Source organism: Colossoma macropomum, unplaced genomic scaffold (genome assembly GCF_904425465.1).
Source record: "Colossoma macropomum unplaced genomic scaffold, Colossoma_macropomum, whole genome shotgun sequence".
NCBI lineage: Eukaryota > Metazoa > Chordata > Actinopteri > Characiformes > Serrasalmidae > Colossoma > Colossoma macropomum.
The window spans coordinates 43,609,697-43,681,785 of NW_023494803.1; positions in this window are offsets into that span (position 1 = coordinate 43,609,697).

The window sequence follows — 72,089 nt, forward strand, 5'->3', positions numbered from 1 at the left end:
GGAATGACCCTCATATAAGGTCCTGCAAGCTGATTACATTCTACTCTACTAAAAATTCCCATGAAGAAACTTATGATGTTGAATAATGATCTTTACTGTTCTGTTCTTTGAACAAAGTTTTACCCACAAAACTTTCTGATTCTAATCATTTTCCTTACTTGTATTAGGGTGGATTTTTGACATCTAAATTCATACTTTTCTCACCTCCAATCAGTTCACTCACTCTGGGTTCATTTTCACTCGGAGCAGGGCAGGTCTGTCATCAGCTCTCTCTCTCTCACTTCCTGGAGCCCTCTGCCGAGAACTTTCTCCCAGTCTTGCTCTCTTGCTCTCTGTCCTCACAGCCAGATAATCACATCTATAACATAGTGAGAGAAAAAGGACATGTGTTTGAATTTAATGGTGACACTTTTTCTTCTCCTTTAAGAGAAATCTTTAAGAGTTCAGTGCTCTGTAGAACAATGAATAGACTATAATAACAGAAAGATCACTGTGTAAAGTCTATGAGTGAGTAATGTTACTGGCTATGAAAAACATAATGTTGTTATATTATATATATTATATATGATGTTCACATGATCCACACAGTCATTCTGACAGACTGTAATACACTACAGGAAGTGTAGGGGGCGATATGGCTTCTACTGTTTCGTTAAAAAACTCTATAATGTTCATATGATCCACACAGTCACTCTGACAGACTGTAATACACTTCACGAAATGTAGGGGGCGATATGGCTTCTACTGTTTCATTTAAAAAGCCTCTATAATGTTCATATGATCCACACAGTCACTCTGACAGACTGTAATACACTACAGGAAGTGCAGGGGGCGATATGCCTCCTACTGTCTTCTATTGTTTTGCTGCAAAGAAAGAACAAATCACATCACATAGATGGAAATTTGAGTGATGGCCTTGCTGTGATGTGGTAAAGTGAGTAGAAATGGCAGATTATATAGATGTTTGGTAAGTTGATTCATTGATCAACAGGTGATAGATTAATTATAGATTATTGTTTGCAGAAATAATCATCCCTCCTTTGCAGAGGTTTAGCTTTCCTCTAGATCTGGTGTCTGCCGCAGGCAGCACTACTGTGAGTAGCTTAAGGGTTTTGGCCATGCAAAGTGGCTCTTGGGAGGCGCCACGCTCCCGCTAGAGGAAGTATGTTTGTTGTAGCTGTTATTGTGGTTGTGTGTCTGATTAATCTGTTGTGTTTGGATTGTATTAATAAACAGCATCTGCCCGTACGTGCAGTGTTACAATATGACCCTACAATAACTGCTCTTTGAATTAACGTGAAAGCATAACTATGGACAATCTACAGTCATCTGCACCCCTATAAACACACACACACACACACACACACACACCTGTGACATAGGCCTGGTGTGTGTTTCTCCAGGTGATATTGTTACCGACAGATGAAATCAATTAACATGGGTTTATAACACATCAGATCATGTTAGATAATGATTTAATTATTGATGTGATGTTATTGACCAACTGTATATCCAATTTGCCTGCTCCCATTTGCATACAGTTATAATACAGAGAAGGAAGGAAATGAGAAAGAACAATCAATACATACACACAGTCTTGTTTCTGTGACTTGTGGGGCGTTTACATAGACTTCCATTCATTCCCTGGAGACTTACCAAAACCTTAACCACAACTACTAGACTAGCCCCAACGTTACCCTCACCTTAAAATTTAATAATTTACTTTGTGGGACGAGCTTGTGCTCCCCACAACATGAGTGCAAGAACAGGTTTTGGTCCCCATGATGTGGCCTAAACCAGGTCTAGGTGTACATACACACACACACAAACACAGATTTAGCTTTGTTTTGCATACAATGTCTGGGGTCATGCATTTGTCTCATATATATTTATGTAGATACCTACAGAACTGTTTAAAAGTCAGAGACCACCAATCATTTCTGTAATTTCCAGATAAAATATGCCATGCAAGATATTCATTTTCTGAGAGATGATGAGATGAGATTTAATTTTCAGTTACATATAAGATAACTTGACAAGGAGTAAGAAAGTCAAAGGAAAATAAGTGAAAAAAATAGACGCTTCCACAACTGTAATTTTAAAAACTGATTAAAGCTAAGGAGAAAATGTGGCTCCTAACAATCACCTGGAAGACCTGTCAGACACCAAAACTGCCCTCATCAGATAAACAGCACTTAAAGCTCTCATCTTTGAGAGAGAGGAGAAAATCAAGCTGCTTCAGATCTGAAAACATCCACAGGTGTTTCTGTCCATCCTTCCACTGTGAGAAGACGACTCAGCGCTGTGGGTCTGAAAGGATGTGTAGCTGTCAAGAAGAACCTCACTGAGAAAAGGAGACGGACACATCAAACAAAGAAGCTGAACGATGGACTGACCACCCCAGAGTCCAGACCTCAACACCACTGAATGTGTTTGATTACTTCAGAAATCAACCAGCTTCTAAGACTGAACTTTGGAGGTGTGTCTGCAGATTCTTTGAGGAACTGAAAGTGAGTCTCCTGAAAAGAATGGAAGCTGGAATGAAGGTGAAGAGTGAGACACTCAACACTCAAACAGCTGAGAGTAGATTTAGTCATTGAGGTTTCTGTTTTTTGTTTTCAAGCTTTATTTTAAATAACTTAATGGCATATGTGGTGTCTGACTTTGGCACAATACCATCATTTATTGCACTACATTTGTCCCATATGTTTTTTATATTTATAAGAATCCTTACACAATTTTCTACACATAACCCTACATTTAATTTTAATCTTAACCTCAGGAAGCAAAATGAAATGCTCTCTCAGGTTTACAACGTTTTGCAAAAACACTTCACAGAGTCAGGAGCGTTTTGTTGGTGCTGTAGGTTAGAAATGCTTTTCTCTAGTTTTACTGCAAAGTCAGGATTTTCTTGTCTTGAAAATGTATGAACACACACACACACACACACACACACACACACACACACACACACACACACAGAAGACAGCAGGCACCACTGGGCATTTCCTGTCCATCCTAACCTATTAACTGTAATGTAGCTCAGGGGAAAGAGGTGTCCACAGTGTTAAATAGATTTTACCTGGCTGTAGATTGTCCAGAAGACATGTCCCTTTCAAGTCAAAGACTAAAGGGTGAGAATGACACAGATGTATTCTCTCTCTCTCTCTCTCTCTCTCTCTCTCTCCTCCCTCCCTGGGTAAGTCACTCTTTCTCTTCGGTTGGCTGTAAGCCTCTGGACTCCATCAAATTCATCCCGCACCGCGCACACACACTCTAAATTATTCATACCTCAGAGAGAAAGCTCCAAATGGAAGAGCAATCACCAAAAAAGCACAGCCACTTTTTCCTGGGCTGTCGTTACACACAGAAGAAAAGGAAAAGAAACTAGAGAAAAGCCAGAGCGAGTGACCAAATGTGTTTCTGGCAGTTCTTCAGTGACTCAGCAGGTCTGGTATGATATGTAAAGATGCTGTGGTCACTTAGCAGGAGGTGTTTGGTCAGTGAGACATCCTAGAGTGCCTTGAGTCAGCTTGATCACATGCTGAGTCATCACCATCAACGCTAGTGACACCTCGCTTTGAAATGACGTAGGTCATGCTCATGGGCATAGTTTCCTCTGGGGAAGGGGCTGATCGGTGAAAAATCCATTTGAAATTATGTAGATTATATCACTGAGGGATCAGGGGGCTACGCTCACTTCCGTTACTCTAGGTCTACAACAATTTCCACGATTATGCTAGGTTTACAATCATTTCCATAGTTATACTAGGTTTACAACACTTTCCAGATACACTAGTTCTATATCTATTTCCATGTTTGCACTATATCTAAACCCATTTCCATGGTTACACTAAGTTTATACTGACTTTCATATTTAGACCACACCTAAACCCATTTCAGTGATATCACTAGGTTGGATCACACTAACTATTTTCATTGTAATCTAGATCTACACCCATGTACATGATTATTCTATGTCTAGATTCAACATATGTTTATATTAGATCTACATCCATTTTCATGTGTATACTAGATCTGAACTAAATTCCATGGTTACACTAGGTCTGCACCTACATCGATTTTTACTCTAGGTATGCACCCATTTCCACGGTTACACTAGATCAATACCCATACCCATGGTTACAATAGGTTAACACCCATTCCCATGGTTACACTAGATCAATACCCATTTTCATGGTTACACTAGATCTACACCCATTTCCACAGTTACACTAGGTCTACACCTGTGTCCATGGTTACACTAGATCAATACCCATTCCCATGGTTACAATAGGTTAACACCCATTCCCATGGTTACACTAGATCAGTATCCATTTACATGGTTACACTAGATCAATACCCATTTCCATGGTTACACTAGGTCTACACCCATTTCCATGGTTACACTAGATCAACACCCATTTCCACACTTACACTAGGTCTACACCTGTGTCCGTGGTTACACTAGGTCCACACCTGTGTCCATGGTAACCACTAGGTCTACACCCTTGTCCATGGTTACAATAGGTCTACACCCATTTCCACGGTTACACTAGGTCAACACCCATTGACATGTTTACAGTAGGTCAACACCTATTTTCATGGTCACACTAGGTCTGCACCCATTTCCACTGTTATACTCAGTCAACAACCATTTCCAGGGTTACACTAGGTCAACACCCATTTCCATGGTTACACTAGGTATGCACCCATTTCCATGGTTACACTAGGTCAACACCCATTGCCATGGTTACAGTAGTTATGCACCCATTTCCATGGTTACACTAGGTCAACACCCATTGCCATGGTTACAGTAGTTATGCACCCATTTCCATGGTTACACTAGGTCAACACCCATTGCCATAGTTACACTAGGTCTGCACCCATTTCCACTGTTATACTCGGTCAACAACCATTTCCAGGGTTACACTAGGTCAACACCCATTTCCACAGTTACACTAGGTCTGCACCTGTGTCCATGGTTACACTAGATCAATACCCATTCCCATGGTTACAATAGGTTAACACCCATTCCCATGGTTACACTAGATCAGTATCCATTTACATGGTTACACTAGATCAATACCCATTTCCATGGTTACACTAGGTCTACACCCATTTCTGTGGTTACACTAGATCAACACCCATTTCCACACTTACACTAGGTCTACACCTGTGTCCGTGGTTACACTAGGTCCACACCTGTGTCCATGGTAACCACTAGGTCTACTCCCTTGTCCATGGTTACAATAGGTCAACACCTATTTCCATGGTTACACTAGGTCAACACCCATTGACATGGTTACAGTAGGTCAATACCTATTTCCATGGTCACACTAGGTCTGCACCCATTTCCACTGTTATACTCAGTCAACAACCATTTCCAGGGTTACACTAGGTCAACACCCATTTCCATGGTTACACTAGGTCAACACCCATTTCCATGGTTAAACTAGGTCTACACCCATTTCCATGGTTACACTAGGTCAACACCCATTTCCATGGTTACAGTAGTTATGCACCCATTTCCATGGTTACACTAGGTCAACACCCATTGCCATGGTTACAGTAGTTATGCACCCATTTCCATGGTTACACTAGGTCAACACCCATTGCCATGGTTAAAGTAGTTATGCACCCATTTCCATGGTTACACTAGGTCAACACCCATTGCCATGGTTACACTAGGTCTGCACCCATTTCCACTGTTATACTTGGTCAACAACCATTTCCAGGGTTACACTAGGTCAACAACCATTTCCACAGTTACACTAGGTCTGCACCTGTGTCCATGGTTACACTAGATCAATACCCATTCCCATGGTTACAATAGGTTAACACCCATTCCCATGGTTACACTAGATCAGTATCCATTTACATGGTTACACTAGATCAATACCCATTTCCATGGTTACACTAGGTCTACACCCATTTCTGTGGTTACACTAGATCAACACCCATTTCCACACTTACACTAGGTCTACACCTGTGTCCGTGGTTACACTAGGTCCACACCTGTGTCCATGGTAACCACTAGGTCTACACCCTTGTCCATGGTTACAATAGGTCAACACCTATTTCCATGGTTACACTAGGTCAACACCCATTGACATGGTTACAGTAGGTCAATACCTATTTCCATGGTCACACTAGGTCTGCACCCATTTCCACTGTTATACTCAGTCAACAACCATTTCCAGGGTTACACTAGGTCAACACCCATTTCCATGGTTACACTAGGTCTACACCCATTTGCATGGTTACACTAGGTATGCACCCATTTCCATGGTTACACTAGGTCAACACCCATTGCCATGGTTACAGTAGTTATGCACCCATTTCCATGGTTACACTAGGTCAACACCCATTGCCATGGTTACAGTAGTTATGCACCCATTTCCATGGTTACACTAGGTCAACACCCATTGCCATGGTTACAGTAGGTCTGCACCCATTTCCACTGTTATACTCGGTCAACAACCATTTCCAGGGTTACACTAGGTCAACACCCATTTTCATAGTTACACTAGGTTAACACCCATTTCCATGGTTACACTAGGTCAAAACCTATTGCCATGGTTACACCAGGTCTACACTCATTTCCTGCATTACACTAGATCTACACCCATTTGCATGTTGACACTAGTGAAGTGGGGTGACTTCAGCTAATGTTTTCTTTAGCTCTTAATTGGTGCTATATGTATTTTGATTTTAGTGCCTCAATTATTATTAAGCTAATGCTAGCTGAAGTCAGCATCCATGCTTATCACTAATGTATGTACAAATTCACAAAACAGATTTCAGATTCTTTTTTTGGATGTAAAAGCCAAAACAGTCTCTTGGTCATATTTCATGTCTTTTGCTGAGCTTCATCTGAACTCCGCCACTGCGTGATGGCTCTCAAACCCCAAAGCAGGAAAAGTTCACTTTCCTCCTTTATTCTCTAATTGGCTCAGTGGAGGAAGCCATCTCGGAGATGGATTGAGGCGGATTTGATGACACTCTGAAAGAGGCCACGGAGAGCATTTCTATTACTGTGATCAAGAGAAGAGTAGTGAGGAGCTTTAGTATCTTCCAGCACTTTAACTCTAAAGCAAAGGGAATAAACCGTTCATTTCACATTTTCATTTACTCTCATTTTTAACTCTCAAATTGCTGTTATTGTTTTTATCTTCAAGAGAGCAGACAATTATCTAACATAGCCAAGAATTCATATTTGTCATGATTATAAGCAAATTCACAGGAAACACTTCCACCTCCAGTCACTCTTAAAGTCGCTCTGATTGAAGAAACATTTTCCACATCTAAAGTAAGAGATTCATGATCTGAATGTGTGTTCAGCTCGTTCAACAGGCTGCTGAACGTTATCAATGGCCCACCCAGGACGGAGGCAGCATCGTGGACACCACACTGTAACATCAAGTAACATCACGACTGCTAGAGTGAGTGTTTTAATAAGGTAAAGACTTTAAGATAAAGTGTACATGACATTTGCACCACTAGGGGGCCTGTCTGAAGAGCCTGTCCTTTAGAAGTCACAGTTATTGCTAACAAATACAAAAGCAAGCTATAATTTTATATGAATTGCTTCTAACTCATTGCTCACTGAAAGAAGTGGCACAACTGTGTCCAAAGTGCAGATTCTAAACTTTCTATACCGCATTTGTATTCATAGGGAATTGTAGTACAAAATTAATTTGTTTAGAAATTAATTGTTGGTTGTACAGTCTCCTTTTTCTGAAAGCAAAAAAAACATCCTTTACATTTTTGCCATGGTTTTAGTTATTTTGTAACATTGAAACAAACACAAAAACATCATAAGTGCAGATCTGAACCAGTAATTACAGAATGTAAACTGAATGTAAAAGTAAGTCATAATGTAATTACTTATGTAATGATTTACAAATTATTATGTAACATAAACTGAAAGTGTATCAAAGCAAAATAATAACACATCTAAAAGTTAGCCAAGAGATGGACGTTTACATCTGGACAACAGAGTTGGAAAGTTACAACTAAAATTACAGTACTTGTTGCAACTTGTTGGGTTTATTTCTTATGTTCAACATAGATATTTATAGTTATAATAACTGTTTACAAAGTGAAAAAAACCCTCTTTTCACAGCTCGTTTTCCAATCAGATGAAGCAGTTAGATTGCTGGCTAACTGATCTAAGCTCAACAACAACTGTGCTAGTTTACTTTTTGCTATATTTACAGCAAAAGTTCTTTATAGAATCTAATGCTGTTACTTACATAATGAGCGTCTTTTAGGTAACAAATTCAGCTAATGTAAGCTAACATTCAAAGTCAGCATATGACATAAGTTAGTTAACCAATAAAACTTGAGTGTTTGGGTCTCGTTTCTGCAGTGCGAATGTAAACTTCACAGTACTTCAAAGTAATGATCCGAGTTGGCTTAGTTGAGTCATTTCTTTGTTAACACTTTTACTTGCATTCAGATGTATTATCACTACAATGGCAGTACTTTTAAGTAGACTCTTTCCGCAGTGCCCCCTAGTGGCCGTCCTCTCTTGGAATGGAAATTGACTCAAATATTTTGAATTAGTATGATCAAAAAATTCTTGTAACTTCGTTATCAGATGAACTAGGACTCTGTTATGTGCATAATATTGAGGTGCTAATGAGCAATGAGGGTAAAAGGGGAGGGGAGAGAACCTCCTGCTGTGAAAAACAATTCACACCTCTCCACAAAGATGGCCATGCTGAGATACAACAGACAACCGCAGCTTTATATAAAACAATTCTGCATAACGGACACAATAACAGCATTTAAACATAATAACAACAGAAAAGAATGCATAGTTTAACTGAGGGAGCCCCAAAACTGGTGGGAATTGCACGGCTACTGTTATTATAAATCACTGTTAGTGATTTTCAGCAGTCTTTTCACACCTGCTGGGCAGTGAGTGCCGATTCTCTTTGACACACACAGATACCTCTAAAATCCATCGAGTCTTCCTCATTCATTAAACCTTTGTCTCCTTCATGGCTGAGAACAAACAGGCATGTTCCTGATCTGCTAAAGCAGTCAGACTCCCTGCGGTTCGACCTTGAAAAGCAGAGCAGAGTGAAGTCCATTTCTCCTGCTATAGTTCCTCCTGTCATCTGGATTTGCTTGACCACTTTGTAGTCATTTGCATGTGCCACACTCACTCCTTCTGCGATAAAAAGCCCTGGGTGCCTCAGAGACTTTAATGAATAGTCTAACATCACATTCTCTCTCAAACATCTGTCCTGATTTGTAATGAGCTCCCCTCCTTACCCCAAATGCAGCTGATCAGCCAAGACATACTTGGTGTCTGAAGTTTGCTTCAGTAGTTTGCACTGGAGCTACAGAGGCTAATGTAGCTAACAAGTAATAAAAACTTAATACCTCAACAATTAGCATTGTGTAAACTGTACAAATCAGTCCAACTCACCTCAAACTCAAAGCATGTGGTCAGCATCTCTAATAGACTTAATTATGTGATTTCTGACACCGTATGACTCACTGTTAACTATAAAGGTTGACTAATGCACATTAGCATAGCTAAAATTTGATATTTCACCAAATATAAATCTTCTGAACTGACACCAGAGTAAATCAGGAACATCTACTAGAAGCTTTAACTTCCGATCTCTTAAGTTCTCTTAATATGTGGTTGATACAGATTTCAGCAACACAGGTAATGCTTTGTTTTAACCTTCTGGGGTCCAAAACGCATCAAATTCAATGTTTCTATATACATTTCTGTATCTTTGTGATGATCCAGCGCAGAAATACGGTTCAAACACTTCCTGAATCTGTAGAGTCGCCTTTTCCATTCCATCTTATCACAAGATCATACGAGACTCACATCCGGAGTTATGAGCCTATGAAGAGGGGCTGAGATACACGCCATCTGCCTCTCACCATGTGGAACTGGTGGAATTGTGTGTCCGACTACATTCTGTGTGAAACTGACCAATGGACACTCAGAGCCTTGATTCCTCTGACTTGTTTTTTATTCATGCTCTTAGAGGGTTTTTCTTTGTCAATCTTGGTTTCTTTCAGTGGCTCTTCCTCATGCTCCTAAGGAGGTTCTCCTTATGAATCTAGGTCCTATCAGTGGTTCTTCATACTCTTAAGGAGTTCCTCCTTTTGAGTCTGGGTTTCTCTGGGTGGTTCTTCTTTATGATCTTAGGGAGGCTCCTTTTGAGACTTGGTTCCTCCTCCTTGGTTGGAGCTTGGTACCATGCTCTTAGGGGGTTTTTCTTTTTTTTAATTTTGTGTCCTTTTGGTAGCTCTTCCTCATGCTCCTAAGGAGGTTCTCCTTTTGAGACTAGATCCTATCAGTGGTTCTTCATGCTCTTAAGGCGTTTCTCCTTTTGAGCCTTGGTTCCTCTCAAAGGTTCTTCCTCATGCTCTGAAGGAGTTTTTCTTTTTTAATCTTGTTTCTTTTTGGTGGCTCTTCCTCGTGCTCTTAAGGAGGTTCTCCTTTTGAGCCTTGGTTCCTTTCAGTGGTTCTTCCTCATGCTTAGGGAGTTTCTCCTCTGAGTCTCGGTTCTTCCCAGTGGTTCTTACTCAGGCCGTTTTTCATGAGTCTGTCACTGTGACACTCATTAGGGGGTTGTACCTGTATTTCAGGACAAGCTGGCTGTTGTAGAATGTGTCATACAAATAAAACTGACCTGGACCAAATATCATGCGATACATATTTAAATGTGTAAGCACACAAACCCTCTTACCTCTGCTCTCCTGCAGCAATGGCCGATAGATTAATGCACATTTATGAAAACAAACATCAGCTACTAAACTGTCTTTGCAGGAATATTGTGCTGTTTCATCCTAATATTTCTGCTCTACAGCTTTATCTTGATTCAGTTTTGTGTATAGTATTAAACTCCTACCTATATTCTCTACCTACCTATTCAGGATGCTACTGTAGCTGCAATTCTACTGTAAGTGCCATGTAGGCGTCATCATCTTGTTCAACCATAAAACAGTACAGCAATCTTCAATAGCTGGTTTCCAATCACATAGAATTCCTGTCTAAGAACACAGCCTCTTTACTGCCCTGCATTAGAAATGGTGGTAATTAGACTGAGCTCTGTGAAAGAAGCTAATGTGGGCACATTGGTTAGACCAGTGGTTGCGCCAGAATTTGGAGGAGGCGTGAGTCGGTGGTGCAGCGTAGTCTGAAGCAGTGGGTTCACTGTGACTAGCTGATCCAATCACTACACGTCCCAAAGTCTGTAGACACGGATAATACTGGGTTTGTCCTCCTTTGCTGCAGTATAGCCTCTACTCTTCTGAGAAGGCTTTACACTAGACGTTGGAACATTGCTGTGAGGATCTGATTGAGCATTAGTGAGGTCAGGTACTGATCTGTTCTGGATCACTCCAACTCATCCCAAAGGTATTGGATGGAGCTCCATCACTCCAGAGAACGCAGCTCCACTGCTGGGGGGCTTTATAGCCGTCTATTACACAATTGGCTTTGGCCATGGTGGCCTTTGACTCGTGTGTGGCTGCTCCAGAGTGTCCCATTTTATTGTTCAATGTTTTTCTATGGAGATTACACAAGCTGTGTGCACACTACTGAATAAATAAAGGATTCACCCCTCATTGCTCACTAGCAGCTCAACACAGATTCACAGTGATTCACAAACTGAGAGCCAACAGTGTTCTAGTTAATCTGATCACAAAATAACAGGGAATATATAGTTTATTTGACTGTAATAATGAAAAATATTGAACGTACCTGATATTAAAATATTAAAACCAAGTTGATTTTCATTCTACCGGCAGCCACAAAGGGTGCCTGCAGTTAAATTCAGAGAACTTGTAGAGAGCAGAATTTCCACTCTGTAATGTCTTCCAGGTTTCTCAAATGCTAGAGGGCGCTCCAGAGCGAGTCCAAAATGGAGCATTTGAGCAAAATCATAGTTTATAAATGCTTAAACATTTTAATATAAAAGAATACATTCATTTCCTGAACACAGAACAGTGTAAAACATTTTAACACTGCTTTTATATTTTTAAGAGCTTTTAAACTCGAGTTATAGGGAGTTTAAAAAGGCGCCTCATGTACCTCCATAACGTCTGTGAGCTGCTCCGCTCACCAGCCAATCAGCACTCAGTAGCAGTGATGTTAGCATCCTGCTGGCCAAAACCCATTTGCTGCAGAAAAAGGAAACATACAGGTTCTTGGCTTTTTTAGTGAAATTCATCCTTCTACTTTCTAAAATTAAAGGGAATTTCTCAGCAAGTGATTAGAAACTATTTTAACTTTTCGTTTTTAGCTCCCATTCACTCCAATTCATTGAGGACTCGCTTGCAGGTGCCCTCTGGTGTTTTGCAGTCCTGTTTTTGATGTAACGGGGGAAATAGGAAGCGGCCAGGCTCCTCATAAACCGGCTCTGTAAAGATGCAGCAAAAGTGTTCCTAGAATTTATATATTTTTTAACCCCTTAAATTATCAGGCCCCACCGACAGTCCCAAGGTTTTATTACACACTCCAATAACCAAAGAATAGCTCAACCAGTTTGCATTGGAGCCCCTGTAGTTACTGAATAATAAGCCTTAGTATGTACTAAACCTGGGATTTTAGGGGTTAATGCTCAACAATGTGGACATCATGTTAAGGTGTTGTTTTCAATTGGTGAAAGAGTGGGAGTTTTATTCCTGTCACTGTTCCGAATCAGGTTTCAGTGCTCATTTGTTGCTTTTTTACACATACAATGATATTAACTCTCAAATATGCGAGTTAGATGGCTTTATCTCTAATGCATCTAGGCACAGTGCTAGAAGGAGGCACAAGCACCCCTGAAAATGGTTCACAGGCCCATGCATCTATCGCTGTTGTCTCCAAAATGGTAACTTTACAGGAGAAGGAAAAACATACCTTACTTTTACTGTAAGTCAATGGAACCAGACTTTTTTCCAAGTTATTTTGGGCCGTTTCTCTTAATCCATTCATCATGAAATTCACAGACAATGTAAAGGGTAACAAGCATTTTTAAATTATTTCAAAAACTGAAAAATATAAAAAATGGAGATATGAGGTTTTCTTCCGACAGCATTGATATACTGTATACATGTAATTAGGCTACCAGTTCATAAATCTTTTCCAAATTTTACAAGACATACAAACACACAATTTGTGTACTTGATACACACACATTTACTGAGAACACAGAGCAGACTGCTGATACAGGATCAGTCCTGATTTAGCTGCTCTTAATCAGAGCATTATTCACTGACACCCTAAAGTGCTGAACTTCAGTCAGTCACTAATATATATTCACTACTCTGATGCGATTGGCGCAGTGGATTTTTTCTGGTTGGCTGTTTAAGCAGGGATCACTGACTTATTCCTTCCAAAAGATAATGAAAAATAACTAAACAGTGAAGGTAAAGAGAAGGACACCAACTACTGCCACTTTCAGTCAGCAGTTTCAGGGCTGCTTCAGCGTTTACAAGTGCTCTTATATCACCAAAGCTTGTGGTCGTCTTTAGGACTGGAAGAACCACCTCAAAATCATATCATATCTTCTCCACATGAGTTTCAGCATTTAGCTAGGTTATGGTCAATGACTGTTACTGTGACACTGATTCTGTTCAATGAATGTTTTTACTTTGAATATAGTCCCTGAATAAAGAGTTACATGTCTCTTTTTTACCCACTGAAAGGTTACATTTCTCTCTTTTGCCTGACTGAGAAGTTAAATTTCTCTCTTTTACCTCAATGAAAATTTAAATTTCACTCTTTTTTCTCATTGACAAGTTAATTCTCTCTCTTTTGCCTCATTGAGAAGTTAAAATATTTGTCTTTTGCCTTACTGAGAAGTTAAACGTCTCTCCTTTAACTCACTGAAAAATTAAATTTCACTGTTTTTTCTCATTGTAAGTTAATTTTTTCTTTTACCTCACTGAAAAGTTACATTTACAGTTAAATACCTCTATTTTACTTCACTGAAAGGCTAAATTTCTGTTTCCCTCACTGAAAAGAATTTTTCTCTTTTACCCCATTGAAAGGTTAAAAATCTTTACTTTACCTCAGTTAAAGGTCACCTTTCTCTCTTTTCCTCACTGAAAAGTTAAATTTCTCTATTCTACCTCACCCAAAGGTTAAATTTCATGATTTTACCTCACAGAAAAGTTAAATTTCACTCTAATGAGAATTAACTTTAAATTTGCCTCACTGAAAAAAAATCTCTCTTTTACCTCATTGAGAAGTTAAATTTCTCTCTTTTACCTCAATAAGAAATAGATTTCTCTCTTCAACCTCGCTGAAAAGTTAAATTTCTCTATTTTACCTCAATGAAAAGTTAAATTTCTCTATTTTACCTCAATGAAAAGTTAAATTTCTCTATTTTAGCTCACTGAAAAGTTAAATTTCTCCTTTACCTCACTGTCAGTGACACAGTAATTCTGGAAGGGGGCCAGATGTACCGTATGTAAATGTGTCCATCTTCCTGTATGTTGCTGGAAATTGGCTGAGATCACTCAGTGTTGATGATCTAGAAGAAGCTCAGTGTGTCAGAGTGATAATTTTGGTCTTTGACATCTGTAATGGCCGCCTGTCAGAACAGCTAAATCACTGTCACTTTTTCTATATATCCCTTTGTCTGTCTCTCCATCTCTCTCTCCGTCTCTCTGCTCTCTCTCTCTCTCTCCGTCTCACATGGCTGTCTGTCTCTGGCGTTTTTTCTCTCTCGTGTTTATCAGTGCTTTCCTCTCTGTAGATGTGACCTTTCTCAGTCTGTGTAGGTTCTGGCTGGTTGGTAATGCCGCTCAGTGGCGGTGAGACAGTTTGAGAGGGAATCTGATGCTCTCAGTAAATGTAAGCCTGGCCTTCCTCCATGAGCACCAGCTGGCCCTGTTCACCCCCCCACCATCACCAGCTTGCCATGTCTCACAGTTAAAATGATAGTTTGGCCAAATTTACCCAGTCGCCCCTCCTTACCCCAAATGTAGCTGCTCAGCCAAGACATGCTTGGTGTCTGAAGTTTGCTTTAGTAATTTGCACTGGAGCAACAGAAGCTAATGTAGCTAACAAGTAATAAAACTTAATACCCCAATAATTAACATTGAATAAACTGTCTAAATCAGTCCAACTCACCTCAAACTCAAAGCATGTGGAGTTGGTCAGCATCTCTAACAGACTTATGTGATTTCTGACAGTGTATGACTCACTTTTATCTATAATCATGGACTAAAGTACATTAGCATAGCTAAAATTCAATACATCAAGTTTAAATCTTCTGAACTGACATAATAACATAATAGTAAGTCAGGAACGTCTCCTAGAAGCTTTACCTTCAGATCTCTTAATATCTCTTAATATGTGGTTGATACAGATTTCAGTATCGCCAGTAATGCTTTCTTTAACCTTCTGGGGTCCACAAACGCATCAAATTCATTTCTATATACATTTCTGTATCTTTGTGATGATCCAGCTCAGAAATCCAGTTCAAACACTTCCTGAATATGTAGAGTCGTCCTTTCCATTCCATCTTATCTCGAGATCATACGAGACTCACATCCGGAGTTATGAGCCTATGAAGAGGGGCTGAGATACACGTCATCTGCCTCTCACCGTGTGGAACTGGTGGATTTGTGTGTCCGTCTACATTCTGTGTAAAACTGACCAACGGACACACAGGAAGTCACTAAGGACTGACCATCACACCGGAAACCCTTCGTTCTTCATTCAGTCCACATCGTGAGACTCATGTGAAATGGCGTACAGAGAGTTTACCTCTGTATGAAACATATGGGTACTATTTTGAATCATGTTGAAAGGCTAATTTAAGAAGATGAAGAAATTGATAAAATGCCTTTAGACCCCAGAGGGTTAAACTCTCTAACTTAACCAGGTAAGTGTCAGGTTCACCATCTAGAACTAGAGCTTTCTGTGAGCAACCTTGTTTACTGTCACTGTATAAAACATGCACAAGGCTTCTTTTACTGCAAGTGTGTGAGCTCATTCACAGCACAGTTCAGATCAGTAAGAGCTTTTTATTGATTTGTTTAATCAGAGTAACAATGTAATGCATCTGATGTGTGACTCACATTGCTACCCATATGTTTGTTTGTTCAACAAGGTAGTTTGTGACACAAACTTAAAGGGAAAGTCCATCGAAGTTAATTGCTCATTTAATGGTTTAGATGTAAACAAAATCATTCAGAGTCATTTGGTGTGAAATGCACCTTTCTAGAGAAACTTACTGAGTCAGAATTGTTCACCGCTGTAGCACTAGGAACCAGAGGAATGTCCGCACTACAAATATCACCATTTTATCTGCCATCCAGAGTGAACAGTGAACTTACGTGTCTCTTGTATGTTTTTATGTCATGCTGATTATGGTAAAATAGTGCTAAATTGAAAACAATACATTTTCTTTGGGTGCTATTTTTTCCTTACAGCGCCCCTGTGGGTGCCCCTTTATCCCTGAACACGTTTTGGAGAAGGGTCTGACTGCAGAGCCGCAGGTTTACACACCCGCAGTTTCTCTCCAGCAGAACCTGGAATCAAAGTAAGAAACGTTTGAGAGAGAAATACATTTGTCGTTAGCCACCGTGCACTGTTAGCCGTTAGCTTACAGACTGTCTAAAGTTGACCACGTAAAAAAATCTACAACCCCATTTCCAAAAAAGTTGGGACGCTGTGCAAAGTGTAAATAAAAACAAAATGCAATGATGTGCAAATCAGTTAAACCCTATATTTCGTTGAAAATGATTCAAAGACAACAAATCAAATGTTGAAACTGAGAAATTTTATTGTTTTTTGAAAAATTTGTACCTTTGAAAAGGTTGTATGTCACTATCCTTCCTCATAAACTAGTAAGCAGAGTAGCAAGTAGTTTGTTGTTGACACCACCAATTTCCATTCGCCCTGGGTTGCTCTGCATCAGCGCCGGCGGGTTCTCTCTCCCTCTCTCTCTCTCTCTCTCGGCTCTGTCTTCTTTAAATTGCTGCAACTCATTGTTTTCGGGTTCAAACTGATATGGATCTACAACTTTTTGGAAACAGGCCTCCTCAAAGTCTCCACATACTCTGCAAACTTCCAAAATAGGTAAGAAAACTGCAAAAATAAAATGTAAACAAAAGGCTAATTACAACAAAAGCATGTTAGCCTGCGTGCGTTGATCTCAGTTGAGAATAGGGTTTTGAGAGGAAACACAGAAGTGATCCTGGAGTAAAAGTTTATACTAAAAATTTGTTTTAGGCCAAAACTTTATAACAACACTATCACAAAACAATCAAGCAGTGCATTCTTAACCATTTTGTGTAATAACAGGATGTAGCTTTAAGGGCCATTAAATACTTTGGACGTCTGGTTCCTAGTACTATAATGGGGAACAATTCTGACGCATTTCACACTGAACCACACTGAATGATTTTCTTCACATCTAAACCACTGAAAGACTAAGTCATTTTTTCAAAATTGGTGGAGTTCCCCTTTAATAAAAATCTCTGAATTTTTGGCTTTGTTAGATCTTATTCTTTAGATGTCAAATAAGCCCAACAACAGCACTTAGAAATTGATGGAAAAGAGTAAATAAAAAGGCCAGAATGGCCACTTTTTTCTGCAACAGTCTTAAAGGGTTATGGTCAAGCAAACAGGTTAAAAAGCAGCATACAGCCTTGATTTCCTGCAGTACTAATCTTGTTTCATTGTTTTGGATGGAAGTGAAGGGCTAAATTCTTCAAACGCCCAGCAGAAAACTGGCGAATCAGGATTGTTTCCCTCTGTGGTACCAGATATAGCTAAGTGAGCTCTCCCATTGGTTAGGACTTCAAGAGCCGAAGAGAAGTCCTAGCGCATTAGATTAACCATCAGCATAACGAAGTGACAGGAATCAATCACATTTTGATTTGCGATAGGTGGGATCAATTTAGTGAGGAAAAAAAATCACTCTAGGCCTTCCGGAAGTTCTAGACAGGTCAAAGACTCTAGATGGGATGTTAGAAATATAAAACAGCGGCGGCAGCTCAATATCAGGATTCTTTACGGGGACAGTCACTGTGGAACTGACAGAAGGTAAAATATGTCCTAATGTGTTTGTCGAAAGCTTCAACTAAAACATGGATGTCTTTTAGAAGCTTCAAATGTCCATGTTTAATCGAGAATCGTCAAAAATGTTCATGCAAATCGCCATTAGCTTAGCACTAAAAAGCTACTACAATCCCATAGATGTGCTAGCAGAAGTTACCACTATAGTAGAGGTGGGTTTTTCTCCTGTCTTGACCAAGTTTTGACCTGAATTGAAGGCCCAGCTCTAATAGTCACGGTTCGCCACTGAAAAACAGACACACTGAACTGCTTTAACTGAACTCACTGGAGGATCTGAGGGGTATTTCTCAGAGCTCAGTGATGCAGACCACTCTATAAACTGGACAGGGAGTGTGCATCTGTGTGTTTGTTCACAGTGGGCAGATAATTCAGTAGAAGCAGACAGGCTGATCACACACCACACACTGAGTGATACCAGCCTCCCTCTACAGATTAGCAGCCGAGGTAAAGGAGGAGACAGACGCACTTCTGCTGCCACTCCATCTGTCAGTCTGTCAGCAGCCACTATAAAGTCAGCTCTGTAGAAATATACTGTGAATGAAAATACAGAGTTTTTCAATTGTTATATACTGTCAGAGATGTGTAGATGATCTTAAACCCATCCTCTGATTAAAGCATTGTTAGTGCAGTGAAATAATGACTGCAGTAAAATTGACAGTACCTTTCCAGATAACAATGGGCAGAAATACAAAAGTAGCAGCACAAAAGTATAATTTTTTTTTTTTATAAATTGTTATTTTTTAGCCAAAAAACGTTTTTTTTACTGATGTATGAATCATAGCATCATGCTGTAAACTGCATTTATGGTATACTGATGTAACTTGATGGCCACACGGTTTATTATGAAGGTTTTTACAGCATAGTACTTTATATCTAATACATGGATTTCATTTTACAGGTTTTTGGTGTTTTTTTTTCCCACAGTTTAAAACCACTAATACACATTAACATACTGTGGCAGATATAATGATCTTTTAGGTGTTTTCACACATTATTACCATTTCGTAAAGTCGTACAAAGTTACGGTAAACTTGACATTGTTGCCTGCAAATCCAATTTCTTTTGCCTTTTATCCACCAGATCGATAGATAGACAGGCAGATTTATAGACAGACAGACACACAGACAGACAGACAGATCGACCACTTCATTAATCCCAGAGGGAAAGTCATCTAATACAGCAGCGCAAAGTTCAGAGCAAAACAAGAATAAAAGTATTGCCGCACCCAATATTACAGATGCATATATAGAAGTAGTAAAGATATATAGAAAAATATACTAAAATAACCATAAAATGTAATGTGCAAAAATAAGTACATAAAATCGCATAAATATTATGCAGGTGACAATGCACTGGCACTGCAATATGCAATATTTATGGATGTATAAACAAAGTGTCAGTGTGACATGCAACATGTATGGATGTATAAAACAAAGCAGTAGTGCAATATGAAATACGTATGAATGTATAAACAAAATGTCAGTGTAATGAGTTGAGAGATATAATGTCCAGTTGGTGCTCATAAACACAAACACTCCTTTACACATTAAACCTGTGGCTGCCTCCCAAAAATATCCTACACATTTCCTCCAACTGTGTCAGACACTGGTATACAAAGTATCTTCTGGTCTACATTTCACCACATGGGAATCGTACCTACAACGTCAGTGCTGGGAACACCATCCCCAGCCAGCTGCATAAATGCTTCACAGCATCAGTGTTGGTCTGGTCTTCTGACAATTTTAACAATCATCATCTCAAACTCCCCATAGTAAACCAACTTAACCAAACGTTTTAGCCTCTGACCACCATCATAGGCCCTTTTCACATGTCCGTCATTGCAGGGTGACGCTGCTTCTGCTAAAACAATGACAAGAACAACGAGTAGAGCGTGTAAAGCTCACTCAAGTGTTTGAGCTTGAAGCAAAATCAGTCCCATCTCAGTTTCAGAGGTTTGTCCGCTGATGATGAGCAGCGGAAAAATGAGTTTGTGCAGTTAATAAAAGAATAAACTTTGTCATATGGAGGAAAAGAACCTCTGTGTCTGCATTTCACCTCTGCTGACTAACGTTAACATGCAGTTTGTGCTTTAAAGTTGCTGCTGCAGCCGCTTTCAGAGGAACAGTTTTCATTTTCTCCCTAAAAGCTGTCGTATCTGAGAGCGAGAGCTCAGCGGGGAGTAGATGTTCGTTCACGGAGTCGATGTTTGTGTAAAACGTCTACAGCAGCGCTACGGACCCTGACGACCCAGCGCGCCCCCTGCTGGCATGTGTGTGTGTTTAGCTTTTTGCCAACTAGTGTATTGTTAGTGAGCTGTTTGAGCATATTTCAGCTCACAAGGCTAATCTAGAGTTTTGGTTATAGTTATTTTCACCTCCATTGATTTATCTCTCTGTAGACGTTAACTGACACTACTTGTGCTCTAATAACGGTGAAGGAATTTTTCCAGGAAGCGTTTATATCCTTTATTTAGTCTGGACTCCCACATTGTTGTGTGTTTGGTTCTCCAACAGTTCTAGACACATCCTCCAATTTCAATCTTGGCAACTATGACAAAGATAAAGTGACACACCTTCCTGTGGTGGATGAAGTGATACAAAAGCCTGTATTTCTGAGGTTAGTAACTGTCTGTAAGGCAATAGACTTATTTTTGTGTACTGATAAACATAACATTTAAAAGGCAGATCACGGTTTAACTAAAGAGTTCAAGACTTCTGATGTATCAGGAACACTGTGTTGATAGAGCAGGTCCTTTTCCAGTCACCTTTTTTTCTTCATGATTTTTTTGGCTTTAATCACATGAAAATAGCTGAGGTCAAGGAAACTCACTAAATAAATCATAATAATCATATTAATAATAATAATAATGATTTTGTGACAGTGAAACTGAAAGAAACCCTGACTTAGTTGAACATGCTTCGCCTCAGGTGTCTGTTGTGTCTACCTGAAATAACACAAAACATTTTACAAATCATCGTAACGAAGGTAAATGCAAAGAAGATTGCCCATGTTACTTTACCTCAAGACACAATCGTGAAACTTGTTGTCTAGTATGTTTAAATGCTTACCAGTGGTCTGACATCAGCCTAACTTAGACTGAAAATCTAAGATGTGAACATGTAAATAGTGCGGTTGGTTGTCATGATCTTAGTAGAACTAAACTTGGTGCAATTAAAGCATGTTTTCCAGGCTAATATTGGCTGATAGATTTGAATGTAAACATAAATCACATTGAATTTGGAGAATTACTTCATATTTGAGCCTCTTATTGTCCAGTCTCATTATAATGTGACTACGAAAACTGATCCTCCTTTTTTGCTTCATGTGTCTTTTCTAGGATCACAGCACTTTTTTTTGAAGGGGTGTTTGTATTTAAGTGGTAACAGTGGGTCATTTGTGTGGTGCTGAATGTTTGTAATTGTTCAGGACTTGGCTGTCTCTGTACACTTTAAAGCTGCGTGAAGCTTCAATACGGTGGGTCGGCTCTGCCAGCTTAATGAGAAGTGTTAAAAGGAAACAACTGCACAGGCTGTGTTGGCTTGCGAAATGTGTTTTTCTCCAGCACACACTTTTCTTCAAGACGGGTATGATGAAGATGCACAGTTCACTTCTTGTTTTCCCACCAGCAGTCCTCATTAAATCTGCTCTTCAACACGATGTGTTTGGTCCCATCCAAACTAATGATTTGGAGAGAAACAGAACACTTGTGAGCTTCCAAACAAAACTCGTGAATCAAATTTATCAGGGCAAAGATTTAGTTACAGATTTAGTTCAGTGTATCACTGCTGTTTCTCTACTTCAGTCTCGATAAATGCTTCTGTACTCTATAGGATACATTAGTTCATGAACAACTTCAGTACATTCTCCCAAACACTAGGAGTCCATAAATAACCTCAATTAACACTCCTATGCATTAGAAAAGGAGATACTAGTCCATGAACAACTTTAATGAACACTACTACACCACAGAATAGGAGATATTAGTCCATAAACACCCTAAAAAACTACTATATCTTAGACTAGGAGATATTAGTCCATAAACACCCTAAAAAACTACTGTATCTTAGACTAGGAGATATTAGTCCATATACAACCTCAAGAAACCCTAATATACCTTAGAAAAGCAGATATATTAGTCCATAAACAACCTCAAGAAACACTACTATACCTTAGACTAGGAGATATTAGTCCATAAATAACCTCAGGAAACACTACTATGCCTTAGACTAGGAGATATTAGTCCAAAAACAACCCCAAGAAACACTACTATACCATAGAATAGGACATTAGTCCATAAACACCCTCAAGAAACACTACTATACCTTAGAATAGGAGATATTAGTCCTTAAAACCAACTCAAGAAACACTACTGTACCTTAGAATAGGAGATATTAGTCCATAAACAACCCCAAGAAACACTACTATACCATAGAATAGGACATTAGTCCATAAACACCCTAAAAAACTACTGTATCTTAGACTAGGAGATATTAGTCCATAAACACCCTCAAGAAACACTACTATGCCTTAGACTATGAGATATTAGTCCATAAACAACCTCAAGAAACACTACTATACCATAGAATAGGACATTAGTCCATAAACACCCTAAAAAACTACTGTATCTTAGACTAGGAGATATTAGTCCATAAACAACCTCAAGAAACACTACTATACCTTAGACTAGGAGATATTAGTCCATAAATAACCTCAGGAAACACTACTATGCCTTAGACTAGGAGATATTAGTCCAAAAACAACCCCAAGAAACACTACTATACCATAGAATAGGACATTAGTCCATAAACACCCTAAAAAACTACTGTATCTTAGACTAGGAGATATTAGTCCATAAACAACCTCAAGAAACACTACTATACCGTAGACTAGGAGATATTAGTCCATAAATAACCTCAGGAAACACTACTATGCCTTAGACTATGAGATATTAGTCCATAAACAACCTCAAGAAACACTACTGTATCTTAGACTAGGAGATATTAGTCCATAAACAACCTCAAGAAACACTACTATACCTTAGACTAGGAGATATTAGTCCATAAATAACCTCAGGAAACACTACTATGCCTTAGACTAGGAGATATTCGTCCAAAAACAACCCCAAGAAACACTACTATACCATAGAATAGGACATTAGTCCATAAACACCCTCAAGAAACACTACTATACCTTAGAACAGGAGATAGTAGTCCATAAACACCACTTAACACTTCTACAATAAGAGATATTAGTTCGTAAACTACCTTGGTTAACTCTTCTATAATAAGAAGTCCTTGAATTACCTCAAATAACACTTGTGTAATAAGAGAAATTAGTCCATAAATTATCACAGTTAACCCTTCTCTAATAAGAGATATCAGTCCACAAACAACCTCAATTAAATGTTCTATAATAAGAGATATTAGACCATAAAAGACCTCAAATAACACTTGTATAATAAGAGATATTTATCTATAAACTACCTCAGTTAACACTTTTATAATGAGACATTAGTCCATGATCACAATTAACACTTCTATAATACAAGAGAGTAAATAAACCTCAATAAACATTCTTTATTAAGATGCTAATAAAATAAAAAAATAAATAAATATAAAATTAGTACATGAACAACCTCCTATTTGCTGTAATAAGATAGTAGTCAATGAAAACAATGGAAATTACATTTTTATAATATTTTATATTAAAAAAAGCAAATCCCTGAGAACAAAACATTACTGACAAAGATGGTGAATGAAAACTGAATATAGCATGGCAAATATTCATTTTCTTTTTTTTCTTTTTTCTATAAATTTACAAATTCTACTAATTAGTCTGACATCTATTATTTTCAGGAAGAAAAATACACTCATTCAAAGAATTCAGAGGAAGTGATGCTGTAATGACAATGTGTGATTTCATTGCTCTGACAGACCTGCAGCCTGTAAGCGTTAAATTCCTGCACCGAGCCGCTCCTGATCCTTCATTAAGATCCTGGTGGAGTCACTCGCTCTGATCCTCCGCTCTCCTCCTCCGCTCTGGCCTAAGCTCATTTCCTGTCTACACATCTGACTCAGTGTAATTAATTCTTTAAATAGGTCTGACAGCATCACAGACTTTGCTCTTCTGTTACATCACCGCATGTGTATTAACTATTAATAAGGGCTTGTGGTTTTTTCCTGAGCAAATGATGTGGGTGGTGAGTCGAGCGATTGTGTCGGAGTGCGGAAGTTGGCGAGAGCCTTTGGATGTGATGGGGAATTCCAATTAGGAAAGTCCTGTTGCAGTGAGCAGCAGATGAGGGATAAATCTCTGACCTCGCAGTGGTTCGGTCAGATTATGAGTCCTCAGGCTTCACACTGACAAACTTTCATGCAACTTTATTTGCTTGAAACTTTTTGTGACAACAAATTTCACTTGCATTGCACAATGTGAAGCCTCCCGCAACTCATCTGAAACTTGTTTGACGGTTAGAACAACAGCTTCAGGGAACAGCAAATGAAAAGGCAGCATCATTTGGTGATGTCATACATTATCATCTCAAATGATTGATTTCAATGTATGTATAATTGATGAGAAAATAAAGCTGATGGTCTCTTGGAACAATGTGGCTTATTTGCTAGTAACTTCATAGCCTAATTAGCTAGATAGCATTAGCAAACCAGCTGTGCGAATGGATTCTTGTGCTAGTGTTTGTTCTGTTTACAAGCTAGGTTATTAATTTCTCACTCTTCTGACATAGAAATGATCTAATTGTAAGAAAAATAACATATTACCAGTGCAATAATCAAATATGTTGCATGCAACTTTGCTTATTTCTTATTGGTTTGTGTACCAGTAAAGTCAAACAGGAATTATGTTTCATTGTTTCATGCAACTCTCATCCTGCAGCTAGTTTCACAAAAGTTTTAATATATAAAGCAAAATTTGGGAATCAATTAAATTGTAATGAAATTTCATTTTTCTTACAGTTTGATTCGATTCAGTTAACTTGTTTTGGTACAACTAAAGAAATTGGTAACACTTTACTTGAAGGGTGTCTACATAACACATTCATAACATCTTACATAAACACTTCATAGCATGTTTATGAATGTTTAAATCAACAATCATACACTACGCATGTTTTACATGATATTAATATGGACTACAATGCCACTTTACTTAGATATACATTCCAAAATAAAAGTCCTCATTTTTTATTTTGAAAAACTACATTATTTTCAATGAAACTTCTCATTTCCTGACAGCCAAAATAAAAATGACCCCATTTTATTCCTTTGGACAGAAGGTGCTTTGACACTCACAGACTTTATTCCAAGACTTTTAACTTCTCTGTAATTATTTGTTTAATTATTTGTCTTAAGCATTTATATGTTACACTTTTCTATTCTTTTTTTCTTTTACTCCGTCTTCCTTAAAAATGTATAAAATAATTTTTTTATTGTATAAAATTTTATTATATATTTTAAGGTTAACCCAACAGTCTACATTGAGGAAAACATTATTTTAAGTTTAATTAACTGACTTTGGTTTAGAAAAAAGGAAATAAAAGAAGTTTTTAAAAAAGGAACATTTTTATTTTGGTCCAGAAGTACAAAAAAAAATATTTATATAATATATTTATATATATAAAGTGTATATATATATATATATATATATACACTTATTATTTTTAGGACTATTATTTTTTTAAAAATATATCTGTGTAAAATGGCATAATAGTCCATATTATTGTCATGTACAACAAGTATACTTCATTAATGTTGATTTGAACATTCTTGAGCATGTTATGGAGTGTTTATGTAAGATGTTAGGAATGTTAAGTGTTGCCAAAAACCCTAGAATCAGAATGAACAAGCAAAAATGAACAGCATACTATTCAGGGAACAAGATGGGCTGTGAAACACTTTATGGACTGATGAACAAAATTAAATTCAGGTTAACCTAAATATTAAAGAAACTGAGCTGAACCTGATATTGTAATAGTTTTGTTAAATAGTTTGATTTATTGGATCCAATGTTCGGGACTTTTTAACTTTTTTCTTCACACAAAATAACTGGAGGAACTGTTTGCACAGACAATAAAACAATGCATATTTTGTTTTTGATTTTACTTCAAAATTAGCTCAGGACTTTTATGCTGGCCAAAAAATCAAGGCATACTTTGTCGAATTAAGCTGTTTCTCCTGCAGAATTGCCAGTTTGCTCTCAGTGGAGGTTAATGGGCAGACGCTAGGCTGAGATTAGCCTGCTGGTTTGTGGTTTGGACACAGATCCAGGTTTCTCTGTTCTCTCTGTTTCCTCTTCACAGGCCATTCAGAATCTCCACTCTGACACGGTCAGCCTTACAGAGCCGCGGCTGCATCAGTGCTTCTGATTCAAACCCAGCCAAGGAGCTCTTCACATGTGGTGTTCCATTTACACACGCTTTTGGAAGTGGACATTATTGGTCAGAAGTGAGCCAAGAAAGACCACACAGGCAAAAAAAAACACTCCCCATTTACAGATACACAGACAATGAGTGGAATTAGCCTGCTGGCAATAACAAAAACTTGTTCTTTTTCTTATATGATTCTAAATTAAAAGTTATAATTTCTTGTATCACTGTTCAGCTTTATCACTTCTCTGTAAAGCACTTTGAGCTGCCACTGGCATGACAAGTGCTATATAAATTTCCATTTCCAAAAAAGTTGGGACGCTGTGCAGAATGTAATAAAAAATGGAATGCAATGTTCATGTAAACCCACAAAGACAACATATGAAATGTTGAAATTGAGAAATTTTACTGTTTTGTGAAAAATATATATCGTTCAGCATTAATGGTGCCTTCATGTCACCCATGCCATGTGCATTAATGCCCCCCTATACCATCATGAATACTGACTTTAGAACTGTGCACTGATAACAAGCTGAGTGGTCTTTAGCCCGGAGGACACAGTGTCCATGATTTCCAAAAAGAATTTCAAATGTTGATTCGTTGGACCACAGGACACTTTTCCACTTCACCTCAGTCCATTTTAAGTGAGCTCAGGCCCAGAGAAGACGGCAGTGTTTCTCAGTCCTGTTTATGTGTTTCTATTTTGCATTTTAGAGATTTAACTTGCATTTGTGGATGCAGTGATGAGCTGTTTTCACAGACAATGGTTTGTAGAAGTGTTTCTGAGCCCATGCAGTGATTTCCACTGCAGAATCATGTCTGTTTTCAATGCAGTGCTGCTTGAGGGCCCAAAGATCACAGCCAGCAAATACTGGTTTTTGGCCTTGTCCCTTACATACAGAGATTTCTCCAGATTCTCTGGATCTTTGAATGATATTATGTACAGTAGATGATGAAGTTCTTTGCTATTTTACATTGAGAAACGTTATTCTTGAATTGTTGCACTATTTGATGGTGCAGTCTTTCACAGAGTGGTGAACCCCTCCTCATCTTTACTTCTGAAAGACTCCGCCTCTCTGAGATGCCCTTTTATACCCAGTCATGTTACTGACCTGTTGCCAATTAACCACCAGGTGTTTTTTTAGCATTACACAACTTTACCGGCCTTTTCTTGCCCCCTTCCCAACTTTTTTGGAATGTGTTGTTGGCATCAAAATCAGAATGGTCATATATTAAAAAAAAAAAAATTGCAGATCATTGCATTTTGTTTTTATTTACATTTTTGCACAGCGTCCCAACTGTTTTGGAAATGGGGTTGTATTATATTATTATTATTCAAATTTTATAGGTATTCTTTCTGAGTTGTAGCTCATTTAAATCAGTGTGGAAACTGTAAATTCCAAACTTTTAACACAGACCACACTAGTGTTTGTAAGTAGAGGAGGAGATATTTTATTATGATTTGAATTTGATGAAGTTATTGTTGAGTGTAGAATCTTGTTTTGCCATCTTTATCATTTTTTGCCAAGTTTGTCATTTTTTGTTTTTGACAACAAAACAAATGGAAAAAGGACAGAAGTGCAGATTCAAACTTGTCAGTGCATAAAGTACATTGAATATCTAATGCAATTCATCATGTTACCATGCAATAATTATGTAATAAAGAGTGCTATAGTGTAATTATATACAAATAAATATGTAATGTAAATTAAATGTATGGCAAAATGGCAAGAATTTGTAGATTTCTAAAATTGATAAAGTAATAATTTTTACAGTGCTTCTTAATTTCTTTTACCAGCTCTTTTTTTTTTGAGTGAGTAGAACATTGTGCTTTGGTTTGTGTTTACAGAACAGAACTAAAGCATAATATACACTAAACACCCACACAGACAAGCCTCAACATGACCTCATTTACAGAACCCAATCACACTCAATCTCCACTTATTTCTCTTTCCACATAAATGCATTTGAAAAAGCATGTCAATCAGCCTATAGAGAAATAAAACAAAATGTCAACAGCACAAAAGAGTCGCTCTCTGCAGCATGTTGGGTCTTTTTACGCACCGTCCGCATAACATGCTTTCAGCATGAGCGTCTGACATTCACGCTGTCTCTGAAAAGCGTCAAGAGCTTTTAGCTGCTCTTATGGACCGAGTCTGACAAGTAGGCGGCAGTTAAATGGCTGAATGTAAAGTGACAGTATGGCGAACAAACACATTTACCCAGAAACCCCTGCTGTACAACAAATGTAGTCAATCAGCCAAGACATGTTTGATGTCTGATGTTTGCAGCTTTAGCTATGCACTGGAGCTACGAGGCTAATGTGCACTCTTAAGAAGATGGTTCTTCAAGGGTTCTTTAGTAAAGAAAGTGGTTCTACGTAGAACCACGAACACAAAGAACCCTTTGCATGATTAAATGGTTCTTTGCATGGTGAGATGGTTCTTCAAATTTAGGGACAATGTGCTGATGGAAGGTTGAAAAGGGTTCTATATAGCACCAAAAAAGGGCTAGAACCACCCTTTTGGTGCTACATTGAACCATATATAACATTATCCCTCAATACGAAGAACGATTTCACCATGCAAATGACCATTTAATCATGCAAAGGGTCCTTTATGTGTTCAAGGTTGTATGTAGAACCATTTTCTTTACCACAGAACCGTTGAAAAATGATCTTAAGTATGTAGCTAACAAGTAATGGAAACTTGGAGACCCCACCAATTAGCATGATGCTAACTGCATGCCTAAATGCCAGTGTGGAGTTGTTTTACTTGATTATCTGATTTCTGACACTGTATAACAAACTGTAATTGGAATTAGAATCCAAGCACGCGCTCAGCAGTCAGACAGTTTATTGTTTCACAGCTCAGCTGTGTTGCAATTTTATAATATAAATAATGTGAGACCACAGAAGAACCATTTCCGGTACTCTAAAGATCATTTCCTTACAGAAACTGAGAAGTATGAGTGTAGAGAACCATTTTTTAAAGTTTAAAAGAACCTCCATACAATACGCAGTGGAGTTTTATGGGAAGCTTTAAAAGGTTCTTCACACTCAGATCTCTTTTTCAAACAAGGTTCTTTGGGGAACCAAAAAAGGTTCTTTTATGGTGCCCCTCAAAGAACTCTTTCTGGTACCTTTTTTGTGTGTGTTTTCTTAGCAGGAGAAATAATCCAAATCATTCTAATATTTCTCTTTGGGAAAGTTTAGGGAAGATTGTAAGACTGTTGAACTTCTTTCTAGATTTCTGTTTCATTTTTTCACTTTTTTAAAGTAGTTTTAAGTATTATTTTAAGTAATTTCATCTGGATTTCATTTCTGGTTTTGTTTTCAAGAAATAATGCTTGAAAATGATTTGCCTATAGAATTAGACAATTTCTGTAGATAAAATGACTTAAAATGGGGAAGATTATCTAGAAATATATTAAATATCCTTTAAAATTCTGTGACCCTGCTACATAATATTGACATTGCTATGCCATATCAGGACAGATTATGTCGAGTAATAAGTGTTAAGTTAGCATTACCAGTAATTGTTATGACAGATGCCACAATGTCTGATGTTATGATGGCTAACTAGAGTACATAAAAAAAAAATAGATGACATAAGCCGTCATAAAATCAAATATTATGGCATCAATTATAAAATGGTAAAGTCAGTTTCAACAAAAAACCAATTCTAGATGTTCTGAATAGATTTAAGATGATTTTCAGGTTACTTAACAACTTGACACAGAGGTGAGACGGCAAGCAGTTAGCGCAATGCTAATTGGTGTACATAAGCTTCAATTACTTGTTAGCTACACCGACCTCTTAGCTCCAGTGCGAGAACTAAGGAAGCAAACTTCAGACACCAAACACTGTCTCGGCTGATCGACTAAGTTTGGGGTGAGAGGAAAATGGTCTAAATAAAACTATTACAATTCCAGCGCTTAAAGTAGCTCAGAGAGACAAACAGAGTGGATAAAACTGACCACTACAGACAGCCAGGCAAAACCAGAGTGACCTTTGTCCAGTTAGGGTGAGAAGGGCAGGAGAACGGCCACGTCCACTAACAGAACAACAAAAACATCTCAGCTCCAATAACACGATCCACTCCACAGGGCTCTTACATCACTGTCTGAGCAGGCAGACACATCTGTCTCGTAAGCAGATGATTTAGAGCAGTTACAGAACAGCAACTCATACAAACATTACTTAAGGCACGGCGTCCAAAAATAGCTGAACTTCTGACTCTGAGCTGCTTATAACCTCTTTGTTTTTGTTTATATCCATGAGATGCTTGGACAAAACTCAGGCTCTATCCAGCGGCGTGTGAGAACAGGGTTTATGTCTGCATGACTGAGATAGGCAAAACAGTCAGCTGCTGAATTATTAATCGACAAACATTGGCATTAATAAATAAATGATGAAGTCCTTTAAGTATTGTGCTTTAAGACGGCCACGTCGAACACTGAAACATAAGAGTGACAAACAATAACACCAGCAGATGCTCAAAGCAGGTAAAGAGCCTAAAGAAATGCTTGCACTAAACCTGCACCACTCAGATTATACTACTGAGAATCGGCTGCTATATATATATTTATACACACACACACACACATATCGGCTCCACTTACTATATAGGTGCACTTTGTAGTTCTACAGTTACAGACTGTAGTCCATCTGTTTCTCTGATACTTTCTTAGCCCCCTTTTACCCTGTTCTTCAGTGGTCAGGACCCCCATGGACCCTCACAGAGCAGGTACTATGGTGGTGGATCATTCTCAGCACTGCAGTAACACTGACGTGGTGGTGGTGTGTTAGTGTGTGTTGTGCTGGTGCGAGTGGATTAGACACACAGTGCTGCTGGAGTTTTTAAACACTGTGTCCACTCACTGTCCACTCTATTAGACACTCCTACCTTGTCAGTCCACCTTGTAGATGTAAAGTCAGAGACGATAGCTCATCTGCTGCTGCACACTTTGTGTTGGTCATCCTCTAGTCCTTCATCAGTGGTCACAGGACACTGCCCACAGGGCGCTGTTGGCTGGATATTTTTGGTTGTTGGACTATTCTCAGTCCAGCAGCGACACTGAGATGTTTAAAAACTCCAGCGGCACTCCTGTGTCTGATCCACTCAGACCAGCACAACACACACTAACACACCACCACCACGTCAGTGTTACTGCAGTGCTGAGAATGATCTACCACCCAAATAGTACCTGCTCTGTGAGGGTCCATGGGGGTCTATTTGAGTGAGTGTACCTGCACAGAGCCCTTTTTTTTCCTAACAGTGTAGCCAATTTGGTTAAAAAAAAAAAAAAAGAGTCACAATACAAGGAGTAAAACAACCTTAAGGCTTTGGGTTTTTATAATGATAAAATACTTTTTTGGTTAAAATTTTGCCTCGATTTATTAGTTTTTCAAAATTGTGTCCCAGTATTTTTTTTTAAATAATAAAACAGGATTCATATCGTCACGCATCCCTCGGGCTCAGAGGTCTCTAGGGACTCCATTTCCCAGAATCCCCAGGGGAATCATGTGACCTTCAACCCTCCATCTCGCTTATATCACCGCTCTCTGTCTCCAGAGTATTAACTTGTCACACCTGTTGTTGTGTGAGTAGGGTTAGTATAAAGCCTGGGCTTGTAGGTTAGCTGCGAGGTGCTGCTTCTTGTCCCAAGAGCTACTGAGTGTTGTTCATCTGTTTTTGTGATTTTTCCAGTTCTGACTGTTTTTTGTATTCTGACTTTTGCCCTTTTTGACTTTGCCCCTTAGACTCTGGTTGCAAGGTTATGTTTGTGTTTTTGTGTCTTTTGTGATTTCTGGATTTGACCTTTGCCTGTTCACTGACCACGTTTTTAGATCGCGATTCAAACATTAAGGCCTCACTTTCTCTTTTCATCTGCGAGCATCTGAGTTACACACAAAATAGATTAAGTTCAGTATCACTTAAAAGTTACGTCAGCTTTTAAAGTTTTTACAAGTTTTGTTTGCATGTGAAATTTGAATTGGCACTAATACATAATTATATACACCAAAAGCCTCTGCATGAATGCGTTAAGAAAACATCTGATCTCCATAAAACATATTCTACACTGCAAAATGTGTGTAGTCTTTCTTTGACTCAACATCCTCTTGTTCTGCGAAGTTTTACAAACTGTCAGCCTTTTTTAGCCTCCGTAATTTCAGCACTGAAAACAGCTGGCTAGCTAACTCTGCTAACTCTCCTGCAGGTTTGTGCTGTTGTGAGTGAATGGCTAGACTTCATCCTCATCCAGAGAGCAAAATCCACACAGTGCCACCTAGTGTACTTAAGCAGCAACTCTTCGCTGATAATTCCAGATCAAGGAACAGAACAGCATAATCATGTTATCAAAAAAGTCTTAATCTTGCTTTATTGATTTAAAGAAATCTTTGATTTCAACAACTATCACTGTCATTTTAGTGTCCAGGCTTATGTAGGAAACATCAAAAGCTTCTGGTAAAATGTTTCAGCTGAGTTGTGCAGTGCAGTGAGTGTTATTTCAGGCTCCCTGCCTTCACTTTGAATGAGTCGTGATGAATCCAGTATGAGTCCTGCAATGTCAGACTGAGCTGGATTGATTTTGATTGGTTGCACTGAGGTGTAGAAGGCCAACGGGCCAACCTGCTATTACAAAGAATTCACAGCAGTTATAATGATCGCAGGCGATTGCATTGGATTTCACACAAAAGTCACAAGTCTTGAACGTGATGACCCCTAGCCTCAACCTCAACCACTCGCAGCTCTGCATACAAGTTGGCTCACAAAAATTCCTGGGTGATTCTACAGAAACGTCCATTTTTGTGTCCCTAGCATTAACAGATATATTACACTTGAAAAACATGTTAGGGTTACAATTTATTTATATTTTAAAATAAACAATAAGTTGTTTTAACAATTACATCTTCTTGAGCCTCAATTTAGCAATATTGGTTTTTAAATCAATTATCTAGAATTCCAAGCACCACAGAAGAGCTCGTCCTCTTAAAAGGGTGAGGCAGATTTTTTTTCTTCAATTATAACTGCAAAAATCTATACATGACTATGAAATATATGATTTAAATGACAAAGAAAACAAATGTCAAATAAATATTATAAAATATATAATGAAAGTTGTTGTCCCCAGGAGTCACTGGTGTTACTGTGTAACAAAAAACTCTTATTCTGAAATAAAAGTCACACTGATGACATCACTTGACTTCCTTTTACCCGTTTTCTGAGGATCTATGAAGAAAAGCACATGGTGAGTCCACTGTGTCTTTCAGTTATCAGAGATTTTCTCATTTAGCTCATGATTTCATATGAAGCTTTTAGCTGAAGTCACTGGTGTGACCGACTTTATTCTAATTGTAATTCTAATTGTAGGTTATTGTGAAAAATTAGAATACAAATGGATTAAATTACATATTTTAGTGGATATTCCATGATTGACAACATGTGGTTTGATGCTCCGTAGCAGCCATTTTGTAAAATGTCTCTGGTGTTTCCTTTATTATGTGTAACACCAATGAGGATCAGTAACACCAGTGACTCCTATGGATAGGAAAGTGGACGTTTCTGTAGAATGACCCTCCTACAAGTTTCTGAGAATGCAGCAAAATCCCAGCTCATCCATGACTTAGTGACTCATTAGAAGATAGTGTCTGGTTTATATTGGAAATATTCCCCATCTTCCACTGCAGTCACCTGGAAACTGAAGCTGGTTAAATAATGACTCATTACAGTCAAATTGAACTGAAAAATCTTTCTTACAGGTTTTACAGTGGTAGAACTGATCTACAGGTCAACAATACAAGGATTTCTGTACTAAGCATTAGTGTTTGAGAGCTCATTTCTTTGTTCACAGACAATGAGAATCAGTATCATATTTTATTAAGTATGAATATATACAAATATAAAATATATATTTTTGCAATTACAATTGACCTTCTTTAGCTACTGTTGTGAAGTTGGAAAAGCTTTACAGAGCACAGGTAAAATTTCCATTCAACCTAATGAGAAACTGTAGAACAGACTCAGTTTATATCACAATACCTACATTTAGAGTCAGTTATTCATTCAGCCTAATGAGAAACTGTAGCACAGACTCGGTTTGTATCACAATACCTACATTTAGAGTCGGTTATTCATTCAGCCTAATGAGAAACTGTAGAACAGACTCAGTTTATATCACAATACCTACATTTAGAGTCAGTTATTCATTCAGCCTAATGAGAAACTGTAGCACAGACTCGGTTTGTATCACAATACCTACATTTAGAGTCGGTTATTCATTCAACCTAATCAGAAACTGTAGAACAGACTCGGTTTATATCACAATACCTACATTTAGAGTCAGTTATTCATTCAGCCTAATGATAAACTGTAGATCAGACTCAGTTTATATCACAATACCTACATTTAGAGTCAGTTATTCATTCAACCTAATGAGAAACTGTAGAACAGACTCAGTTTATATCACAATACCTACATTTAGAGCCGGTATTCATTCAACTTAATGAGAAACTATAGAACAGACTCAGTTTATATCACAATACCTACATTTAGAGTCGGTTATTCATTCAACCTAATGAGAAACTGTAGAACAGACTCAGTTTATATCACAATACCTACATTTAGAGTCGGTTATTCATTCAACCTAATGAGAAACTGTAGATCAGACTCAGTTTATATCACAATACCTACATTTAGAGTCGGTTATTCATTCAACCTAATGAGAAACTGTAGAACAGACTCAGTTTATATCACAATACCTACATTTAGAGTCGGTTATTCATTCAACCTAATGAGAAACTGTAGAACAGACTGAGTTTATATCACAATACCTACATTTAGAGTCGGTTATTCATTCAACCTAATGAGAAACTGTAGATCAGACTCAGTTTATATCACAATACCTACATTTAGAGTCAGTTATTCATTCAGCCTAATGAGAAACTGTAGAACAGACTCAGTTTATACCACAATACCTTCATTTAGAGCCAGACGTTAGCTTGTTCGTTCATAGGTCATTCATGTACTACTTTCTATTCCTATTCTAGCATGTAGGAGTATTTATTGAAGACATTTATGGACTAATATCTTCTATTGTGTTGTATAGGAGTGTTTATTAAGGTTGTTCATGGACCAATATCTCTTACACTAGTCCAGAAGAGTTTTATTGACACCATTTATGGACTATGTTGCGACAATACCTTGTATTGCTGAAATGGTAATTTTACAGGAGAAGGCATGACATGTTTAACTCTGAATGGAAGTCAATGAAACAAGGATTTGTATTTAAGTAATTTTGGAGCATTTCTACTGTTCCTAATATGCAAACATTTTAACAAGCATTTAGGAACCACAGCAACGACGTGTCAGATGACCAAAAATGTAAAAGAGCGGGTCGCCGAGTGCTGAGGCGCATAATAGTCACCAACACTCTGCTGACTCAATACTGCAGAGTTCTGATCTCCTCTGGCATCAACATCAGCACAAAAACTGAGCGCCAGGAGCTTCATGGCATGGGTTTTCATTGTTGAGCAGCTGCATGCAAGCATGACATTAAGTGCTATGCCAAGCGTCAGAAGGAGTGGTGTAGAGCGCCACCACTGGACTCTGGAGCAGTGGAAACGTATTCTGTGGAGTGACGAATCAGCTTCTCTATCTGTCAGTCTGATGGACGAGTCTGGGTTTGGCGAATGCCAGGAGAACGTTACCTGCCTGACTGCACTGTGCCAGCTGTAGAGTTTTGTGGAGGAGGGATGATGATATGGGGCTGTTTTTCAGGGATTGATCTAGAACCCTTAGTTCCAGTGAAGGGGAATATTAATGCTTTAGCACCAAGACATTTTGGACAATTGTACAATTCCAACTTCGTGGGAACAGTTTGGGGAAGAACCTTTTCTGTTCCAGCATGACTGAGCCCCAGAGCACAAAGCAGCTCCATAAAGTCATGGCTGGGTGAGTTTGGTGTGGAAGAACTTGACTGGCCCTCACAGAGCCCTGACCTCAACCCCATCCAACACCTTTGGGATGAACTAAAATGGAAATTGTGAACCAGACCCTCTCATCCAACATCAGTGTCTGACCTCACAAATGCTCTTCTGGATGAATGGGCAGAAATTCCCACAGACTCTCCAACATCTTGTAGAAGCTTCCCAGAAGAGTGGAAGCTGTTAGAGCTGCAAAGGGGGATCAACTCCATATTAATGCCTATGGGTTTAGAATAGGATTCATAAAAGCTCCTTTTGGTGAAATGTGGATGTGCCCAACACTTTTGTCCATATAGCGTGTATACACACACACACACACACACACACACACACACACGTTTATACTTAAATATACTTGTTTATGTGCTTTAAGGCATTGGTTTAGAAACTTTTATTTATAAAAATAAGGGAAATCCAAACAAAATTCACTCATTTTAACTCAAAAGGTCATCCTTAAACTCATGCTGGCATAAATCTATTTATCTGTTGTTTGTATGCACTAAAATCACGTCCCTAATGCAGCAGATTTTGATCACATTTATTCTAACCCTATTAATGAGAAAATAACAGTGGGCTAAACAGTGTGAGCCTGCCATTGTCAGACTCCATTAGCAGGGCAGAAGTAATCACTGATATTTCACTAATATCAAAATTCGCTTATCCACGATTAGGCAGAGATTCTTCAGAATGGAAGAGCCTGTGAGTCATTTTGCTGTCGGGCTCACAAATATATTTTGCTAATGTTCTGGATTTGGCCAGCTCAGCATATGAGTCTGCTATAGATCTTTCACTAGAGCATAAAAAATGAATTGGGAGAGAACGGGGAGATTTGTTTGGATTCTCAGCAGAATCTAATTAAACTCGTCTGTGAAAGGAAGAAGCAGCCTGAAGTATTGAAATATTTTTTTCCAAAGCTTTTTGGAAATGTTTATGCAAGTCAGCCAAACACTTCTTTAACCGCCGGCTCCTAAAACCTCAGAAAACTCTGCAAAACAATCATTTTGCTTTTGTAAAGGAAACCATGAGGAGTGAATGGCATTAGATAGTTGTGTAACTCGCCTTTGGATGCAGTACAGCTTTTATTCAGCTTGCAGAGATGCACTAATTGATTAGCTGGACTCGCTCGAGGCAATAACCCATTGTCACTAGCCCTCGGTTTTCACACCACGGTCAAGCTCATAGCGAAAACAAAGCCAGCCCAAGCTTTAGAGAATAACGCCGTTGATTAGAGAGTGCTGTTGTAGTTTTGTGGTCTTGTGTTGCTTCATTATTGGAGCTAAAGGCGAAGCTGCTGCTGGTGATAAGGTCAGAGGGCCTGTTCAATAGCAGAGTTTTGGCAGGGGCGCAGTAGCATGATGCCAGAGAAAGAGAGCATCGTCCACTCTTCTAGAAAAAACAAGTCACACAATTCATCCACAACTACTGCTTTTATAAGCAGGCTGCTATTGAAATGTCTCTGAATAATTCAGTTTACAAAATTTCCACCTCTTACCCAAAGGTAGCCAATCAGCCGAGATATTTGGTTTGGTGTCTGAGGTATCTGACTAATTAATGTGCAGTTTGTGCTTTAAAGTTGCTGCTGCAGCCGCTTTCAGAGGAACAGTTTTCATTTTCTCCCTAAAAGCTGTCGGTATCTGAGAGAACGAGAGCTCTGCAGGGAGTACAGTGGGGCAAAAAAGTAGTAGCCACTGATTGCGCAAGTTCTCCTACTTAGAAAGATGAGAGAAGTCTGTAATTTTCATCATAGGTACACTTCAACTATGAGAGACAAAATGAGAAAAAAATCCAGGAAATCACTTTGTAGGATTTTTAAAGAATTTATTTGTAAATTATGGTGGAAAATAAGTATTTGGTCAATAACAAAAGTTCAACTCAATACTTTGTAACATAACCTTTGCTGGCAATGACAGAGGTCAAACGTTTCCTGTTAGTCTTCACCAGGTTTGCACACACTAGCTGGTATTTTGGCCCATTCCTCCATGCAGATCTTCTCTAGAGCAGTGATGTTTTGGGGCTGTCACTGGGCAACACGGACTTTTAACTCCCTCCACAAATTTTCTATGGGGTTGAGGTCTGGAGACTGGCTAGGCCACTCCAGGACCTTGAAATGCTTTTTACGGAGCCACTCCTTTGTTGCCCGAGCGGTGTGTTTGGTTTTGGTTTCATCTGACCACATGATATTCTCCCAATCCTCTTCTGGATCATCCATATGCTCTCTGGCAAACTTCAGACGGGCCTGGACATGTACCGGCTTAAGCAGGGGGACACGCCTGGCACTGCAGGATTGGAGTCCCTCTCGGCGTAGTGTGTTATTGATGGTAGCCTTTGTTACTTTGGTCCCAGCTCTCTGCAGGTCATTCATCAGGTCCCGCCGTGTAGTTCTGGGATTTTTGCTCACCGTTCTCATGATCATTTTGACCCCACGGGATGAGATCTTGCGTGGGGCCCCAGATCGAGGGACATTATCAATGGTCTTGTATGTCTTCCATTTTCTTACAATTGCTCCCACAGTTGATTTATTCACACCTACCTGCCTGCCTATTGTAGATTCACTCTTCCCAGCCTGGTGCAGGTCTACAATTTTCTTCCTGGTGTCCTTCGACAGCTCTTTGGCCTTGGCCATGGTTGAGTTTGGAGTCTGACTGTTTGAGGCTGTGGACAGGTGTCTTTTATACAGATAACGAGGTCAAACAGGTGCCATTAATACAGGTAACGAGTGGAGAACAGAAGAGCTTCTTAAAGAAGAAGTTACAGGTCTGTGAGAGCCAGAAATCTTGCTTGTTTGTGGGTGACCAAATACTTATTTTCCGCCATAATTTACAAATAAATTCTTTAAAAATCCTACAAAGTGATTTCCTGGATTTTTTTTCTCACTTTGTCTCTCATAGTTGAAGTGTACCTACGATGAAAATTACAGACCTCTCTCATCTTTCTAAGTAGGAGAACTTGCACAATCAGTGGCTGACTAAATACTTTTTTGCCCCACTGTAGATGTCCATTCACTGGAGCTGAGGGTTTTATAAAATGTGTACAGCGGCGCTAAGGACCATGAAGACCTAGTGCGCCCCCTGCTGGAATCTACACATGTTTAGCTTTTTGCCATCTAGTTTATTGTTAGCGAGCTGTTTCAACAGTGCCAGCTAACTTGGCTAATCTAGCGTTTTGGTTACATCTTAGTTATTTTCATCTGTCCATCAATTTATTGCTCTGTACATGTTACCTGACATAAAGGAATTTTTCCACTAAGCATTTTTTAAGGGGTCAGGCCACAACACCGGCCGCCAGTAGGGGGCCTGGGCATCATGCCAGGACAGCTGCTAGGCACAGCTCCTAAAACCCCAACTCCCAGAAGCCCTAGCGATAATCAGTGCTGACCGGTTGCACCTGGAGAACGCTGGGTAAAAGTTTGCACTAACAGCAGTTCAGCAGTTCAATGTTCATTCACTGGAACCAGTGTTTGTGTAAAACATCCATAGTGGCGCTACGGACCATGACGACCCGGCATGCCCCCCTGCCGGAATGCATGCATGTTTAGCTTTTTGCCATTTAGTTCATTGTTAGCGAGCTGTTTCAACATCTCCAGCTAACATGGCTAATCTAGCATTTTGCCAATATGTTAGCTATTCTCACCTGCATTGATTTCTCTGTAGACGTTAGCTGATGTTACTGTTCTCTAATAGCTGTGGCGGGATTTTTCCAGGCAGCATTTCCATCCTTTATTTAGTCTGGACTCCCAAATTGTTCTGTGTTTTGGTTCTCCAACAGTTCTGGACTCATCCTCCAATTTCAACTATGACAAAGATAAAGTGACTCACCTTTCTGTGGTGAGATGAAGTGATACGAACGCCTGTATTTCTATCAGAAAGGCAATAGCGGAACTTGTTTTACCCAGTGTTTACATGTTTCCATTTCTTGTGAAAAGGGCCTATGAAGATGGAAAAGTGCACTGCATGTTTTATTACTTGGGGGTTCACATTGGCTGTAACTGAAGTCCCCATTTGCGTTTTGGGGCACTAATAATAATACTGGTTCTTTTTCTTCTAGAGTCCAAATTGTACAAAGGAACTCCAGAGTGACACTGGGGCTCTGTATTTACATAATAAATGATGAGCTGGAGTGTTATACCAAAAGATCCTGGCACTGGTGAGCTGGTCTTAGACACAAGGCTGAAGGCCAAGTACATCAGTACAGCACTGCCAATTTCTCAGTGTAGCACCACCTCCAGAGTATTACTGCAATGATACCAAAGTTTCATTTATTGGCATTTATTATGAGAATTTGAGACAATGACGACAGAAAAACTGATTAATGAGAAAACTAGCTCTGATCAAGTGCTGCTGTTTATAAAGGCTATAAAATGAAGAATCGTGCTGCAAACACTTCAGGATGTCTACTCTGAAAACATCACGTCTTCTCATCAAAAAACATAAGCAAATTGTCAACTTATCAGCTAACAGTGTGACAGAACCAGCTACACATACTAAACGTTTAATACATTTAAAATCAATGTTAGAAGCTCACAGCAGATTAAAAACATGAATTCTTTCAATAGAAAAGAGTAGTGATTGCTCAATACTGAACACGCTGTCCTAAATGTACTCAGTGCAAAAAAAGTGATTTATCAGTCTACTCAGGCTTTAGCAGAGCTCAGTAACACAGATTAATAACTGATCACATTGATTTATCAGTCTACTCAGGCTTTAGCAGAGCTCAGTAACACAGATTAATAACTGATCACATTGATTTATCAGTCTACTCAGGCTTTAGCAGAGCTCAGTAACACAGATTAATAACTGATCACATTGATTTATCAGTCTACTCAGGCTTTAGCAGAGCTCAGTAACACTGAGATTAATAACTGATCACATTGATTTATCAGTCTACTCAGGCTTTAGCAGAGCTCAGTAACACTGAGATTAATAACTGATCACATTGATTTATCAGTCTACTCAGGCTTTAGCAGAGCTCAGTAACACTGAGATTAATAACCGATCACATTGATTTATCAGTCTACTCAGGCTTTAGCAGAGCTCAGTAACACTGAGATTAATAACTGATCACATTGATTTATCAGTCTACTCAGGCTTTAGCAGAGCTCAGTAACACTGAGATTAATAACCGATCACATTGATTTATCAGTCTACTCAGGCTTTAGCAGAGCTCAGTAACACTGAGATTAATAACTGATCACATTGATTTATCAGTCTACTCAGGCTTTAGCAGAGCTCAGTAACGCTGAGATTAATAACTGATCATCATATTGATTTATCAGTCTACTCAGGCTTTAGCAGAGCTCAGTAACACTGAGATTAATAACTGATCACATTGATTTATCAGTCTACTCAGGCTTTAGCAGAGCTCAGTAACACTGAGATTAATAACTGATCACATTGATTTATCAGTCAACTCAGGCTTTAGCAGAGCTCAGTAACACTGAGATTAATAACTGATCACATTGATTTATCAGTCTACTCAGGCTTTAGCAGAGCTCAGTAACACTGAGATTAATAACTGATCACATTGATTTATCAGTCTACTCAGGCTTTAGCAGAGCTCAGTAACACTGAGATTAATAACTGATCACATTGATTTATCAGTCTACTCAGGCTTTAGCAGAGCTCAGTAACACAGATTAATAACTGATCACATTGATTTATCAGTCTACTCAGGCTTTAGCAGAGCTCAGTAACACTGAGATTAATAACTGATCACATTGATTTATCAGTCAACTCAGGCTTTAGCAGAGCTCAGTAACACTGAGATTAATAACTGATCACATTGATTTATCAGTCTCCGGTTTTAAAAGGAACTTCAGTGTAAAGAAGCAGTTCTTTCACATGCTGTGTGCTGATTTTAAAATAGTTAAGAAGCAAGCATTGATGGTGTTTCTTTTTAAGATGATAAATATTTTTAAAATGAGTAGTATAAGCTGTGAAACACTGCCACAGTGTCTCAGGAAGATTATAAAAAGGTGATGAGGTGAGGTGCAGTGTGTACAGCACTGTGACATCAGCTCTGTATTAAGATTCTCTCTGAGTGGGACTCGTTCCCTAACAGGATAAATGAAACATACAGCAGTTCTTACTGAAACAATGACTTAATCCTGCACATTCACTCCAGACTGTGTCAAATCCTTATCCAGCACTGACCTTCATCCTCAGCCTGTATTCTCGTCCAGATTAACTCCCACAGGGGAGTGTTCTTCATGCTTTCCACTGGGTATGAAGTATCTGAGGCACACAGGTGTTCTTAGCTTCTCTTTCAATAATCATACTACTGTTACATGTTTTTCATTTTTAGGCTCCGAAACCCTCCGACTGTGCCAAGAGATGCAAATTGGGTTCATTTGAATTGGATCGTGGAGTCGGTTTAAGGAAGCTTTCACTAGATTTATGCATCATGGAGTCACGCTCTCATTCAGAATGCTCTCAGGCTCAAAGAGCCGAGCTGGACGGAGATCAAAAACGAAAGAATAAAGCCCATCTGTCCAGGAAAAAGCCTGAAACAGAGGAGTCAGAGAGCAGTGGGCGTCCAAAATGCTCACAGCGGAAAGACCTGCATCTAATGATCAGGATTGCTGTGTCCAGTCAAGGAAGCTTAAAGCTTTTTTTGGGGTCTTTTTTTTTGTGTTTTCCTTCTAAACAGGCCCTTGGCATTTTGTCCTCCGCACAAATGGAAGAAGGAAAACAAAACCTTTTATTTTAGGCCACGAGTGGCATCTTACAGCGCGCTGTTAGGAGCTGATTCGAGCTCACGATCAAGCAGGTATTTGTAAAACCAAAGCATAGTTTTGTGTAGTTTTTTAAGGGGTGGGTTTCCTTTCCTAAACAAGAAGTAACCACACATGATTACAAATATATTTTTATTACAGACATTATTTTACCTAACATGATGGAACAAAACTTTCTGCAGTTGAATAAAGATAAAACAGAGATTATTTTATTTGGGAATAGCAATGAGAGGCACAGACTATCTGGATTCAGGAGCCCTTAAATCTAAAGAACTAGTGGACTCTGATAATAGTTTTATCAGTCGTGTCAAAGCAGTTATTAAACCAGTTTTTAAATCACCTTAAGAACATCAACGAGATCAGAGATGTTCTAACCTGGAGAAACTCATCCACACCTTTATGTCTAGCAGGATTGATTACTGTAATGGTCTCCTAACTGGACTCCCAAAAAAGACAAATCAAATCAAACAGCTTCAGCTGATTCAGAATGCAGCTGCCAGAGTGTCTCTAGGAGTAAAAGAAGGAACACCCCCCCCCACACACACACACCAATCTCATCACTAGTCAGTTAGTCCTGCCGAAGGTGAAGACTAAACATGGAGAAGCAGCGTTTCGCTACTATGCTGCTCTTAAATGGACCCAGTGGACAGAGAGCATTAGAAGAGCCCAACACTGGACACTTTAAATCAGCCTGAAAACGTTCCTGTTTGAGCAGCTTTCAGCTCAGTTTAAACACTGTTAGAGTTTCTAGACCATTTTCCTCTGTAATAGCACTTTTTTTAAAACCTAATCTAACTTTTGGTTTTTATTTTGATTATTTAAGCATCCTAATTTTATTTTTCATTTGACTTTTAAGGTAATGATTTGCTCATTTAAATTTATTGTTTTAGTCATGTTTTAATTAAGTATATATATATATATATATATATATATATATATATATATATATATATATATATATATATATATATTTTGAGACATATCCACCAAGCATATTCCCACAACCAGTTTCAGCTATATACACATTCATGCCATTTGGATAATGCATAAACAGCCCAAATAAAATATACACCGATCAGGCATAACATTATGACTGATCACATTGATTGTTTCTTTGTTTCTACACTCATTGTCCATTTTATCAGCTCCACTTACTATATAGGTGCACTTTGTAGTTCTACAGTTACAGACTGCTGTGTCTGATCCACTCAGACCAGCACAACACACCCTAACACACCACCACCACATCAGTGTTACTGCAGTGCTGAGAATGATCCACCACTCAAATAGTACCTGCTCTGTGAGGGTCCATGGGGGTCCTGACCACTGAAGAACAGGGTAAAAGGGGGCTAACAAAGTATGCAGAGAAACTACAGTCTGTAACTGTAGAACTACAAAGTGCACCTATATAGTAAGTGGAGCTGATAAAATGGACAATGAGTGTAGAAACAAAGTGGTCATAATGTTACGCCTGATCGGTGTATATATCAGAGCAAAACAAGCCTCTGTGCAATGAGCTTTAAGTAGGCATAATGAAACATAAGTCTCACCAGCTCCCAGGATGTCCATTCCATGCTCTAATTCTTTTCACTCCCATATGAGATGATACAGTTCATCAGTAATCCAGTTCCCATCCAAACTCTCAGCAGACGACTGAGGCAAAGGTCCTCTAAGCCACTTGAAGTTGGTCTTTTACTCAATGAACCAAGATGGCCAGTATAAATACCATAAAAAGATAATGGATTTGGAACAAGTCTAGAGATACATCCAGTCCAAACTCAGTCAAAACAAAACACTTCTGAGAAAGGAAACAGAAACCGATAGAAACACAAGTGAAATATTGCTATCAATCCTTTTCTCTACATTAAGATACCACCAACGTATGAAAAACATAACAAAACAAGTGCCAAAGAACATACAATTTCCAGTTTCCCTCCAAATCTCTTCTTCTTCTCCCCTTCAACAGCAAACTAGGTGTTGACACTGCCCTCTAGCAACAGGGAAAGGAATTTTCCCAGTGACAGTAACTGCATATTGTCACAGTCGTACAGTTTGACGTTTTAATGTTACACACATAGACTCAAAAAGAAGGTCCAGCTCGATGTTTAGGCCTCAAATGATCTCAAAATCAACATCATACTGATGAAGATATGATGACAACAGTGGATAATTCACTCACATCCTCAGAAGACGCTCCTTCACCCAGTTTTGACTGAGTTCTCTTTGAATTCTCTTTCAGTCACCACATTCATTCACTCAGGGAAGGAGACCAAAGCACAACCCATGCTACAAAATGCTCTTCCACACATTGCATTGAGTTACACATTTCCACTCCAAAATGACTTGTGCAGCTTTAACGATCATCTTCCACTGTCTCAACAGTAGAACAGTGAAAGAGAACACACTATCCTACACACGGGTGAAAGGGAGTCAGCACTTATATAAATTAAAAGAACTTGAGGAAGGCCCTCTATGCTCAACACTCATCTCTTGAAAAGAGCATATCGCTGTTGTTCGGATCTCCAAAATGTTAATATTACAGGAGAAGGAAAAAACATACTCTACTTTTAATGTAAGTCAATGGAACCAGACTTTTGTCCAAGTCATTTTGGGTTGTTTCTTTTGGTCCATTCATCAGGAAATTCATAGACAATGTAAAGGACAACAGGCATTTTCAGATTATATAAAAAACAACAAAAATGGAGATATAAGGTTTTCTTCCGACAGCAGCGATGTGCTAAATACATATCAGATGTAGATGTGTGTTTAGTATACAGTCCATCTGTGTGCTGGTGAAAGGACAATAGAAGTGCTGCCTGCTGCTTTGTTGTTAGATCGTTTACTAGATGAAAAAATGGAAGAAAGAAGCTGGATGTGCTGTATGTAAACAGGGCAGAGAATATCAGTGTATTTTAGAGCTTTAATTGTGCCTGAAAACAGCTCAAGAATGTTCTGTCTGAGCCGACACAATATCACAAAAACACGGTAAAAATGTAAAGGATTTTCATTTCTTTCTGCAAAACAAGACTGAACACACAACAAATAATAAACAAATAATAAAGCAATAAAGCAATAAAGGAAAGAGGCTGTGCGTTACTGTGATTTTATCACAGGAAGGGTGTTCTTAGGCACAAGTGCGAAGCAAAATGAACATATGATATCACAGCACTGTTTAATGCAGAAACGTTCGCTTTATAAGCACTTTTTGGTGACCAAATCACCACTGGAGTCTTATTTAGCATCAATCCAGCGGCCCCTCTTCTCACACTGGGGCTGAATCTCAAACGGCTCCCTGCTCCCTACATAGTGCACTACGTAGGAGTTTAAATACTGGATCCTGCAGCCCAACAGAGCAAAATACAGCTAAGAAACAGTCATTTGGGACTCAGACACATCCACACTGGATACATGATGCACTGTTTGGCTGTAGAGGCTAGAATTTCTAAACTTTCATAGCTAGAACACTATTTAGGGAGTACAGAGCTGTTTGGGATTCAGCCTGGGTTTGATGCAACTTCTGACTGAAACACAAACGTTTCAAGTGTGTAATCTACACAAGAGACATTTTTAAATGTTTATACTGCCGTTTTACAATTAAATATACCGTAAATGCTTTAATTCGGGGCGGCATGATGGCGCAGTGGGTGGTGCTGTCGCCTCCCACCAATAATGGCCTGGGTTTGACTCTGGCCGGGTGACCAGGGTCCTGTCTGTGTGGAGTTTGCATGTTCTCTCCGTGTCTGCGTGGATTTCCTCCCACAGTCCAAAGACATGCAATTGTCCCTAGGTGTGAGTGTGTGTGTGAATCTGTATGTCTGTGTGTCTGCCCTGCGATGGACTGGCGACCTGTCCAAGGTGTTTCCTGCCTTCCGCCCAATGACCACTGAGGTAGGCTCCAGCCCCCCCCCGACCCAGAAGGATAAGCGGCTTAGAAAATGTTTGTGCAAGTACTTTAATTCAGGCCTGTGATATTAATAATGGAGATGTTCAGCATAGTTGCGATCTTTTAGCCTGTTAGCTAGCTGACCAGCCTAGTTCTAGTTAAGAACATAAGCTGTCAGCCGCTCAGTTTAAACAAAAAAAAGCGTTATTACTTCAACAGTGTACCTGGTGCTCCGTGTGAGCAGCATGAGAGTCAAAGATTATTCTGTTAACAGCACAAAGGTTTTTCGTGCTGTGGTGCAGTGATACACATTTCAGTTGTTGTGAGGCGACATAGGTGTGTGTATATCGTGGATTTTACAACGGCTTTGAACGCGGCTCAGCCAATCAGATTTTAGGACTGAAACTATTCATTTTATAATAATGGATAAACCACACAATAAAAAAAAACAATCCAATCCACCACAGTGGTACGGACTGAAAGTTTATAATCGGCACTGTCCACATAGTTTCTCCTCTCGTTTCAATAAAATACAAGTCAGAAATAATTCCTATAAAACTGCAGCATTGTTTGGTTCCCTTCTAAAGGGGTTTGTAAAGTCTCTGTATTACTATTGGACATTACCTAAAGGTCTTTATGTCTTTTGGTTCTGTTAATTTCCCAGAGCAGCAGTTTAGCAAAATCCTCTACAGCTAAACCATCACTGGTCCATCTCACTAACTGCACAGAGACAGCAGAGAAACCTGAGAGGCCTCGCTCCTGCATCTAATGATCAGGATTACTGTGTCCACTGAAGAAACCTTAAAGCATTTTTATTGTTGTTGTCTTTTTCTTCTAAACAGGCCCTTGACGTTTTGTTCTCCACATAAATGGAAGAAAGAAAACAAAACTTTTTATTTTAGTAAACAAGTCAAGATTCAAGAAGTCGTCAAACCTTTGTCATCCCATCCATACACACTTCACAGACGACAAAATAGCAGTCCCCCAGAGCCTCGATGCAGGACCAGTGTTTACTGACCATATGCAATATGAATGTAGAATCCAATGTTATAATAATATCGCATTAATGTAATAAACCAAAAATATAATAAAATGTGCACTTCATTTAATTGAAAATATAATAAAGCCCAATAATGTAATAACTTATATAATCAAACTTAACTGATAATGTAATAATACTTATAGCAATAATGTAAAGCTTTATTACATAATTAGAAATGTATTAAATTTGTAATCTGACCTAAACTGCTAAAAAAGCTTTCAAAATGGATGATGTGGTATCCTTATGTAATACCTAGAACACTCAAAGAACCATTTGCATGCTTAAAGGGATGTGTTGTATATAGTTCTGTATAGAACCTTTTCAAAAAGGGTTCTACATAGCACGAGAAATGGTTCTTCTATCATTGAGATGTCAAGCTTGTAACAATAGAAGAACCTTTTAAGCATGCAAGCGTGTTTTTTTTTTTATTTATTTATTTATTTTTTTACTGTTCATGGTTCTATAGAGAACCACAGTCTTTACTAAGGAACATTTGCGGAACCATATTTGCTAAGTACTTAATTAAATTGTAAGAATTAAAACCAAATATTGCTAAAAAATATATCAACAGAGGGCAAAGAGTACCCAAACTTTTGATGCACAGTGTATCTCTACCAGTACTGTGTCCATCACTGGCAGTTTGCAGAGTTGTTGTTTTCATTTGGTTGCTGTTTTGCCCTCCTAGCTGCGTTCATGTACCCTCAGTGCGGCCCCCCGGCCTCAGATTAAACAAACAGTGCCTGAAGGCTTCTGTGTTCTGAAGCAGGAAAGGATTTATAGGCAATTACTTTTCATGTTAGCGTCATTACTTTAAAACAGCATTAGGTTTTAAGTAAGGAAAGTCCACCCTGGGCACATTTTAGCTATAATAGGCCGGCTGGGCTGGTCAGCGTGAAGTCCATTCTGCCGTACTTACTAAAGTAAATGATTCTTCTGCTATCATAGCAGTCCATTTGTTTGGAAGCTTCCTAGCGCTTTCCCACCGGTTTGAGCTCATCCTGTTTATATGAGGAAAACAAAACAATTTTTAAAAATAATGTGCTTGTTGGTCCTTTCTGAATACGACATTGTGTGACAATAGAAGGAAAAAATATAAAGATATAAAGTGTCATATGTATGTCTTTATATTAATGTATATATATATATGTATATATATATATATATATATATATATATATAAGGGATAAAGAAAGGTTGGACAGTGATCAAATTTTTTAATTTATTTATTTTTGTACATAATTCATAGTACTGGATTATGTCATTAAGAAGATCGCGTTTCCCAGTTGGTTGATGAGCTGTAACTCTGACTGTGCTCTGATGGAGCTCGTCTCATCACCGTTACTGCAGACACAGCCCTGCAGGAGGATAAACACCAACAAAACAGACCAGAATGACCACAAAAATTATTTAAGGACATGGAGACACTTTAGATGCGTCTCCAGAAAACACTACGAGGAGAAGATTAGCTAGATTGGTGGACTGGATCTGTATAACCTGCACACCTCCAGAGTTCAGAACATCCCAGTGCACTGTAATCCCGCATTTTGTTTTAACTCAAATAAAATGAGCCCGTTGTACATGAAACTCAGCATATCCCACATATTACTCAACGATTTTAAGTTAAGGGAAAGTTTTTGATGATTTTGTACACTCAAATGGTTTTTTTTTGAGTTGAATTAACTTATTACTGTTTAGTTTAGTCTGTTGCCATGGCAACTTTGAAACGCTGCATTTAAAAAATGGCAATATTTCTGTGGGGTTTAATTGTTTCTTTCTCATTAAAGTTGTCGAACAAATGTGTGAAACTGAGTGAAGCTAAGTAAGCTGTAAAATACAGTTACATGTTTGTTTTGTTAACATGATTTTATTAGATAAAACGTATATTTCTTTCCCATTGGCTGCTGGCTCCATCTATTTTGCATATTGAGTGTTTCTTTCCATTTGTTTTACTCACCGTCAGTGAGCTTTCATTCCACCCAGGCTGCCTTTCCTCAGGCTTATGTTTTTACACATTATATATATATATATATATATATATGTATGCATGCATGCATGCTTTACTCAGCTGCCTGACGTTGTGTTGTTGGCTAAGAGTGAAGATTATCGTTCTCTTTGCTGATGAGTGGGTGTTGGTGTTGGTCAGTGACCATGTTCACAGTAAAGGTTAACCTTTCGGTATTTGACAAAGTGGTCAATGGCACTCAAAAAAATTCTCAATTGCCTAAAGAAACATATAGTTAAATTGCAATTTCAAGACGTTAAGTTAAAATAATTAGAATTTATGAGTTGTACAAACGTGTTTATGTTAGCCTAACACAAAAATTATAATTATTCTAACTCAAGTTTTCATTACACATTACTTAATTTTTTTAAGGCAACTGGTTTCCTCAATTTTTTTTGAGTAAATTCAACTTATCCGGGCTTACAGTGTGCATGAGATTTTACAAAAACTAATAAAAGTGGCTACAAAAACTGCCAAAGCTCTTAAATAATAAACTCACAAATAAAAAAGCTCGTCAGCTTCTTATTTGAATTCCACCTTAAATGGTGCTGCAGTTACACTGAGGCGCCTTAAACGGAAAATGAATTTCGAATGTTGGTGAATACAAAGTCAACATTAATTTACCTCAATAAAAGCTCCTTAGCCAACAAACCTCTCAAACTCTCTCTTGGAGGTGTTTAATGAGCAGCTAACGAGCAGCTAACAAGCAGCACAGCAGAGCAGCTGCTGAACGCATCTCACTGGCTGATCTAACGCCGCGTCCCAAACCACACACTTCTGTACTCCACCTACTACACTAATAAGGACACTTCTAATGGTACATGCGCTAAGGTTAGTTTTTACACACTATTTAGTGAGCTAGTGTGAGATTTAGGACGGGGCACCTGTAACACAGCGGGAAAGCTCAGCCGTTTAGATTTCAGCTTTTATTTATTATCACTACAGCAACAAATCAAATAAAATCAAATGAATACAAAAATACATCAGATAATTCACTTTAAAAATAAGACTTAAAAAAGTTACCCCCAAAAAATATGTTTGATTGCCTTTGTTGGATTGATTATGGTTTTATCCTTTTACAAACTGCCACAGCGCTGCTGAATGAACTTGATGTTGCCTAACAAAATGGTGGCAGCGCAATTATGATGTCACTGGAATACTATCAATACCACATTCAAAGAATTCAAAAATAGACTTTAGGGGAAAGAAAGGAAAATACAAAAACCGTAGTCATCATTTATTGATCAACAATTACAACCCAGCTCCCCAACAATCAGAGTAAACAGGCAAATTCAATGCACATAAAGGAGAGGTAGAGCTATAGGCTGAGATATCTCTATTTATCCCCACGCAAATGGTGTGCAAAGGAGCATAGTCATTTTAACATAAATTACCGGGGAAGATCAATAGTCTTTATATGGTTAAGCCGCTGGGAGCGCTTTGGTCCATCGAGCAAAAGAAAAACTGCTCTCACGCTTACTTGGAGCGAGACTATAGGGCCGTTTGCATTCGAGCAGTTCACTTAGACAAACACCAGTACACTTCATTACACTCAAGGCAAATAGCACTGCAGCACTTTCTTTCTTTCTCTCTTTTTTCTTTATTTTTAAGAGCTGCAAAACCCCTCCAATTCATCACCTCTGCGAAAGTCTGCCAAAAACGGGGGGAAAAAAAAGAAAAAGAAAAAAAACTCCCGGGTTTGAAGTGTCTGCTTAATGGCCGCTGTGGGCCTTTGAAGAAGAAGCGAAGAAGTGATAGAAGGAGTGAAAGTGAGAGGAGTGACACCAGCCCATGGACAGGATTCTCTCAAACTCGGCTCGCTGCGACCGGCGGACGGGAGGCAGTTGCCGTGGCAACAAGGTTTTGCGGCTGAGAAGCAGGCAGGGGAGCCTCTCCGGCCTGACAGAGCTACAAAAGGCATTTAAGCCATCGTGATCAAGAGTTATTACTGTTATTTTGCAGCGCTGTTTGAATGAAATGATGTAATTACACAATTAATTACATAGTTATTAAGTAATGAATTGCATTTGCATTTTATTTTTGCGTTCTTTTGTTTCTAGGGTGGTTTCTGCTTGCTACATTTAATTACACCATTAGTTCATTATGCTTTGCACTCTAATTAGCCTAAAACAGGGGTCGGCCCAAATGTTAAGAAGAGCCATTTTGTCCTTTTAACAAAAATAAAACCACCTTTAGAGCCGCAACATTTTATGTCCATTTTACCATCTTGGCTATAAATATGTCTCAGTATGTGCTGATGTTTTAGTATATGATAAAAAAATATAAATGAAAACGTGGACTTACTTCTCTCTAGTTTAAGCTTTTGCTCAGTTATAGCTGCTTTTCTCGCATCTCTGGCAGGAAACTTTTCCAAAAGTAGAACAGTTTCTTGTAAAACGTCTCTCAACATTCAGCTTTTTACGAGGCTGAAGTCGCTTCTCATTCGCCAGCTTCTTGTTCAAATTTTCCCGATCCACCTTAAATGGTGCCTGAGCCACCAGAAGATAGCTGCTGCACCATTTAAGGTGGAACCGGAAAATTCAAACAAGAAGCTGACGAATGAGAAACTGACTCCAGCCTTGTGAATTTTTAGTGTTTGACAGTTTCTCACTGCAGATTAAATGTATCAGGAAACCAGCTGGGGTGATTATAAATGCAAATAAGTCCATTCATCTCTAAATTATCAATATTCGTCTTAAATCTTTCTCTTTGCCATTTCATTGGCTACTAGCTAGGTGAGATTGTTGTCTGTGTTGCTATGGTGACCAGCAGTCTGCGCTGATCTTCAGGGTTAAAGGGTGAATTAGCAGTTCTACATTAACTCCAGAGTTTAAGACCATCCATCCATCCATCCATCATCTAAACCACTTGTCCTTCTGGGTCGCGGTGGGGTGCTGGAGCCTATCCCAGCTGTCATTGGGCGGAAGGCAGGATACACCCTGGACAGGTCGCCAGTCCATCGCAGGGCAGACAGACATACACAGTCACACACTCACTCACACCTAGGGGCATTTTAGCACGTCCAGTTGGTCTAACTGCATGTTTTTGGTCTGTGGGAGGAAACCGGAGTACCCGGAGGAAACCCACGCAGACACGGGGAGAACAGGCAAACTCCACACAGAAACGACCCTGGTCACCCGGCCGGGAATCGAACCCAGGCCATTCTTGCTGTGAGGCGACAGCGCTACCCACTGCGCCACCGTGCCGCCCTGAGTTTAAGACCATTTATTGTTAAACTGTGTTGAACGATCAGCAGAGCTTTATTTTACTGTAAAGGAGGATTATTTTATTTTTACATACAAACCTAATTCTGCTGTGGAGCCACAACAGGGCAGTGAAAGAGCCGCATGTGGCTCCGGAGCCACATTCGCTGACCCTTGGCCTCAGACTAGCCATTTTCTTTGCTATTAATAATATCATTTAATCCCTAACGTTTCCATTATGTATCAACAGCTTCACTTTTTCTGTTTGTTTTGGAGAAAAAGAAATGGAATAAATGTAGAGGATGTCTTTCTTTCTGCAAAACAAGACAGCGCACAACAACAACAACCGTTCAACAGATTTAACTCCCCCAAAAAATAGCTTCTCTTCATCTTACAAACACTAGTGTGGTCTGGACTGAAAGTCTAGAATCTGCACTTTCCACACATTTGCTCTACTTGTTTCAATGAGCTACGAGTCAGAAAGTAATTCATATAAAGTTCCAGCATGATTTTTCTTATCGTGGGAGGTGACTGTGAGCTCTAAGCGAGCAGGTTCAGTCTGTGTGCATCTGATGCTCTGATTTCTCTAAAATCCTCCTCAGGCGTCGTCACCACGGCAGACTGAACACTCTCCATATTTTGGCCACAAGCTGAGCCAGACGGTGTGAGAGTGTAGTTTATGGACACTAGTAGAATCCTGACCTTCAGGCTTATAGCCTTATCCTCACCCACCATGTGCTCTTCACTGAAGCAGCAGCCGGATATCACATTAACATTCTCGCACTGACCAGCACTTCTGAGTATCGTTAACCCTTAATATATAATATATATTTGATTCCATAACTACTACACACTTGATGATGGTTCTTCAAGGGTTCATGTGTAAAGAAAATGGTTCTATATAGACCCATAAACACTCAAAATACCCTTTGCATGATTAAAGGGTTCTTTAGTTGAATGGAAATTGTGCTGTAGATGGTTCTATATAGAACCTTTTTGAAAAGGGTTCTATACAGCACCAAAAAGGGTTCTTTTATTTTAACAAACTTGACATCGTAACAATAGAAGAACGCCATATGGAACCTTTTTCAAAAATGATTCTATATAGAACCAGCTACAGCACATTATCCATCAATATGAAGAACCATTTCATGATGCAGAAAACCCTTTAACCATGCACAGGGTTCCTTGGTTCTATATAGAAAGATTTTCTTTACTAAAGAACCCTTGAAAAACCATCATTTTTGAGTGTGTACAAGGGCCATAGAGCTCATTTTGAGCTTTGGAATTTGAAAAAAAAACCAAATAATTCTGATATGTTGGGATGTATCATATAAAATATTAGATGATGAATTTAAAGTTATTATTTATTAATGATTCAACAGAAAAGTATCATTGACCAGCGTTATATTCAAGATATATATCTCTGCGGTCAGAATAAAACCTTATATATCCATTTTTATTGTACTACGTTATAACATGGTTTGAAAGTGCATGTTGGCCTTTACATTGTGTGTAAATTTCATGATGAATGGACCAAAAGAAACGGCACAAAATTACATGGAAAAATTCTGGTTCCATTGACTTACATTAAAAGTAAAGTGTGTTTTTTCCTTCTCCTGTAAAGTTGCCGTGATGTACATTAATACCATTTAATAGTAGAAAAAGGCTCCACATTTCCAAGCTGTGTCCTGCTCAGATATGTGGGCCTGTCAAAACACAGAATGATTGACAGCGGTGTCTCCCAGGCAATTTATACAACCCAGTGGTAGTGGTGAGCAATACCAGGGTCAGTTTAAGGGGAGCCTGACCACTTCCTCTTTCTCCCATTATATCAATAAATGACTGCAAAACATCAATGATTCAATGAATGAGGGAGAAAGGAGCTGAACAGCTAAAAATTAAAATTAAACGTTTTCCAACAACAGTGGAAGGATGTATTCCAGTAAAAATAAACAAAACTGACCAGTATATTTCAGCTTTACTAAAGCAAAAAGGTTTGGGCAGTAATGTGTTGGAAAAAAATTATGTTGCTTATGTCGTGTTTGTGCAAGTTAAGATTTTTTCTTTTTCTGTAAAGTTGTATTCTTGGACATACTAGGTTTTGTTCCGATGGAAAATATGGAGAATAAATATGTTCATTAATACTGTTTTTGATTTCATTTTTGATAAAAAAAAATACATAATTTGGGTAAAATGAGAATTCAATTTATCATATGTACATGTACAGTATATTATTGGTTACTAACCTGCATTACTGATACAGTTGTTATTAAAAATATAGAAGATTATTTCATTTTAGTACCGTTCTACAGTTTCTCATTAGGCTGAATGAATAACTGACTCTAAATGTAGGTATTGTGATATAAACCGAGTCTGTTCTACAGTTTCTCATTAGGCTGAATGAATAACCGGCTCTAAATGTAGGTATTGTGATATAAACCGAGTCTGTTCTACAGTTTCTCATTAGGCTGAATGAATAACTGGCTCTAAATGTAGGTATTGTGATATAAACCGAGTCTGTTCTACAGTTTCTCATTAGGCTGAATGAATAACTGGCTCTAAATGTAGGTATTGTGATATAAACCGAGTCTGTTCTACAGTTTCTCATTAGGCTGAATGAATAACTGGCTCTAAATGTAGGTATTGTGATATAAACCGAGTCTGTTCTACAGTTTCTCATTAGGCTGAATGAATAACTGGCTCTAAATGTAGGTATTGTGATATAAACCGAGTCTGTTCTACAGTTTATCATTAGGCTGAATGAATAACTGACTCTAAATGTAGGTACTGTGATATAAACTGAGTCTGTTCTACAGTTTCTCATTAGGTTGAATGAATAACCGACTCTAAATGTAGGTATTGTGATATAAACTGAGTCTGTCCTACAGTTTCTCATAAGGCTGAATGAATAACTGACTCTAAATGTAGGTATTGTGATATAAACCGAGTCTGATCTACAGTTTATCATTAGGTTGAATGAATAACCGACTCTAAATGTAGGTATTGTGATATAAACTGACTCTGTTCTACAGTTTCTCATTAGGCTGAATGAATAACTGACTCTAAATGTAGGTATTGTGATATAAACCGAGTCTGATCTACAGTTTATCATTAGGTTGAATGAATAACCGACTCTAAATGTAGGTATTGTGATATAAACCGAGTCTGATCTACAGTTTCTCATTAGGTTGAATGAATAACTGACTCTAAATGTAGGTATTGTGATATAAACCGAGTCTGTTCTACAGTTTCTCATTAGGCTGAATGAATAACTGACTCTAAATGTAGGTATTGTGATATAAACTGAGTCTGTTCTACAGTTTCTCATTAGGCTGAATGAATAACCGACTCTAAATGTAGGTATTGTGATATAAACCGAGTCTGTTCTACAGTTTCTCATAAGGCTGAATGAATAACCGACTCTAAATGTAGGTATTGTGATATAAACTGAGTCTGTTCTACAGTTTCTCATTAGGTTGAATGAATAACCGACTCTAAATGTAGGTATTGTGATATAAACTGAGTCTGTCCTACAGTTTCTCATAAGGCTGAATGAATAACTGACTCTAAATGTAGGTATTGTGATATAAACTGAGTCTGTTCTACAGTTTCTATATTCTCTATATTCTATAAAAGAATGGATTTGTGGTTAAAGAATGTATAGGTCAATAATTATGCTGCTTTAGCATTTTATGTTTACTCAGCAATGGGGATTAAATGATCTTGTATTCAGCATCGTTCCTTTATTCATCTTTTACATTGAATGGTACTTTACAATTTGTTGATTCATGTAAAACAGTATCTTAAATAAAAGATTCAGGGAAGCTTTAAAAACAGGGGTATTTCTCTGCAGCATCAGGGACAAATGGTTTTATATTCACTGGCCTGATTTGTGCTGCGCCATAGAAGTGGCAGTTATACTGCGTTTAACAAGCTTCATTCACTGATGCACTTACTTCATTTCAGTTACCTTGAAAACGCTGTTCAAGCTGATGGAGAGGCATTTCAGAACTTCTCAACTGATATAACCCAAAAATATGTTGGCAGTATGAGCAAATAAGTTTTGAGTGGAGCATTTTATTATTTAATGAAACCCAAACAAATCTGCCAGTTACACTCAGAGCACTCAGCTCACTCCTCTGCGGGAGTTTATTTAGACTAACGTCTATAATATTTTATAGACGTCTATAATAGTCGATCAGTTTCAACTGCTTTATGAAGATTAAAGGGCATATCATGGAAAAATACAAAAAATAAAAATTGTGCTTGATTTTTTTGTGGTGGTTTGTAATGTTTTGTAAAGTTCACACTACAGTCCATATATGGAAACTAATCTCCCACAGCCTGATTTGAAGTAACTGTTTTTGTGAAATCACAAAAGACAGCACATTTCGAATGTTTTTTGCTACAAAAACACACATAAACGTGAAGCCATGCTAAGCCAAAAAATAATAAAACATGAGGAAAATGTATGTTGTGGGCTTTTGGGAGGTTTTTACTGTAGAAGACAGATGCACTTCACTTAAATTACACATTTTTTAATTGTTAAATGCATGATTTTATGGGTGCAGTATTGAAAAAAATGGAAGAAGAAAATGTTTTAAGGTGTTTTAGGCATTTCAAGGGATAATTACACTCAAGTTACAGCATAAATGTTTAGATAGAAAAGGAATGGTACAAAATAGCTGTGAGGCCTCAAGGTTTACATTTACTTGCTTTGTCTGCAGTCCCACAGCAGTGAATGTAAAGCTCACAAGTTCTCACATTCTCAAAATTTTGGCTCATTATGCAGCATCATTGCAGTAACAGCCCAAACTGGACTCATCTATGTATTTGGAATACACTGTCCAGCACCAACACAGCCACTGACCAGTACGGCCACTTCACATTAAACACCAGAGCACTGAACAAAACAGATGCTAAGCAGAATCTGCCAGCATGTACAGTCTAAAATTTCCCTGAACATAGTGAGAAATTTGACGCATCATGAAGTGAAATCTTAGAGAATGATGTGCATTTTGTAAAGTTTATTGGTGAAAAAAAAAGTGTTTGATGTGATTAATTCACATAATTGCGCTACTTTCTGTAGCTAACGACAGATTTTTGTAGCTAATAGCTGTAGCAGCTACAAAATCTGGTGTAGCTATAGCGAAAATTTTCACTACAATTTCACTTCAGGCTTTCAACAAAAATCTAACCACCTTGGGAGCCACACCATTTTATATCTATTTTACCATCTTGGCTGTAAATATGTCTCAGTATGTGCTGATGAGCTAGTATAGGCTAAAATATAATACAAACAAAAACACAGAATTACTTTACTCCGCTTTAAGCTTTAGCTCAGCCGTAGCTGCTTTTCTCACATCTCAGTCAGGAAACTTTTCCGTGAAAGTAGAGTTTTTTGTAAAATAAGTCATTCTGTATTTGTCAGCTAATTTAAGGCCATAACACTGAAAAATGGTTACAGTATTGTAGCCTTAAATTAGCTGACAAATGCAGAATGACTTGTTTAGGACTCAAAAATTAGGACTTTTGACTTGGGACACGACTCGAGACTCAACTGAACTGACTCGGGACTTGAATTGAGACTCAACTCGGGACTTGCAACCTACTGACTTGTTGCCACCTCTGATTGATATTATTGATATTATAAGCATGTAAGTCAGTAAAATGAGTCAGTAGGTTGCAAGTAACAAGTCTTAAGTCTTCACACTTAAGTCCCGAGTTGAGTCTCAATTCAAGTCCCGAGTCAGTTCAGTTGAGTCTCGAGTCGTGTTACTTGCAACTTACTGACTTGTTGCCACCTCTGATTGATATTATTGATATTATAAGCATGTAAGTCAGTAAAATGAGTCAGTTGTGTTGTTTAAATAAAATTGTCAGGTTTAAGTCATAAGTGTTTGTTTAGACAGTGTAATCTTATTGATTAAAACTCAACATCTTTCCCATGAGCTCCTTTCATCATCTATGTGGATTTTCTTATGCTTGTTTACCTCTTTCATCCACAGTTAACCATCTAGCCACATTGCTATGGCTGTAAGTGCAAGTTAAATTACTGCTGATTGTAGTCCTATGACCGCTCATTAGCACAGTAATAACAAAAAACCATCTAGATCCAACTTTAACCTATTAATTAGTTTCTCTACTTTTTTTCTACTTTAATCCCGTTGTGTGGAGCCACTTGGCTTAAGATTTTAATTAAATCCATTTCATTTTCTTTTAAAAGTACACGTTTTCCATCACCCACCTCTATATTTCTATTTGGATTAAGCTCAAATCGAGCCCTTACTGTCACACTTACTGGTGAATAAAGCGATTTTGATTGTGATTCTAAACACTCAGTCTGATCTGAGACAATTCAGGACAACCAGATACTAACAAAGGTCACCACCTCGCCGTCCAGCACCAGCTGAATAAGTGACCAGGTCGCTGCCTGGCTGATTAAATTCCATCTGAGGGTCTGATCGTCCTCCATCTGCTTCTCCACCTCTCCACTCCTCGTTGGCCTTTGACTCTCCATTAAAGACGCGTTTAAATCAGCCTGTTTCAGCCTGAAACGTCTCCATCATAACGCCCTCCACGCCCTAATGACACGGCACAAAGGAGATTGATGTGTTGCATTAAGGGCGTGATTGCACAGGGCATTAGACCGGGAGAGAGAGAGAGAGAGAGAGAGAGAGCACTGTGGGTTGCGTTTGTTGCCCTCTGTTGCCCCTTGTGGTCACATCAGGTTATTACAAGCATCATTCACTTGGCACATTATATGCATACGCATATATATATATATATATATATATATATATATATATATAGTTCTTATTTTATAAACAATGTATACAGTATAGATTCAAATATGATGAACTAGACAGCATCTATTTTTAGATGTTTTACTCTGTATTTCAAGTAAACTGGGAGTAAGAAGCAGTTATTAGATGATGAATGAATATGTATTTACAATATGTTTTGTCTTCTTTGGGATGTCTAAAATAAAGTCATAAGCTGATTTAATTCCAACTTTATTCTCAATGTTATGCAGCTTATATTGGAATGATCTACAGCTCATTTCATCTAACACTAACATTTATTCATTTTTCATTCATATTTGGTTGAATTCCACAGCACAGAGAACTCAGTGAAGCCTACATAATACAAATACATTCAAAATACTCTTCTACTGTTCTTTAATCTTTAATGTCTACTTTTCTCTAGTGTGAAAGACTGCAGTACAGCTCAGTTCACTCAAGTGCACAAACACATTGTGTTTCATATTAAATATGCACAATGTAAAAATCATTTGAACCAAACCAATACACAAACCTTTAGAGAAGACCTAATGATTTCTGTGAAATTAAAAAAAAACTATATATATATATATATGTATATATATATATATATATATATATATATAAGAGAGAGAGAAATAAATAGATAGATTGATAGATAAATAGTTATATTGTCTATAATGTTTTGTTTATTTATATTATTTATTTTATTTTTTAAACTCAGTAATTATTGCTCTAGTTTCATCATCAGGTTTTGGTTAAAAACTAAAGCCTTAGATTCACTACATGACTTTTTAAGTCTTAACAGATTATAAAAGACTGTGTGTTTCACACTATCAGACTGCTTTTTGCAGATTTTTTTGGGGGGACTAAAATATTGTGGATCACACACTAAATGATTAGGGATCATACACTACTGAACTTTTCAGCTGCTGAACCAAACAGAACTCACTGAACTCATGCAAACTCTCATGTTGTCCCATTACTGGGAGCAAATAAACAAACATGGAGTGGCTGCTGTTTTCTCTGAAACAGTAAAGAAGAAGCAGGTAAACATGTTTAAGGATCATGGGTTTGAAAACGTGATCAGTTTGGTATTTTTTAGAGTTTTAAATGTATATAAACTCGATTGTGCCCTAAACTCAGCTCATTAAAAAGCTTCGCTCCTCACATGAGAGACTTTTCACCATTTTACTTTGTTTACTTGCTGTATTTTCTTCTTCCATGCTCTCAGTTTTCATTGGTTGTTGCAGGAATCCATTCAGATTGAGTTGTGTCGAAAAAATCAAACGTTGGATGAACCTCGACAGGTCTGAAATGCAATTGGGAGGCCAAAAAATCTGCGCCACTCACACACAACTGGACTCTCTCTCTCCAACCGTCAATTCCAGACAGCAGACTAGAGCTGAACAGCACAGATTCAGCCAGACTGAGAATCGGAGCTGAAATTGGGGTAAAAGTCGTGTAGAGTAAAGGACATTTATCCAGTCTGGATTGTTTTCTCTGTGGTATCTGGGTAGATACAGCCAAGCTGCTCTCCCATTGGTTAGAGCTTTAGGAGCTAGACTGAAGGCTTTAAGGCCATCACCCACCAGATGCTCAGCATCATGTGCCGGCAGGGAGATCCCAAAAACGCCTGCTTCAGGTTCATATTTACACTCTACTCGTATAAGTTGAATGAAATAAAGCGTTCAGCATCACTTATCACTCATAGCGTCCGTTTACTACCTCTTCACCAATTGCCTGTGTTCAAGCTGAAAGATGCGAGGTGAAAAGGTCTAGGTTAGTAACATTAGCTGAATTTACCTTTAAATTTGCTTTTAGCTTCTGTCTGTTTACCTAAAAGACTGGCTGCCTTTCTCTGTGTAAATTTGAACCCCCATGTGATCTACTGTGGCTTTCTGTAGTCTCGATATGGCTTTAATTTAATTTACTAATGGCAAAATGCTGTGTGGCGCACTGAGAAACGGAACAGTGCTCGGATTCATGGAGTGCCAGTGCACGTCGACAGGCATCAGTTGCTGGTGTGCATCATTAACAACAATGGTTTCAAATTTTTCGACGTCACACAACATGACAGCTGCACAAAAAAGCGACTTTTACACATTTTATGATGATTAATTTACAATAATGGGACCAATTTTTCAAGGAAAAAAAGTCATCCTAGTGATAGTCTGACCAGCTTGTTTTAGATGTTAGAGAAGTCACTGTAAAACTGCTACATACAAGTTAGAATATATGGAATATTTTTCTACAAAGTTCAAATGTTATTCTAAAGGGACCAAAGATTCAATCTAGAGGGACCAAAGTTAATCGAGAGGAATCAAGATTCAAATGTTAATTTTACACTTTTGAAAACAAACAACTACCTCCCGGGTAGATCTCAGTTCCCTTAGTCAGGGGACATAGCTGTGCCATAATTTTCTAAGTTGTACTGACTCCACACATTATGGACTCTTTATTTCTTCTTCATTATGGAAGCTGATATTTGTTATCCTCATAGGAGGAAGTTTTATTTATAACACAGGTTTCCATCTTGATAAATTTCTGTGCAACACTCAGCAACTCAAACACAAAATATTACTTTTCAGTAGCTTATATCACCAAATAGAATGAAATAAACAACACAGGTTCAACCAAGCAGCACTGACAGCCCCATACTGCATAACAAAATGAGAGAAACATGCAAATAGCACTATTTCAGCTGCTGTAGATGGCCTGCCCCGCACAAATGACCCACTTTACGTAGAGATATACTCTTCAGTTTCCTTTATAAAATGACTCCAGGCATTAGCAAGCACACATGGAAAAGATACCACTTAAAATTTCCAAACTCACCAAAGCAGAAACACAATCTGTGTCTAAATTGTAGCTTTATTTTTCATTGTTCAGTCCAAATGAACTGGTTCCTAGAACTGCATGATTCTAGATGGATTAATATTGAATGTTTTCCTTGCCAGCAACAAATATTAACCCTTTCAGCCCTACATCAAGACCTTCCGCCTGCCTTTGTGTTCAGCACAGCCTCAGCTAATGAGGCGTAGCTGGGTGAGGGACTGGGGGGGGTTGAAGTATTTCGTGACAGATGCAGTTATTCATGGATGTAAACATAGCTTACATAACGCACAGCCAATTATATGTCATCATATGTAAAATAACAATGTTTTGCACAATGACGTGTTACACAATGTGCTAAAATGGTGTCCAAAAGGCTCAGCAAGTGCATTACTTCACTTGGCAGATGTCCAGTGAGCTGTTTGTTAGCATTTAAGCACATTTTATCAGCTACTAACTGCTGTGGTGAGAATCAGGACTGACCTATCAGGATGATGTATTGCTCATTAACACTTTATGCGGGTCCAATGCAGAAGATGCTTACCTCGCATTAAACTTACATTCAACTGATTATCTATTGAATTTACCTTTGCTGTACTCTCACTTTAAACTTAATTTAATTCTAATACTACTAATCCTTACCCTCGTTCGGAACCAAGAGCTGGAGTAGGTCTGGCTGCAGACATGCACTCTTGCCTGACATGCACTGCCAGCCTATTAATGATGTCAGTGCCGCTCTGCAACAGTGTTTTATTGGTTTTATGAGCAAAAACAGTGAACTACATACTGTTGGGCAAAAATAGTACCACTGAATGTACACAGATCAGGCATAACATTATGACCTCCTCCTTGTTTCTACGCTCATTGTCCATTTTATCAGCTCCACTTACTATATAGGTGCACTTTGTGGTTCTACAGTTACAGACTGTAGTCCATCTGTTTCTCTGATACTTTGTTACCCTGTTCTTCAGTGGTCAGGACCCCCATGGACCCTCACAGAGCAGGTACTAGTGGTGGTGTGTTAGTGTGTGTTGTGCTGGTGCAAGTGGATCAGACACAGCAGTGCTGCTGGAGTTTTTAAACACTGTGTCCACTCACTGTCCACTCTATTAGACACTCCTACCTTGTCAGTCCACCTTGTAGATGTAAAGTCAGAGACGATAGCTCATCTGCTGCTGCACAGTTTGTGTGGGTCATCCTCTAGTCCTTCATCAGTGGTCACAGGACGCTGCCCACAGGACGCTGTTGGCTGGATATTTTTGGTTGGTGGACTATTCACAGTCCAGCAGTGACACTGAGGTGTTTAAAACTCCAGCAGCACTGCTGTGTCTGATCCACTCAGACCAGCACAACACACACTAACACACCACCACCACGTCAGTGTTACTGCAGTGCTGAGAATGATCCACCACCCAAATAGTACCTGCTCTGTGAGGGTCCATGGGGGTCCTGACCACTGAAGAACAGGGTAAAAGGGGGCTAACAAAGTATCAGAGAAACAGATGGACTACAGTCTGTAACTGTAGAACTACAAAGTGCACCTATATAGTAAGTGGAGCTGATAAAATGGACAATGAGTGTAGAAACAAGGAGGTGGTCATAATGTTATGCCTGATCAGTATATATTAGCATTGTCATACTGATGATAATGTAATTAAATTTGAAAACTTTCAAAATAAAACCTACCATGACGACAAGACAACATCGAGTTTATTAGCGGAAAAATAAACAAATCAGGCTACTGCTGAAACTCACGAAAGCCAGGCTGAAGACTATTAGAACCATTAGGAATAAAACCTTAAAATAATTTTGTGAGCAACTGTTAATATTGCAATAGTGATTAAATGAATGCATTTTCTTAGGTTGCTCATTGAAATACAGCTTTTAAGTGGCAAGTTTTATTGATGGCTCTCTCGAAGTTATTTCCAGCTGCAGTGGTGAATTTGTTTATCACTGAAGCACATCAAGTCTGAAGTATCGTTTACAAGCAAAACACAGCACTGACACTACAGTATGAGTATTTCAGCAGACTATTCCAGACAGTGATCGCAGGAGAATTATGGATAAACCAAACTAGCAAAAGCAGCAGCTTGGTGGAGCTCCAGTTCCCCTCGAGATCCCCCACTGAAACAACAATCCATGAGTTGTACACTCTCAGAAATAAAGGGTAGTAATCTGTCACTGGGTCAGTGCCCCTCTTGACACTGGGGTGGTTCCCTCAAGGGTCCATCTCAGTACCTTTAGTCAGGGAACATAACTGAACCATAATCCACTGAAATGATATGTTCTAAGCTGTACTGACTCCACACACCCCGTCTCGTCTCCAGGCTTTTATTTTACTGTTCTGTTTAAAACATTCGGTTATGAAAAGGTACAAATACGAACTTTTCACCTGGAAAAACTTATTTAAGGTTCACAATCAGACCTTAAAACCACTGTTGGAGCTTTGAGGGAACATTTACACTGTTTGTACCTGCACAGAACCTTTATTTCTAAAAGTCTACGAACGAGACTGATAGGCCATAGTCCCAGAAGAGTTGGACCAGTCTGTAGATACGTATGTCATATGCACTTATTGACTGTATATATAATATGATATATACACTCATTGACAATATATAACTGATATTTATGATATATATGCTCATTGCAACATGCAGACACTGTTGCTCTCACTGGATGTAAGTGATGAAAATTGGAAACTGCGCTCACTCTGTGGAAAATGTGATTTTAACGTTCAGGTTCTGTGTTCAAAATAATGGCACTGAATTATTGATAGCAATAGCAATACATACTGACACATTCTGATGAAGTTATTTTGTCCTCTGACTCAGCAATAAGAAAATGCTCTGCTTTAAAATGGAGCAAAATCTTTCTTTAGAGTCAAGTTTGAGCAAATAAGACAAATGTGATTAACCGTGCTGTGACTGTGATAAATTATTTTAATAATTTGCTCTAGTCTAAATAAAATGTGGAATTTCACCTGGCCTTCATCTGGCTGGCAAGACAGTTTTGTCTGAAAGATTTTGAAAAATCTTCCCTTCATTATTCAGGAATGTTATACTTTGCACAGAAACTTTACTGTACAAAACATTTCTGGTTTGAAAAGATTTTAGAGTGAGTGTTCTTGCACACCCCTCCAGCCATCCACCTCAGAGGTCCTCTGGGAACCAAAGATTTTTGCTCCAACCCAATTCAGAGCACATAGAGGTGGATCAAAAATGTGGACTGTCTGAGGGTCCCTGAGGAACCAGCTCAGAAACTCTGATCTAACTCTCTAAACCTCAGTTTCCCACCATAGCTGAGGAAACCTGGTCGTTTAGTTCAGATATTGAATGGTTTCTCTCACCTACTGCTAATTTAACCAAGGTATATCTAAGCCCTATGAAGAAACTACAGCCAGATTCAGGTTAACTATATTTAGACGTCACTAAAAGTGTGCAGTTCTGACATGTTACTGACACACTGGTCAAGAAAGAATTTCACAAAACACACTGTGGAGTGGCAGGAGTCAAAAATGTTAACTGCATCATGCACTCTCAGGGGAAACAGCTCAGACATATACGTGATCTTGTCAAGTTATGGTTTATCATATTATGAGTCACTTAAGTCAGTTTGACTTGTCTGAAAGGTTTGACAGTGACGGTGTGTCGTATGTGACAGGCTTCACCTCCATCAGCACACAAGGAGAAAACTTCAGTTCCTTCTACTGTGACTTTTCCTCCTGTTCACCTTTATGGGATGTTTGTACCTCCAACGTGAATAAACGTGCACTTTTATGGCACTGTGCAAAGGTGTGAGTATAACAACAACAACAATGATAATAATAATAATAATAATAATAATAATAATAATGACCAAAGTCTGTGCCAAAGATTGTATTTGTATATTATGAGACTGACCTAAGAACTATATATGAATTGATATTAAATATTATTAGACAATTATCATAAAACATAATAGAATTTAGGTAGAATGCATTTCACATCTTTCTCTTCATGCATATGCAAATAGACGCCGGGCAGTATTTTAGGTTTGGGGTTACTGAGATTTTAAGCAGCATATTTTGTGACATCATATACATAAAATCATGAAAAATGTATGATTTTTGATCATTTACATCAAACAGAACATGCCATACTATGCTATAATAGCGCAAGACAACAATAAATACACATATATGTGGCACGTCTAACCGCTAATGGACACCCCAATTTCTCTGCTCTCTCTTCCCTCTGGGCAAACTTTATGCAAATGAGCTGAGGGGCGATCAATCAGATTGCTCATGAGTGGCGTGGTAACCAATTGTGCCACTCCACTGTCCCATGCAGAGATTCAACACCCCCTACTGGAGATAAAAAATAAATTCATTCAAACTACGGGACATTAAAACGTTAGATGGTTTTTAAAAGTTCAAAATAAAAATAATAAAGTGAAAAACAATATTAGGCTGCTTTAAGGTTCAGAAATGGCCCAGAACTCTCCACACACTTTCCCTCTTTGCACATCAGACTGCTTGTGTTTTAGCGACGTGCCCCCAAAACGGTCAGCAGTTCTCAAGGGAAGTGATTCCACTTGCTGTAATGAAAATGTCTGATGTCTCAGTAGTTAGCTAGCTCAATTTCCCATTCCGCCTTAAATGATGCAGCAGTTTGACGCCTGAGGAGCCAGAATGTAACTGCTGCTCCATTTAAGGTGGAACGGGAGAATTCGAATGAGAAGCTGGTGAATGAGTTCAGCTTCATATCACTGAAGAATTAGGGGTGGGTGATAATAAATAATTGCCCCCCTCTTTGAAGGCATATGATGCCCTAAATGTAACTAAAGCCCAGCAGTGAGAAGCTGAACTTTACCCTCCTCTGCTGTCACTGCAGACTGGCAGGGTCGCCTACAGAGCAGCGCTGGTAGCTGTTAATGAAGTAATGCTCTTTTTATTTGAGGGTCCCATTTCAGAGGGGAGATTTCAACCACTTCCGCTTGTTAATCCGTTCCAAGGGGCAAAGAGACACTCGAAAACAAGGGGTAGGGGTAAAAACAAGAAATGGGACTGGGCCTAATACATCTGATCCAGCCAATCAGGGATTTGAGAAGAGGTTGATTATCTGGAGCAGGTGGTTGGAAATATGGCTCTCCAGGACCAGGGTTGGTGACCACTGGTCTAGAATGAACTGATTAATCTCTATAACACCAAGAATGAAATCATAAAAATGAATATCCAGAATGCCTCATGTGTCAAAAGTGGAGGTCAAATTTCAAGTTAGAAAATATCAGAAAACAGAATTTTAAAAGAAAACTAATGACACTAAACTGTTTATCATGTCAGAATGTTTAACTGTTTCCTAAAAATACTACTGAATAAAAACATCCTGATGTCATGTATATAATAGCACAAGACAACAATACATATATATCTGACACATCAACCCACTAATTCACACCCCCATTTCTCTCCCTCTGGACAAACTTTATGCAAATGAGCTGAGGGGTGATCAATCAGATTGCTAAAGTGTGGCACGGTAACCAGTTGTGTCACTCCTTTTGGTGTCTTTTATAAGTTATTATTGAATCTAAAATATTATCGACTTAATATGTCTTGGCATTAGATCATCACCACCTGTGCTTCACCTGTGTCAGCCACCCTGTTAATTAGTTAATAACTTTAGCTACAAATCAGTGGCCTAATTAAAGCTCCTGATAGGGACATAAACGTAAACCACATCCTGAAACTGCAGGTCTAAATCTGCTTCTGACTCTCCGGGTCTGCAGATGGCTGATGAGAGTGAATGAGTGACTGAGCGAGTTCTAAGCCAAGTCCATGAGGGGCATCTAAAAAGGACTCCCGGGGCAGGTCAGGCAGACACTGAGCCTCTGTACTGTTAGAGCGGCTGCTGTGTGCTAATGCTAAGCTTGTTTACTTAGTATTGTGCTCCTGTGATTTCCCATACGCTTGGCCGTGGCAGCGGTGACGGGCGTCTGCGCCTGGAGCAGTCAAAGGGCTGAAAAAGCCTGTAATTACACCACTGCGCGAAAACGTCCACGGAGCACAAATAAGAGGAAGCCGACGTTTAGCATTCAGCATGCTACGTTCTCCTAACGTTTCTCTGGACACCAATTAAGAAGGCGTCGAGCTGGAAGGGCCACCGTCCCCCAGGCCGCGGAAAAAACCTGGCTTAATGCAGCGCTGTTACACACTCAGCGTCCTTTCAGGAGACGTACGGGCATTCAATCCAGTGTAGCGATGGCAAAAAAGAGGCTTTAATGTTTGCTCTTCAAGGGATTAGCGAGGTTGATACGCTGAGCTAAGTCCCCTCCCTTCAGACGAATTTCCAGCCATGTTTTATTCATTAACTCCATTAAGCAGGGCCGCACAATAGAGCCGAGGACGCAGGGTGGAGTTTTTTGTGCGCTTTCTTTTATTTACCCAGCCATAGGGCGTCTGCCGAGTCGAGTTTGATGATTCTGATCTCTCCGCTCCGTGTTAGACTGATGTCAGCATCATCAAAAACACTCACTGCCTTTCTGTCTTTTCTTTTCACCTCGTAAATCCGCTCCTCTCCACGCTCTTGTTTGTTTTCTTTTTTTTTCCAAGCTGCCACGAGCGGTTCAGCATCACAGTTTTATCAGACTGATGAAAGAGCAGAAGCGGAACAGCAAACACAGCCTTCGGCCTCACGAGCGGCGCCTAAACATAATTAAAGGGAAAATGTTCCAGCATGATTTGGTCAACGCGGTGGCGTATCGACGCGATCACACCTCGGACACAGATGTTTCCGCAGATCACAGAAGGCCTGTTAGGAAAAAGATGCCACACTCGCTCTACGTCAGGGTTCTCAACCTTTTCCACTCCAAGGCCCACCGGTTTATAACTGTAAAGCACAGCAGCAAACAGAAAAACTTAAATCAACCCTTTTTTTTTCTTCAAAAAATGTTTTTTTTTATTAATTGCTCACACTGAAAGCCTCTGAATCAGGGTCTGAAAAAGATCAGATTGCTTCAATCACACAAATCAAAATGTGCAGTTACCATGTTTGCAGAGATGTCAAAAAAGGTGGAAAAAGAAGAAAAAGGAGCTGCAGTCCTTCACGTTTCCACTGAAAATACTCGTGGCTCCCACAATCAGTCATAATCAGATTTCTGCAGTTATCTAATTATTCAAATGGTCATGTAAACACCATACTCCAATCTAGAAATCCGATTAAGAAATCTGATAAAGAGGCTGGATTTTAGCTCAGTAATCAGATTTCTCAGTGCATGTAAACTCTAACTCTGATTTCTTTTCGGATTTCTCAGTCTGAGCATGTGCGAAAAACAGATGGCGGAACCAGAAATAAGCGAGCAGCGTCGCCAGGAGACGCAGCAAAACACTTTTGGAGCGACCCTGAAACCAAATACATGCTTGGCGAAATATAAGGATTTAAATATTCTTCATCTTCTAGATGATGTTTGTTCATATTTTCAGGTAAAGTGACGCTATGATTAAAAAAAAAAGCCGCAGTATGAAGTTTGAGTTTAACGTCTTCTTCTGTGAGTTTATTGGCTGGTTGTAAAGCAGAAATCTGATTACTGTCTGACTCATGTAGACCCGGAGTTTCCCCATTATCTGATTACTCCGATGCATGTAAACGCATTGATCTGATTACTGACAAAATCTGATTTTCTGCTGTTATCAGATTATTAAGTGCGTGTAATCACACTCACTGTTTGGTCTGGAGTCTCTTTAGTTAAACCCACTCCACTCAGTGGGCTTTTGGAGAGGAGTCATCACGATCAACAATAATAATAAACATTACTTGAAATCTGCTCGTTTGTCATTAGTTTATTACTTTGATCTTTGCTATTATTGCATTTTTGTCGTTTTTATCAGCTGCAGCTTTAGCAATGAGAGTCTGTAAAGAGTCAGACTTTAAACAGGCAGATTATACTGACAGTACAGCACCGATGTGCTGGTAGAAGAAGAGGGAAGCCAGCTCTATTGATGAATTCCCTCATTTCATCATAAAATGTGTCCCTACCAGCAGTCAGCGTTCGGCTGGAAGTGGACCGAGACCTGCGGTTTTTGCCAGAGCGCTTCAGCTGTTTGATGCAGACCCAAATATGGGTGGAGTGTTCACACACGGGCAAAATGGAGCGAACTAAAGGAAAAAGTTTGATAGGAAAGTGTCCTGAGGAACCATCTCTGGCTAACTGGCTGCATCGCAAACTGATGACATATAATTAGCCTGCAACTACGATGATTTTATTTACATGTCTCTACTGGCCCACTGTGAACTACTGCCTCCCCTGAGTACAGGCCTGCGGACCACTAGAGGGTCCTTCACGGCCCACTGCTGGTCCGCAGCCCACAGGTTGAGAAACCTTACTCTATATCACAAAAGCAAACATTCATATCACTGAAACTTTGACATTCCAGCCTGTCTGATGGTATCTCTGATGAAGGACTGGTGAACAGGCCATGGTGTTAATAATTGTGCTTGATTTGCCACCTTTGTGCTAATGGAGTTTTGGTTTTAGCCTCTTTTTCTTTCTGTCTTGGCTTGTAGATCACAAAAGCACATAAACAGCACAGATACGGAATATCTGAGCTCTGATAACCGCAGGCCGTATAACAGAAACATCCCAACTCTGAAGTCTTATCTTATCTTTTTAGTCACCATGACAACTTGAGATTGAATTTAGGACAGCAGCTATTATAACAATTCTTGTTTCTTCCCCCCTAAATCTGCAGTTCAAAAATCCTGCAGACACATTCTCCCCAGTTCCCTCTCATTACCTTCGTGTGTTGATGTTGGCGAAAACACTGCAGCGATGGTGGTGAATAATGAGGAGTCCCGAGCTGAACGTGTGGCTGTTTATGAGGAGGAATAATGTTAGCAATGCCACTTTAAACAGCAGGGGGCGCTGCCACAATATTCATAACACTTTTACTTCTGCTTAGATGTATTAGTGAGGAAAGTAATTGAGGTTTTACTCAGGTACATTTCAGCCATTCATATTTAGTTACTAATTATTTTTTAGTGTTTAATATTATTCTGTTTTGTTGGTGAGAACATCTGAACTGCTTTGTGTGGTCATTTCTCTGACTTTGGAGCTTCAGTATTTTATTTTGGATCAAAAGTAGAAGAACAGAGCCACACAAACTTCAGTTCTTGTGCTGAGAGGTGCTGGACGTTC